The sequence below is a fragment of the Diadema antillarum genome, unplaced genomic scaffold (genome assembly GCF_040938485.1).
Source record: "Diadema antillarum isolate AM-2024a unplaced genomic scaffold, OU_Dant_1.0 seq00000653_RagTag, whole genome shotgun sequence".
Classification (NCBI taxonomy): Eukaryota; Metazoa; Echinodermata; class Echinoidea; order Diadematoida; family Diadematidae; genus Diadema; species Diadema antillarum.
In genome coordinates this window covers 125875-197963 of record NW_027271566.1, presented here as the reverse complement: position 1 = coordinate 197963, position 72089 = coordinate 125875, and the positions used below count along the sequence as shown (strand labels likewise).

The following is a 72089-nucleotide window of genomic DNA, read 5'->3' as shown; positions in this document are numbered from 1 at the left end:
TGTGGTACGTTGCACACAAACATATATATAAATATGAATATATATAAAGGCCTATACATATATATATATATGAATATGTATATGTATATGTGTGTATATATATATATATATATACATATTATATATTATATATATACATACATACATATATATATATACATGTACATATATATATACATATATATACATATATATATATATATATATATATATATATATATATACATACATATATATATATATATATATATATATATATATATATTTCACTCTTTACGCTATAGACGACATACTAGTATATTATATTTTTTGGCTACCTGCTCGTGTACAGCCTTATGTATGACTTCTGTTCGAACTTCCCTTGACAAGATTTCAGTGTGTCCATTTGTATAATCACACACTGTCATGTTTTGATATCATGCATAGATGAACATATTGAAATTTGACAGCAATAATTCGGTGTCCAGAATCTAGACTAAGTAAAAAGGTTTGAAGGAGAAGAGTGCTTGCCACCAGAGAGCAAGGCCAAATCACGCTGAGGACGTCGAACTCACTTCTAAGTTCTATCCGAAGCGTTGGTTGTATGATACGTTGTAGGTCCATGGTTGTATTCACTTGGCAAAGTTAGCGCAGGGAGGTGGAAGAGCGGTTCATGAACTGATCCACAGTGTGCTGTAATGATTTATTAGGTGATCCGAGTATTTGTGACTTCGATCAATACATGCACCATGGACCTACCTTGTAGTTGTGTCACAAAAATTTCTGCATGATTGGTTAAACATGATATTGTAAGAGAGGTATGATTCACACAAACGAAAAAAAAAAAAACTGCAGAATGAATACACGTGCATGCATGTTCAATATGTATTATTAAAACCGTGCATTTAGTGTTAAAAAAAGATGAAGAAAGTTGACTCATTGGCGCTGTATTGTATTCCCTCCTCTGGCCGGTCCTGAAATATCTTCGGAATTAGCAACTATTTATCTCTTATTACCTACCTCCAAGACGAGATGACGTGATACTGCAAATGAAGAGATAGATAAAAGATTGACCAATTAGATAACCAGGTGACAACGACAATAAAGTGAGGGTTACAATTCGTTATTCCGAGGTTCGTTAATTCGAATATGAAATAAGATTCGTTAATCATTATTCCGAAGGTTCGTTAATCATTCAGAAGGTTCGTTAATAGAACAAATAGAACAAACCAAACCTCTTCCTTTCGTTCTTTGATATATGACTTTCCTTCCCCACATTTATATTCGAAATGTAGAAGGCATTTCATCTTACATTTCAGCGTTCTAGAGATAATACATAAGTCTGAAGCGTGTCCGATGGCTTACCTTGTCTTGTAACGAGCAATTATGGTAATTGTGTCTTACGAAGTAATTGACAGGGTCGACAGATTGACTATCAGCAGTTTGCCAGGGTGTGGTAATGAGTCCATATAAATTAATATAAACAGCTTGTACTCATTTTGTACATCGTTGATTCCCATCATATATCCTGTACATTGGTTGTCAACAACCACCGAGTGATTTCAGAGCCTGGAGGGTAGGGGGGGGGGGGGGGAATTGCCACGTCATAACAGGTTCAGTGTCAGCCTCGCGAGTATGCATGATTGCTCGATCAACCCGGCGGTGTTGCTTGCTAATACGTGTAGGGCGAAAACGGTGGTAGTCATTCCGCGTTACGTAACTGGGGGAGGTGTCCTTGCCAATTTAAAGAATTTACGGTGTTTCAGAGAGATTGATTACGCTCATGAAACAGGTTTCACATCTCCTGTTTATATCATATCAGCTCTCAAAGACGTGCAAAACTGCTGTTTGGCTTTTATTGTTTCCCGAAATGTACAAGTTCGACTGACATGTTACTGACGTGTGTTGAGGGCATGGAACTGCAACATCGCAATAATATAATCAATAACAATTATATTCCCCTGTCCTCTTCAGGATGCAAGTCACAGGAGATCTTTCAATAGTCCTACAAACACCAGAAAATTACAGTTGGAAATCTCCTTGCAGTTTCTTTACACCTTTCCCCTCGATTCAGTTCAAATCCAATTCAATAACTAGTTTGTTTATTTCCATCATAAAAAAAGAAAACATGATTCAAAGCGGTACAAGTTGTCGATTTATTTCATTCATCTGATAAGGACTTTTTCAACAATGTACAGTATATGCACGAATGATGTCATAAAAATGAAACAATGTACACTTTGTCATCCTCGCATGGCAACAATAAAGTAAGTAATCATAACTCTTGTGACATCATTAAAATTCCAACCATAAAAGTATTTATCTAAAACTTTACAGACTATTGATAGTTCTCTATTATATTTTTGCATGCTTTAAATTGTATTAACCGAATTATGTGTGAGGCAAATTCCCCTCCTGTATGATGCGACGTGTTCGAGTCAGTTTTTCTTTTTTTCTTTCATTCAGAAAGAATCCTGAAAAGAAAAGCTGTTCCTCGTTGTACTCAAATGATATCGATGACAGGTGATAATTATCATGCATGCAATAAAAACAATTCACGAAGATGACCAGTTGGGGCGTCCTTAGCCTTTTGTCAAGGCCCTCTTCGCTATGATAAAATGTGGCCATAACGGGCAAGCGAAGCGAGCTCAGCTGAGCGCAGTCCAACTGAGCTCGCTTCGTCTGCCCATTCGCTCACCACCATACAGTGAGAGGGCCTTGGCAAAAGACTAGGGTGTCCTCGTCCTGCTGTCACGACACCAATGCTTCCCGCCAATAATTTCATTACATCAGGGATGTGAGGGAGTGGTTTGCCTCCTTGGACCAATCAGCCAGGAGTTTGGTGGCCACAACAATCAGGGTATTAAAGTACCATTCAGTGACCGGTCGAAAACTGGTGTCGAAAAATAGAATATTGCGTGAAAATCCCGTCGCCCGTCGCCTATTCCAACGGAAAAATGAATAAAATATCAATATCCTATTTTCAACTGAAAATGGAACACAGGATAATGGATTTGCTCTCAAATTCTGTTTTTCGCGTTTCATTATAATGAAATGTCAAAAAATGACTCAAAATCCTATTTTCTGAACATTTCAAAAAATAGGAAATGGAAAACAGGATATCGGTTCGATATTCGTTTTTCCATTTTCCATTTGCAACGAGCGACGGGATATTGAAGACCGCCCCCAACGGCCACTTTATTTCGACACATAAATCAGTGGTAGCGGTTCCGTATTATTCAGCGTCTAGAAGAAAAAGACTATACCTTGGCTACGATATGCTTTACGCACCTCATCAAACTATCCAGCAGGCACAATCATGGCGTGTAGCTCTTTGTAGCGACGTGCTCTGCTGCGAAACGACAAGTTTGTAGAGACTTCCGACCGTAATTATGCGATGTTTCCATCTACTGAAAACCTTTTTCTTCTCCGACTGAAACTGAGATGAACTAAGAAAATAGTTTTAGATGAAATCCTCGAATTTCAACAACTTCACCAATCATAATGTCGGTGAAAACCGTGAGAAAGGAGTTGCGTTTCCGTTGTCACTGTACCCAGTGCCGTATGTGCCGTATATAAGGCACTGACTGTACCAGGACAACAGGGAGAATAGTACCAATCATAGCTTTTCTTGGGGGGGGGGGATGGAACTGGTAAATCTTATTTCCAAACCTATTCAGCAATTCTATATAATTATAGAGACTCTGTTTTGAATTTGTTTATCATTTATGACCAGACCATTGCGCTACATACTTTGTTCTAAGTTTTTTTCTTATTATGCAAACATCTAGGATTAGTCTGACAAATTTATAATCATATTCTACACAATGGATACACCAAGTTAAATCCTCTGTTGGTTATGATTCACCTCTTTTCTCACAGCATGTTTTTTTAGCTGCCCCTACTTTTCATGCTTCTCTTTGAAAATTAGCCCTAAGTTTAGCTGAAAGGGCAAATTTCTTCCCATGAGTGGAAAACGAATAAATAAAATAAAAGATAATAAAGAGGAAAACTGTCTTTCTTTGATTATGTATGCGCGCTTGTGAGTTGTCTCGAATTCATTGTTGGACATGTATCTTTGATTGAATCAGTTAATATTGTTCTATAAAAGGTGCCTTTTAAACGATATGTTACATTGAATTTTCTGTCATGACCAGTCAGGTGGACAGTCCATAAAACAAAATAGAGTGTAGTCTCATGGTCCACCTGGTGGTTACTTCTGGACATACACCATCACATGAAATTGAAATGAAATGATCACATAGAAAAGCAAGAAAAGAAGGGGCACCTAAAGAACTTAATGGTGAGAAAAATGATGAATCACAACCAACAGAGGGTTTCATTTGGTGTATGTTTTGTGTATAAATTTGTGAATCTAATCTTAGATGTTTGCAGATAATAAGAAAAATACAGGTGAACATAAAACGAAGTTATTATTGTTATCATTATTATCATTATTTATTCAACATTTGCAATACAATACAAGTGATAACAGATAAACAAACAAAGCAAACAAATTACTTTAAGGATACAAGATGTCAGGTTTTCCTTGATGGTGAGCTTCCCTATGTTGCCGGGTTGGAAAAAAGCAATCAAACTCAACTGAAGGAAGCACGTCAGGAAGTATTTGAAGACACACACATAAAAAATAATAATAGTAGATAATAATACAAATAATTTCAAATTGAGCACGTACACCAGGTGAATTATTGTACATGAAAACTAGAAATATCATTGTGGGAAATGGTATTCGTCCCTCCCCCCCCCCCCCATAAAAAAGTCACTCCAGTATACCAAAAAAAAAGAAGTGTTATCAGAGTACATCTCTGAAAAAAACCCCACAAAAACAAATATAACTGCACTGCTAACTAATAATATTATAGCACCCAAATTCCTATCCGATGACCCAAAACCTTTGCCCCCATCCCCCCCCCCCCCCAAATAAAAAATCACCTTCAGACAACAAATTCACGATACCAGGTATCATCAACATATACCCAAACCATTTTAGATACACAATAAAAATAAAAATAAAAAATGATTTCAAACCCTTAGCTTCGTGTATCGTTAACCTGAGGCTCCATGACCCGTTTTCTCTATGAAAATCCTTATGTGGTAATACATACACCACTGTGCAATTAACAATGTATATACGCACCGAAATTCATAAATACTATTGGGTTTTGTGAAGAATGACTAAAAAAAAACCAACCAAAGACAAAAACAGTGAAATACTGGATCAATTATATGTATGTCCTACACATAAAGTCTGAAACCCAGGGACAATAAGGTTGGATCGGAAGCAAAACTAAATATAAATCAGTCAATCATAAATCAAAATGTATAAAAAATAATCTTAAATTCAATTCAATTGTACCTTCGAACTGAAATCCCGTGGTGAATGGTGTTCGCCCCCCCCCCCCCTCAAAAAAAAAAATAGTCTGTGTGTCATAGCAACCAAGAGCAGTCACATAAAGAGTAACAGCAAAAACAAAATCACAATCCTGGTCCTAGCACATTGAAAAGGGAAACGCAACTCCTTTCTCCGTTTTCACCGACATTGTGATTGGTGAAGTTGTTGAAATTCGAGGATTTCATCTGAAATTATTTCCTTAGTTCATCTCAGTTTCAGTCGGAGAAGAAAAAGGTTTTCAGTAGATGGAATATCGCATAATTACGGTCGGAAGTCTCTACAAACTTGTCGTTTCGCAGCAGAGCACGTCGCTACAAAGAGCTACACGCCATGTGCCTGCTGGATAGTTTGATGAGGTGCGTAGCATATCGTAGCCAAGGTATAGTCTTCTTCTTCTAGACGCTGAATAATACGGAACCGCTACCACTGATTTATGTGTCGAAATAAAGTGGCCGTTGGGGGCGGTCTTCAATATCCCGTCGCTCGTTGCAAATGGAAAATGGAAAAACGAATATCGAACCGATATCCTGTTTTTCATTTCCTATTTTTTGAAATGTTCAGAAAATTGGATTTTGAGTCATTTTTTGACATTTCATTATAATGAAACGCGAAAAACAGAATTCAAGAGCAAATCCATTATCCTGTGTTCCATTTTCAGTTGAAAATAGGATATTGATATTTTACTCATTTTTCCGTTGGAATAGGCGACGGGCGACGGGATTTCCACGCAATATTCGATTTTCCGTCACCAGTTGTCGACCGGTCACTGAATGGTACTTTAATACCCTGATTCACAACTGGTCATCTTTCACGTTACAAAAGCTTGGCCATCATATTTTGTGCGAATATTTGTATAAACATGGATGACAACTTTGACAAGCACATGGCTAGGCCGAAGCTCCCTTAGCTCTAGCCGTATCATTGTTGTTATTGTTGTGGTGGTGTGATGCGGTGAATCTTTCAACAGTATCCTGTGAACGTCTCCGTATTCATTGGCCAGAAAGTCCCCACTCCCACCCCCACCTCCCATGAGTTTTGGCGCCAAGACGGTGCGCGGTCGTCTGTGCTTGCCGAATTGTAATTGATGAGCGGCCGGCGTGTTGTTTCAAGGGCGTTCTGTTATCAAACGTGGGAAAAAATCTGAAACAAAACAGAGTAATGATCGGCGTTAACAGTAATCCAGCTAACAATGTCGTTTTTGTTGCGAGGTTTAGAGATTGTGGACACAACAGACCTCTGCCACATCTACAGAAAAATAGGCCTACGGTGATCAGAATGATCTTGTCCGTGACGCCAGTTCTCATGACTAGGCCTACGAACGAGTGGAAATTATACGCTTTGATTTGATTTGATTTTATTGGTTCCTGCATTATATAATTGCTCATGCAGATACATACACATATATCATATACATTGATGGTACTATACATACAAATGGATATACATAAACATTAATTGCTAACAAGGTAAGTTTCTTCATTACCTTTAGAATGTACAGCAATACAGTTTCTTCATTGCCTTTAAAATGTACAACAGAACATAATTATCAGTGATGCAATGAATAACGCAGAAGGGCTACAGCTTAAAGGTAGGGAATCCCATTTGCATGCCTTAAATGAAGAGTTGTATAAATACAGTGGTATGTTGAAGAGAGTATCATTTTAGAAACTCCCATAAAGTATTGAAAGTGGAAGGTAACATTTAGTACACTTTTTTGACCGTTAGATTTTGAATTGAATTTTTTTCGGGGCTCACCGTAAATTCCAGTACATTACTAGGCTACTTTTGCAGACCCATGCACTGCATGTGTGTCCATCATGTATATTTTGTGAAGAAAGTTCATCAAAACTTACAAACATTTCTATATACATTCTTGCCACACACTCTATATGTTATTACATCAGCTCTTATACTTTTAGATTTGTGTTTATAGATAAAAAATACAGAAGACTGCAACAAAAAGGCTTAAGTGTGGCTGACACACAGAACTACTGAGTAGTTGAGTTTTGTGCATTATTCAAATTGTAGATAACTGTTGACTTCCAAATTTCTCAGCAGTGGCCTAAACAAGTCCCCTGAGGTTCATATTTAATGTTTTGCTGCATTGTGGGAGGTCTGTAAAAGATATCCCCTACCTTTAAGCATTGCTTGATTTGCATGCAGCCCTCGTACATGATACATAACATATAGAAAAATAAGGGTAGGGATGACTTGCATAGAGATAGGATAGGAGAAAGGAGAGAGGAGAGGTCTGTCTGCTTTCGCTAATACACAAAGTGAGATCACCTGGATCACTGAATAGTAAAGTATGGCAAAGTATTTTCTCACCGAGGTACAGGTGAACAGTTACAGGTCATGGTCGGTTACATAACATTAAATATACGCAATGAATTCTGAACGGCGATAATTCAACAAGGGATTTTCACATACAATACAATTGCAATGACATTATAAGATCACTGATATCCAGAGAGCAGCATTGTCTTTACAGCTTTCTTGAAAGAATACATAGACTTTAAAATTCGAATTTCTGAAGGAAGAGAGTTCCAAATATCAGGTCCAGTGTGTCTGATAGATTTCAGAGCCATCACGGTTTTAGGATTTTGTAGATGAAATTTATCAGATTGCCTTGTGGGATAAGAATGTATATCCTTGTTTAGCTGAAATAATGAGAAGAAAGAAGATGGCAACTGACCGTTATACAGACGAAACATAAACAGTGAATTTTGCAAAAAATTAATATCATTTACCTTTAGTGTTTTTAATTCTACGAACAAAGGATCTGAGTGGTCCCAATGACCTGAATTGGTACATATACGTATAGCTTTCTTTTGTAGGAGCAATATACTGTCAATGTGACTTTTCGCAGTTGCCCAAACAATGTTACAATATGAGATATTCGGCAATATCAACGAATTATAAAGCATAAATAGAATATTCTTTGGGACATAATACTTAAGCTTACAGAGTATACCAACATTACGAGACACTTTATCTGAGATGTATTGCACATGAGCATTCCATTTCATATTTTCACTGATATATATTCCAAGGAATTTGACACTTTCTTTTTGCTCCAATAATATACCATCCACCATTATATTCAATTGGCGCATTTCATTTTTATGCTTCTTATTATGAAAATAAATAAGATTTGTCTTTTTTAAGTTGAGTGACAATCTATTGCTCTTAAACCATGTAGATAATTTCGGCAATTCAGTATTAAGAGTTCTTAAAAGCGACTGAAAGTCAGAATTGGAACAGAATACATTAGTGTCATCGGCGAACAGAATATATTGCAGTAACTTAGAGGAATTTGTAATATCATTTATATACACTAGAAATAGTAGTGGTCCCAATATGGATCCTTGTGGGACGCCACAATGTATGGGTAAAACTTCAGAGTTTACCGATTCATAGTATACGTATTGTTGTCTATTTGATAAATAATCTTCAAACCATTCCAGTGGAATGCCACGAACGCCATAACAATGTAATTTGCGTAAAAGGATAGTGTGATCAAGAGTGTCGAATGCCTTGCTTAGGTCCATGAACACACCAATGACATGTTTTTGTTCAGCTAAGGCAGTCGACACTCTGTCATACAACTGGGCTAGTGCCATGTCAGTAGAGTGAAATTTCCTGAAACCATATTGGTCTTGGTTCAGTATATCATTTTGTAATAAAAAATCATACAGTCTGTTATAAACAACTCTTTCTACGCTCATGTTGTCATTTCGCTGCAGTGAATTTCAACCACCAAGCAATCTCCCATTCATGCGCAGGTTATTATGAATAAAATTATGCTGTCAGTTACCATGGCAACGCCTCGAATATGGTTCCTGTAGATTCCACAATGGTATCTGAGAAGTGGGAACTTCGTGTAGTAAGACGAGACATGATAATGAGAAAGATATTTTCCCCGTTTTTCAACGCGTGTGCCACAGTTACATAAAATTTTGGTTTCTATCTGTCAAGCAACTGGCATAATGAATAATAATGTCCATGAATCATCAATCTGCATCACTTACACAGGGAAGGTGTAGTATTATTGGTGGAGAAGAGGATTGAGCTTTAAACTTTTTTTTTTTTCGAGATACCAAGAAACCACTTTTGAAATAATACACAGCATACCATTCTCTCTAAGAGGAATTCAAAGTTTATTATTTTAATGAAAATCGGTTTTGGAATAGCTGAGACATCCTAAAACAGCTAAAGTAACACAAGGCGATCGTAATAAAAGGTGGATCCCACCTTTTATTAGGATTGGTTTATTTTGGATATTTGGGTAAAAATGGCAGAGGTAAAAATGACAGATAAAAATGGCAGAGGTAAAAATGGCAGAGGTAAAAATGGCAGGGGCAAAAATGTCAGAGGTAAATAGTTATGTCAGTGGTAAAAATGTCAGAGGTAAAGTTGTCAATGGTCAAAATGTCAGTGGTCAAAATGCTAGAGATAGAAATGCCATTGATAAAAATTTAGTCGTTGAAATGCAAGAGGACGAGGTAAAAGTGACAGATTTTTTGCTTCATGTTTCTGACACCTTTCTCGCAATACGCGCTTTTCGTGCCTTCTGAAATAAAGCACGGGGAGACCGGGGAGAAATGGGACACGAGGAGAAATATGGGACACTCATGTAACTTGAAAAATGCCAGTCAACAATCCAATCTATCAGTAAAAAGATGATTTCGGTACACCTGAAAATGGACATATTAAACCACTATGCAGCTCTACAGGTATCTTGTCAGTAAAATATCAAACTTACTATATATCTGGTAGGTCCTATACTATGTTAATAGATATTTTGATAAGTGTGCAAACTTCTGGAAATAAAATTGCTAGATAACAGACATGCAGGTATGAAAAATTGGCAGGGATCTTCTACTGTTTCTGTTACCACTGGGAGAAATTTAATAGGGCAGTGTTACATTTCACCCCGCGGCACATGTAAATCCTACATTGGTCATGATGGTTATCCAATTTCTCTCCAGGTTGTCTCATTTCTCCCCGCTTGATGTCCCATACCCCCAAAATAGGGGTTAAACAAATCATTAATTACACGAAAATGTTTTATATATAAAGGGGTATCACTAAATACTCTTAGTGGGGCAGCTTAGCAAACCTATCGTGCATTTTGTGATACAAGCACCAAATTTGGCAGAAATGTACATTAACATATTGCAAACATTTTCAGATATTGGGCCACTTGGAATTCTCTCTTTATGTCCGCCATATTGGATTTCAAAATGGTCGCCATTTGAAATCTACAGTTGCGATTATCTCTGGGTCTAATGGTGCTATTGACCTGATTCTGGTGTGTTCCGGGATTTACGCCCATGCTTTGGGGCAACAGCTAAGTTTGAAAGGCATCAAACATTTACATTTTTTTTTCGCCTGCGGATTCGTTCAACAATGATTGAAAGAAATCCCATGGCAAACTATCGGTTTTTTCTCTCACTAGAACAGTTTATTGCTAAAGTTCGTCTCCAGTTTTCATAGGCATAAGTTTGCAAAGTGACCACAAGGTGTTCATTGAACTTCGAGATATTTGTTTTTGCGCCATGTGATACTTGAACAATGTAATAAAATATTTTGCAAGAGCTTTCTTATGTCTGCCGATACGTCTCCTGTAGTTTGTTTTTTGCGTTTTGTATTTTTACTTCTATATTATGTCGCGATCAGACCTTGTGATAGGCTCCTATAACGAAACCTGAATGTGAGAAAATAGCATAGAACAGGTGAAAAATTAGCGGTTTGCTTCGACTATGTCTCCTTCACTTCTTTACACTAAACAGTTAAAAAAATGAAAAATAATGACAATATACTAGCCTGGACGTGAGCGGAATTCGTTTGTGTAAGAGTGGGTATGTGAGAGTATATATATCTGCGTATATAGAAGTATATGTTTATACCAAAAGTGGGTTCGTGCGTGTGTGTGTGTGTGTGTGTGTGATAACTTCATTGGGCGAAACAACGTAGGATTACACTGTTTAAGGGTTTTGCAGCATTGTTGCCGAAGCCCCTTATAATGATAGATAACAGTAATAATAATAATAATGAATAACAAAAATAATTTCCCATTTTTAGGCCTACTATAGGCTCTTAGCTGGTTTATCATTCCTGTGAACAGACAGAATACGCCACTGCACTTGAATCAAACTCAGAATACTGAGAGTGCTCGAATCTTTTTAAAACATAATTCAATAAATATTCTTCAAATCTGCAGTTTGGATTTGATAATTTGATAAATACAGTTTGCTCTGGCAGGTTATCATTCAAAACCTCTTCATACGTTCATCTCTGACGAAATCGCTCTCATTACTTCTAACATTTTACCTCTGCCATTTTTACCTCTGCCATTTTTGCCTCTGCCATTTTTACCCCTGCCATTTTTACCCCTGCCATTTTTACCCCTGCCATTTTTACCCCTGCCATTTTTACCCCTGCCATTTTTACCTCTGCCATTTTTACCTCTGCCATTTTTACCCCTGCCATTTTTACCCTGCCATTTTTACCCCTGCCATTTTTACCTCTGCCATTTTTACCTCTGCCATTTTTACCCCTGCCATTTTTACCCCTGCCATTTTTACTCCTGCCATTTTTACCTCTGCCATTTTTACCTCTGCCATTTTTACCCCTGCCATTTTTACCCCTGCCATTTTTACCCCTGCCATTTTTACACCGAATCCAGGGAGGTGGAAGATTTCTTCCACCTCCCTGGTAAATCTATTCCGGCTAGTATTTTAGCTAGTCGCATACCAACATAATGAAACCAATAAGCCCGTTGTCACGCCCCGAAGAGGTCGAATATATCTTGATAGCATTTATGATCAAGTCAGCATAAGATTTGTGAGTTTGAAAATTGAGTTGTAGATAATGAAAAATTAGATATGATTGAGAATAATTCCCGAGACTGTAATTAGATAAAGCGGAATTAGAATTTTTTTAAAAATCAAGAAGTTAGAAAAATGGCTGGATCTTGGCGACGTTGAGCAAAATCAATTGCTGGAAACCATGATCGTAAATTCTTTAAAATGAAATCGTAACTTGTTATTACATTCATTATCATTTCCTGAACTCGACTGGTGCAAAATTAAATGGAGATATTTTGCCGCGCAATCTGTATGTCCCTAATTTGAATGATAATGACGTCGAAAACTTAATCTTCTATTTCTCAGTCTGAATTTCTATGTAATAATTTGAATGATGTGATGTCGAAAATGATTATCGTTTATCACTCAGTTCTTGAAGGGAAATGTCGAGTGAGGAGAATTCATCGAACATGAATGCTTGTTGTGGAATTGGACTGAAATTTCCATTAAAGTTCAGCCCGAAAACCTATAATGCTATTCTATGTACAGAAGTACAACTTCAATTTTTCTGTTTTCGACCTATATTAATTTTCTCATCTAATGTGGAGTAAATTCCCAGATTCCTTTGCTTAAAGTTGTTAAGGCCTTCCTCAAAGGTTCGTTAATAAAAAAAAAAATCAAACAAACAAACAAACAAACAAACACGAAATACGGTTCGTAATTCCCAAGGTTTGTTAATCCGAAAATGAAATGTATGGTTCGTTAATCCGAAAAAGAAATCCGGTTCATCACGCGTCATCACGCGTCAGTGTACGCACCTTCTTTACATTTTTTTTGGATTATTACGAACTTGTTTCATTTTCGGAATAACGAGCCTAGTCATTTTCGGAGTAACGAACTTTCCGAATATCGAAAATCAACCGTTTCCATCACTGTGACTACCACGTGCAACAGGTCGTAATGTTAAATACTATGTACCGGGTAATTGTAAATCCATCGCGATATTCTTGTGAACATGTGAAAGCAATGATTTGCGATATCCCTCGATCATGACCACCCCCGCCCCCATCGTTGGGGGTTTCGTGGGAACCCTGACGATTTGCGAGATTCTCGCATCTCGCACCTTCTTGGTGGAAGATTGTAATGAATCTGTTGTTTACCGCCAGATGTTATGCAGCCACGATAGCGAAATTTGTTTACCCCACAGGGACTTGCTATGGCGAAGGCAACTTCCAGCGTGAAACAAGATTTACAGCTCAGCCTCGAGAGAAAATTGATACATTCATCAAACGCGTTCGACGATTCCATTATCACCTCAGTAATTTCACGACGCTGTACGGGACCCATAAACTTATGAATAATTCATGTCCTGTAGCGTTTCTATGTACGGAAAAAATATTCGCGACCCGTACGGGGCTGCTAACAGAAAGAAACAATTACCAAGCAAGAAAACAAACCCACATTCATGCATGAGCTCAGCTGAATAACACGAGTTCCCCTGTTTCTGCTTATGTCGAGGTAGGACTGTGGCACACCACGAAACAAAACAAACTGAACAAAAATGTCAAACTAAACGAACAGTGAGTAAGACGGAAAGATAAATCAAGATAACACCAACGAGAGACAAAATAAATCCTAGCTCAAACTTCTGGCTCCAACTTCTTGGCCAGAAGTTTTGAGAACGAAACTGCACCTCACGCTGCCTGCAACAAGAAATATGAGAACAGCTTTTATGTACACTGAGATAAAAAATATTTATGAAGATAAATGGAGAGTTTCATACGTATTCCCGGAATGGTGGTCTCTGTCAGTCACACACACACACACACACACACACACACACACACACACACACACACACACACACACACATGCAAATTATGTCACGTGATAATGGATGGCATGACCTCGGAAGAATGTTTTGACCAATCAGGTACCGGACTCTTATACATCCTCTTTGGTGATGAAGCCGCGAAGGACAGAAGAAGAAGAACAACAACAACAACAGCAAAAACCATTCGCAATGTTCATGAGAGGTAAACGACTTACAGCACAGATGACTGTGCAAAGGGGCAGGGCCAATGTGCGGAATCATTCAAGAGAAGAATGTGTTACGACATTTGTAAATACAAATCATTTTGGTAGTTGTGAGGGTGATGACAGTGTCATCATGTATTATGTAATGCACCCACGTCATTGGGACCAATATTCACTGTACTGTACTGCGAAAAACTCGAATAAAGGTTCCACAATTTTATTTCGTAACTCGGAAAAGGTTCCACAATTTTATTTCATGGTCAATTCGTATTGAATTTCTAGCATTCTGTCTATATGGTTTGATTTAATTTCAATTTCAAGCGCAGACGTGCAGCTATACTGATGATTGAAAACATGGTGTCTTTATGCTGCGGATCGTTAAAAAGTCTGTGAAAGTAGGACATTGAAGTATTATACTAGTTCGCGTGCTTTGATGCATCCTACTCTGCCAGTATTTCGGCTCTGGTCGGTCATCCTTATTAAATAGAATTAAAAGGAAAAAAAAAGACATCCCCCGAAAAAAAAAAATCATATAATAATAATAATAATAATAATAAAAACGAACGAACGACCAAACAAATAAACAAACAATCAAATACTTCTGACATGACAAAAAGGAGGAACGTGTGAGGAATATATTTTACCGTGTATCATTTATGGTTCTCTTGACACTCCCACGCCCCCATTTTCATGTAACGTGTTGTAGAGATCCGCGCTTCTCAACCATTAAAAAAAATCCTATGATCACTTTGGCTCCTTCAAAGTTTGTTGTTGTGGCTGCTGCTGCTGCATCTGCTGGTTTGATTGATTGTTTGTTTGTTTGTTTGTTTAATTGTTTGTTTGTTTGCTTGTTTGTTTGTTTGTTTGTTTGCGACCTGTCAGCTACATGTACAGATCGAATACAATCTTTATTTTTCTCGAAAAGAGATTCCATCTGGTTGGTGGTATAAATAAAGCGAATGAAATAATCATTAGTGTTTGTCACAACCAAAATAAGAGGGAAAATAATTATGTCTAATTCCCAATTCTTTTCCATCTTATTTTAGTTCTGACAAAATGAATCATTCACATTACTTAGCTGTTTTATGTTTATTTTGGGGACACTTTGCGGCCTAATGGTCGAGAAGCACTGGTCTAGATTATATCCACACATCCCGACAGTATGTCACGTCACTAGTGCCATATCAGACTTTTGTCATGGCCTGAATTAATCCGACAGCCTTGTGGATGCTGCAAAACCATTTCTCCACATCCAATCCTATTTCATACAATCGATTGAACTTACCTGTATCGAACAGTGAAATACGTAGCATAGAGTTGAAGGGATTGTACAGTGTCGGTTGAGACCGAACTTCAGATTTCTAATATTCGTTGGTGAGATAATGAGAAACTTTTTGTGAAATATGAAAGAGCATGTAATTCTAAGAGGAATTAAGCATTTATTTGATGAAAATTGGTTTTGAAATGGCTAAGATATCCTTAAAAATCCTAATAAAATCTGGGACCCAGCTTTTATTACGATCGCTTTGTTTTACTTTGTTTTTGGGTGCCTCACCCATACCAAACCGATTTTCATCAAATAAACTTTGAATTCCTCCTTGAATGGTATCCTCTGTACTATGTAAATTCATAAGTGGTTTCCTGGTATCTCGAAAAAAGTTAAAAGCCAAATTCTCATATCCACCAATACCAAACTATCCCTTTAAAATGTGCATAATGTATGAACACACAAAATTTATGCAATTTCAGTTTAAGGAACTCATGAAAGAATGATACCTCACATAGAATAAGCCTACATGAAAATTAGGGAGATGGTGGTGTCATCTCAAAACTATTTCTTCTCTACTGAGCATGAGGAAGTACATGTATTGCATGAGATTTTCCTCCCCCTTATCAGTATTGTTGATGTTTGAGTACCGATCCATTTCACTCCTCCCAAAAAGACGGAAGATAAGTTTCACATTGCTACAAAGAGGCAAACTTCTCATATTGGCCCACTTTCCATTAGTTCCTGGTTGTTTTCTGGATGTCACCTTGTTCCTGTAATCAAAATCACATTCAAACTGCCATGTTTTGTCATTCCAACATCAGAACATGCGGTACAAAAATTCCTAGTGTCTTCGGTATTGCTGTCACACCACATCGCACAGATCACTGAACACACATCAACTTCCACACCACCATTGAAAAACAAAGACAAAAACAAACACAAAAACAGATAAATGCTTTCTGCTGTAGGCATGCCTGTACACAGTGATTTTAATCTTCAACTTTTCGACCAAATGTTACTACATTTCACAATGGTGACATCATATGAAGCAAAAAATAATGACAACAAAACATTTTGGTCAACATTGAATCCTCTGCTAAACTCTATATGATTGAAATCTAAAAGTTCTGAACATCTAAAGTCAGTTTCTCAATATTGATGTGAATAATAAATAGTGATACATTTCTGTTTTGCCTGAAATTAATACGAAGGCACCATATTTTCCGGAAGAAGAAAATTCAATTTTGTACCATGTGAATATGCACTTGGGTTATACTGTAATACTGCTTATTTTCACGTTTTTGCTGAAAAACAAAAATCGCATGCCATACGCAAAAGCAGGTTAATCCTAGACATTTGAAAAGTTCAGTGCATGATGGCTCTGTGATATTATGATTCTAGTTCACATTCATTCTTGCATGATTAACTAAATGAAAAGACCAATGACTCTAAAATAAAATATGACTGAGCATGGTAATGCTAAACAAACTCTTCTAGCAAGCAAAATAATGCCATATGCACACTATGCAATACTGTGGTAATGACAGGTTTGGCAGCAATGTCCCTGTGTACACTCTACATTCGGCATCAGCATCTATGATTTTGCAGAAAGCAATGATAAAGCTGTGCTGGCTTGTCAATGCAGCCATAAATTGACAATAATACAATGTAAATTGCAATTTCCGTGGAAACTTGATACAGTGGAACCTCGCTTTAAGAGAATTCTGACACAACAAGACATGTTTTTAACAAGGTGATTTGGAAAGTCGCAACTTTCTACTTCGTCGATTTTGTACCCTGATAATATACTGTAGGGAGAAACCTGATATCAAATGGTAATCAGCATGGTTTCTATGTCATCATAATTAAACACACCTATGGGAATGCCTGTATGATGCCTAACAAAGTAATTCACTAACAGTCACAGATTTCTTTCTATACCGTTATCTGACTCTACACTCAACAGCTTTTTGCCAACATATTAAGGCAAAGACACAATTGTCCTTTTTTTTAAACTAAAAATAAATAGAACTGAATGAAAAAGCACTGTCATGTAAAATCATTTCTGTGAGACTGAAATATGATGTTTCAGGTTTACCTTGGAATTGAAACCACTGTTTTTCTTAAGGATTAAAGCACAACTCTATAGCACAGCAGCTGGAAATCACATGGAGATTAAAAACAAGTTTGCTTGTTTGATTTTCTTTGTTTTGTTTTTTCCACACCTATAACCTTGCCCATGGAATCTCCAACTGCACTGTCGCTCCCTCCTTTGGTTGTTTGGTTTCAATTTCCATATCATTTTATTGACATAACATGTCAAAGTCAATAAATTAACACACTGACAATGTATGCAAACAAACATTCTCTCTCGATACAAGGATTCCTTGGGGTTTACACACAGACTACATACTGCCCTCTATTGACATGAACGAGTACAATTGTGAATTATTGCACTATGACATTTTATTGATGCTTCATCATTTCAAGCCCCGGATTGAAAAGTGCAAGAGTTGATGGAGGGGTGAGGGGGTGAGGTTGCTTTCCTTTTAAAAGGGGGAGCTGTTTCCAGCATGCTATCACCAAAATATGTGGCAACATGCTGTAAAGTTTTGTTTCACAAAAGCACAATATCAGTTCCTTTGAAAAATTATGATCGTGACATTTCGACAATCATCACACAAGACACATGGAGAACAAGGTGATGACTAGAACAGTTTTTACAAGAGCATCAAACATGTGATGCCATCGGAATTTGAGTCACAGAGATAAGTCAACGATTCCTACAATAGCCACTGATTATGTGATATATACATGTGTATATATATATATATATATATATATATATATATATATATATATACATATATATATATATATATATATATATATATATATATATATATATATATATATATATATATATATATATATATATATACATACAAGTACTTGGACAGAAAAAGGCTTAGAAATGTGTAATATAACAGAAAAAGGCTTAGAAATGTGTAATATAACACCACTGATGATGAACTGGTTCATAAGAATGCAGTACGGCGTACAGATACAACATAGCTTGGAATATAATACAGTCTTACAATTATACTACAATTTCAACTTTACACATCATCATCCTTTGAAGTTGTACTTGCCTAAGCATTACACTACACACAACAGATATCAAATTTATCTTGGATAACAAAAAAAAAAGACAAAAGACATTGAATTACAATTAGTAGAAAGAGAAATACAAGCATAATTATTTGCAAAAGACATAATATCATCAAATTCATTGGAATTCTAGGATAATACATGATCTGTGCGAGTCCTACACAATCTATCATACATTTTCAAAAGTGCAAGCCCCTGAAAGATATTGATGTATGCTGTGGAAGTGAACTGCATAATACTGACTGACAGGGGATTTATTACTTCAACCTACCCAATTTTATACAGTCCTGTTTGAGAAAAGGAAGTTGTATTTCATGATCATGTGTCATATCCCAGAGATTTTTCTCCTCACCACCACTAGAGGGCAAACTATACGATCGTGTCTGAGACTTCATGGAGGCTGCCATTACCCACTTTAGCACTGGCGGACTTTACTAGCTCAGGTAACATTTTTATAGCTCATATCTGAACTTTTGAACTTTTACGCGACTACGCACTTCAAGATTTGGCTGCTCCTCGGTTGCTCGTATGCTAGCGTGTTGGCATGAGGGGTGAGCCTACTGCCCCACATCTCCCCATGCTCCCCTGTGCATTCACAAAACAATTGTACAGGGCGTACGCATATCTGCATTCTAGCACCTACTCATTGCAAGCTCTTTGTGTCATACACACTCAACACAGATCTCTTGAGTCCACTTGACTCTGTATTAGAGTGTATACTCCATGGCAGTAACTGTAAACCTCATATTATCTAACTTGGGTTTTTGTTGTTTTTGGCCAATTATCTGTTTGTTCTTGTTTGACGTTCTTGATTTGATTTATTCCCTTTCTTTTCTTATGTAAATCGGGGGGGGGGTACAAAGACAATGTTCCACTTACATTGTATGCAATTCCTTTAAAAAAACACACACGATATCAAAATCTAACTTTTGACTGTTGTTCTCTTGAAACCCACATTAGCACCTAGGACAACTTGCCCTACGGTGTGACATGCATGTAAGGACAGGTGCAATGTGGACCGTGTCAACTAGACTTTGCTCAAGGGAAAATTGTCCTACAAATTTATGATGGGGGTGGAGGAAATAGTCAAGGTATTGCTGTCCTAGTTTGAAGGGTAGATGTATCAAAACTTACAATTTAGTAATTATCATAATTATGACAAAAAAATAACCCGAGAAGGTAAAATATCCCAATATACATGCGGTAATGGATGTTTAAGGAGCAAAACTCACTCTTCTACAGTAGTATTGAAATCCACATTCACTTAATATTCCAAGCAAAACTGTGAGGAAAGGCCGTTGACGTACTTGAAAAGCTGAATAATGTACCCAAATATCAGAGGTAAATACCTGAACAGAGATAACAATGACAGGGAACCGCACAGTGTGAAATGATGTTTAATATATAAACAAGAGTCTTGGTAAAAGCCACATTTGATTAACTTAACTACTTGAGCATGCATTGACTCAGGCCAGATTGGCTAATGATTTGTTCATTTGAATACTACTTTGTCAAAAGTTCTGACATGGAATGCCTTGTGGTAGTTAAAAAGAAGAAAAAAAAAGATAAATGATGAATATCACACAAGTATGCCAGATTAATGATGATATTTGGTTAGCTTGGTTGAAGGTGTCATCCAGTAATAAATGCTACCCTGTTGCCAGTAAACATAGTCTCGGAGAAATAAGCTCATCTACTTGTGTACGCCATCTGGGTTTCTATTTTCGCAAACTTTGCAAGTCAGGTGCTCTTGGCGAATTTTAACTCGTTGAGGACGAGTCCCGAGTATACTCGGGCAAGTGTCTATGGGAAATGCGTGTTGTAGCAAAAGCAGTCCGTCCTCAACGGGTTAAAACGTGCAAAAATATAACCTCTGATCCTGACACGAATGCAACGTGCACACATACATTTCTCCGTCCATTGCTGTATTCTATGATTGCGAATCTAACCACTTGCAAAATTATCGGGAAGTCCTGATTTGTGGAAAATCATATTTGCTAAATACATGGCGTATAGAGAATATAAGTTGCCATATTTGCTATCTTAGTAATTAACAGAACAGCTGTGGCTCAGTTCAACTTCATATTTTGATTCCTTGGGTAAAGCCTTCCTCCCCAGAAACCAGGAAATACTGTACAAGCCATATATTTAGCGAGTCTAAATTTTTGTGAATCTGGACTTCATGACAATTTCATGAGTGGTTAAATTCGCGACCGTAGAATACAGTAGCGAACGGAGAAATGCATACGTGCACATTACGTTCATATCGGGATCAGAGTCAGTATTTTCGCGTGTCTTTAAATTCACGAATAGCACTTGACTCATGGAACTCATGGAAATAAAAACCTTGTGAAATATTCACCGTACACAGTAGACCACAGCTCCTGGATGCTTTAAAAACGTTCATCTCGCATCTGGACTCACAATGCCACGACCAGGAGTGTTTTTATTGACAAATCACCAAAGACAGGGTTGCGATGAGGACAACAAACTTTGAGGAGATACATTGACTGAAACACTCACAGGCAGTTGGTTGCAGCCAACCTCCTACACTAGCATGAAAACGACAATCATTTATATTGCACTCACTGTAAAAACAGGAGGGCACCAAGGAGGTTCTCTCGTACCTCCTTGAGGGCACTAGCTGATCTGGGGGAAGTGTGTAAGTCTCATAGGCCCAACACCTCAAAATACTATCGACATTGTGCACAAGCGAGTTGCCTAGAGCATTGAGAGAGTTAGAGGAGTGCACTGCATTCGTGAATCACGTTCATGATAGGTCATCAGTGGGATTTCTAGTGGATAATATGTAAAATAATCGTGTATGTTTAAATTGTCACAACCTAAGAATATTTTTCGGGTGATCACTAGTGCTGTGTTGCATTCTCGTCACTACCGACAAATGTACTCCTTTATTAATTTTGAGGCCTTTTCTCAAAGGAAGCTAGCCAGTCCATGTCACTCATCCCTCAAAAATACTCTGCTTTCAAGGATAAGATCCATTTATGCACAATGTCAGCAGTTATTTTGAATTTTTGTGACACAATTCATTACATTTCAAAGGAGTTTCACAAGAACTTACACATACTACATATATTGACAAATGTACGTACTACACTGACAAACGTATGTACTATAGCAGATGGCATGTGAGAAGCTGTCAGTAAGTTCTGATGCATTGGTAAGTCTGCAAAAGCTCAAGAAAACTTACAGTACTTTGCTTTTCTTTCACAATAAAACATGAAATTCAATTTTCCATGAGTGCAAATACATGTACGGTTAACATGAAAATGAACCTTAAATAGGAAAAAGTATCACACATTAACATTTGTTCATAAAAAGAAAACAGGGTCATGACAGTTTTTCATAGTCCCATAAAATCATATTCCAGTGAGTTTTTAGTTTATCCTAGGTCAATAGGATGCTTCAATATATGTAATTTTAGTGCAATGTACAATTCTTACATCTCTAAGACAGAATAACCTGGAATTCCAGACAATATTCGCAACTATTCTTCTAGAAAAAAAGTTTCTTCGACTGAAATACTCCAAAACAACTGTGGAACTACTGAGTAGATGAGTGCAGTAATAACTGAGCTTTGCACCCTTTGAGTGTATTCATGAAAATGTACATTACCTCCAGTCATGACATCTAAGCATTCTTCATTGTACATACACAATTCAAAACTATGTGTACATTTGTGCAATTGCTTTGCTGACTAAAATAGAAGGTGTGGTACAGATCTTCAAATGTTACTCCTAAGAATACCACATTTTCATTGTCATCGCACCATCTAAGATCTACTTACATCTTCACATACACTTGACCAACTAACTACACATTCAACGAGTAACGTCACAGTAACTCAAAAGTTTGTAAGCAATAAAATGGAATCATGATCATCTTACTTCTAGCACCTTTTTTGGTAACAGGAAAAGCACTTTTTTTGCTTGACTGAACCTGCTTTTTTGTTACTGTTCCTGAAACTTAACTTGTTACAGGTTCTACCTCATTTCTGATTGGAGATAATTGAAGGCAGAGAAAGACAGATTTCTCTAAAGCCACTGGTATCTCCACATGAGCGGTGTGTGAGTGGAGAAACATTGGTTTGGTTTTTCTGTTTTTTTCGGTGAATGCCAAGCACTTGCACTGGAATCCTACGACCTTTCACTGCTTCGAGGTCAACTGGAGGGGGCCACGGGGCGGTCGCCGACGCCCTGGGCCAGATCGTAAACTTCTCCCGCAACCGCGTACGCCAACTTGTCGGCTTGCTCCTGGTACAGAATGACAGACCGTGAATGAACAACTGAAGTACTTGCATGCATGTTGTAACTCACATGGGGTGTAAAGCAGTTCTTTAGAATGACAAATTTTCGATGTCAAAAGAGTTGGAGACTTACCTGGCAGCACAACTTCTTACCAGCAAGGTAATTCAGTTTAAGCATACTCAAAACAATGTCAGAATGATTAAAGTTGCAAACCCTCTTTAAGGTAGATAGCACACCCTCATTGGACAGCCTTTCTAGTCTCCTCCAAATTTCACTAACATGGGATCTTTGAACATTATCTGTAAGGTCTACCAAATTTCAAAAATTGGAGTACTTAACAACTGGCTACATAAGTGATAAATCACAAGCTATTTCTTAGTTTCCTTGCATTTTTTGAGGGCTGAATAACACTGGAGGAATACCATTCATAAACTTAGCTGAGTGGTAGTATTGACATGAGGCCTTTATTTGATAGAGTTCAATTGTCTCAGCAAACTGCAGAGTTCCTCTGTGCCTGAAACCTACAATGGTATCATCACTACTTTTGATTGTGTTACCAACAAAATGCTCTGTTACTAATTTAACATAAGTTATCTAGACCAACCAATTCAGCAGTTCATAACTGAAAATTATGATACAGTCAAACCTGTCCATAGTGGCCACCCAAGGGAAAGAACAAAAGTGGCCGCTATAGACAGGTTGGTGGCCATTTTGAATTCCAATACCTGCATTTTTATAATAGTAGAAAATACCGCATATAATCCTTAAAATGACAACCAGCAAATAAGTTTGCATGTGCAGCTTTTATGGGGATTTTTGTTGTAAAATTCACTTCGCTTTGTTTCGTTTTTCTATGCCTGCTTCTGATCTTTTGATTAAAAAAAAAACATTTTGGGCCTGAGGAACTGCTCTGGTTCATGCTGGTTTGCATGAACGGGGTTCAAGAGTATCGAGTTCGATGGAGATTGATAATGTGTGAAGCTTACGTTAACAACAAACAATACCCAGACAAGTACCATATTGTCCTTATTCAAAGGGACTTACACACTAATTAGTCAGCATTTTAGTAAAATTCTAAGTTATTGGGTGTTGTTGTTGCCTTTCGCTAGCATCTATTCAGGGTGGCATTACTAAAGCCTATATCTTTAGTGGTAAGACGGCTTTTCGTGGCAGAGAGCTGCATTAATTTTTGTCAATCGTGTCTATGTGATTGTGACTGAGCTAGGACTCGGTAGAATTCATGCAATGAACATCTAAGACATCGTTAACGGTTCAGCTAAAAAATTTTGGCCGCTATACGCAGGTAGATATTTACCACGGGACACAAAACGAGTGGCCGCTGGCCGCGTTAGGCAGGTGGCCGCTATACAAAGGGTCCATAATACAGCAATTTTGTGCAGGGGATTTTTCAGTGGCCACTATAAGCAGGTGGCCGCTATAGAGAGGTGGCCGCTAAGGCAGGTTTGACTGTATTTCTTTAAAAACCCTAAGAAGACAAAGCACAGAAACATCAAGTGAATTACTAATGTGCAAAAGAAGTAACCTGCGACAAAACATAATTCTGTACTCACCCTCGTAGCCGCCTCTGCATACACTCTGACCACATCCTCAGTGCCAGATGGCCTCACGAACGACCTCGCCGACTGGTAGTCGGCGATCAGGGCATTGATGGCGTCCTGCAGGCCAGCGGGACTGGTGCACTGCCTCTCGGCATCCGTGGTCTGTACAACTGTGCGGTCCTTCACCTGAATTGAGATGAAACACCAGTCAACTCTCTCTATGCCAAATATTATATGTCCAGGTCCCTTATGTTACATAAAGACTGAAGATCATCTACTCCTAAAGTGCCCAGGGCTCAGCTGTAACTTGACAAGCTCTTCCACTGGCTACAGGTCATTTCATACAAACGTAACACTACTGAGGGTTAGAACGAATCACTCATATGTAAGAATGCCACAATTCGTAAATGAATCTCCGCTGGATACTGGATCAGTTTTATGTGATAAAAACTTGTATGAAATTTACCCTTTCCTTCTGAGAGCAGAGACAGGCAAACACTTGTAAGGATCTCTAGCTACTAAAGGGCTACCACAGATTCTTGCGGTATCAAAGGATTTGTAAAACCTTAAGTTTCTACAAGGATTGGTATACCAGGGCCATTTCATAACAAGTTGCTATAGCTATGATAGCAACTTTTCCTGGAATGGCAGGTGTCATGGTAACTACATGAATCTAGTGTCCTGATTGGCTGTTGCCTGGAGAAGTTGCGATTCTAGCAATACATGCTATCTTAACCCATTGAGGACGAGTCCCGAGTATACTCGGGCAAGTGTCTATGGGAAATTAATGTTGTTGCAAAATCAGCCAGTCCTCAACGGGTTAAAGACCCAGTAGAGGGGAATTCATGGGTCATGGGTGGCCTGATTTATTCACTGCCCATTGGGGTACATTCGAAAACCATGTATAACACCAGTTAGTGAATATGTGCATCGATGCGTGAGCTCATTGCTAATGGTGGACTCCAGTCGAGATTTTCCAGCTAGCTATAGCTTCCCTACTCCACGGTATCCCTGCACACACTACCAGGTCCTTAGCACCTTTTTTTTTTTAAAATGAAATGGGGCCCAGGGCACAAAAAGCACTCCTTACCTTGACCTTGAGTAGTCTGTTGGGGAGATCTGTGTAGGACTTGTTCCAAGCCTCCATGTTCCATCTCCTGGCCCACAGGACCGTCTCCACAAGAAGCATATCGGACAGGGCGTCTCCGACGGTCTGAACGACAAGAATTTGATCAAATTGCTGCATATCATGCATCATATCCCATCTTTCACGACAATTCAGTCGAAATCTTGTTTTCCCTACTGACCATTTCTGTGGACTAGATAAAATCAAAATCTCCCAGATGTTCACAACATACTGCTGAACTTCACAGAATATACTGTTGTGAATATTTTCCACTTTTTTTTTTCATAAAGATATACTATTTTGTGTGACGAAGTTAAAGTTATAATTTGAAGCTGCACAGGGATTCCCTACACATTTCACCCAACCCATGCCTTATCAAATGTCATCATGAAGTTCCTACAGCCTACTCTTTTAGTTTTCACAAGAAACTTCACTTTCTTCTTCTTCTGAGCTCTCTATAAAAAAAGCAGACACAATTCTTGACTTTGTTTTTAACATGATTTTAGGTCCGCACAAAAGAATAATCCCCATCTTGTGAGCTGAAGGATGCAATGAGGCAAATTAAAAGTCATCAGGGCAGATGTCAACTGGCACACATTCAAGACAATCACAAACAGTGCGGCATTAGTCAATCTCCAGACCCGAAAACAATGAATACATCACACTTCTTCACAGTCTAACCCAGACACTTGTGAAAAATGATCAGTTTCCCCAGTGCACATCCCAACCAGGTGATAAATGAGGAGCCCCAGAAAGTGGAATAAAGTCTCGATGAAAGGCAGATCTACAATGTGAATAGGTGTTAATAACAAACTTACGACCAAGAGAGATAACTTGAAAATAGATGTACTAATGACAGTACCTACAACTAAAGTTGAATAATCTTCTAGAGGCAAACAAGTACTACAAAAGAGTCTCAGAAGAAACTTTGTTAGGTATGGGTAGGTCCTGTACTTAGGACAGAAAGCTATGCCCAGGATCTGACACACCAAACTAACATGTAAATTTTATCCCCAATCCATTCTAAATGTAGCAGGGGCCATGCAAACTCTCTAAGTGTAAAGTCAGACAAACCTGGAAGATAGGATATGACGCCTGACCATTTTTCACGAGAAAGTTAGATTTACAATCCTACTAGAAGTGCAATGCCATTCCATGATCATGTCAACTGACCTCAATAGAGTATAATCGACCAGCCGTATAAGATTCATTGCGATTTTATCTAAATCAAGATAATTATCAAAATCTCAACTTCCACATAAGTTTTCAAGGAAAAAGAATAAGTGGCAATAATGTATGCAAATCAGATGCAACAACTACACTGTATGTCATGGACTCACAATTCCACATGGGTGTTTATAAAAATGATGCAAACTGTATCTTTGATATTTATAGGAATCATGCACACAGAGGTATTATGGAATCATCACAAGTGAAATAGGAATATATACCTGATTAGTGAGGTCAACAAAGTGTCTTAGAATGGTGGCTGCCTTCCTCTGCTCATTTGACAGGCTAAAAATGAAGAAAAGTGAAGAAAAGAAGCACAGGAAATCTTAAAATTTTGCATTCACTTTTTCTTTAACCCATGGTGACACGATATGAGTTGATATCTGCTTCAATGTAGTACTGCATTATAAACCATAAACATAGTTTCAATCATTTATTGTTGTTATATTTCTTTTCCCTGAGCACTAAACATTAAACAATCCAGTAATGAGGCGACAGCATCATCGTTATTTCACTTAATTTGCATTATGCAGTTGTAAAACAAGTTATCACTTTAACAATCCACGTTGTCTTAATGAAAAAGTTCACCTTCATATTTCTGTGCTTTGAGAAAATGCATAAATATTAATAGAACACATTAGTGAAAGTTAAGAGGGAAATTGGGCAACCTGTTCAAAAGTTATTAAATTTTTTTTGAAGTTTCTGGGCAGTCACTGCTGGATGAGAAAGCTACTAAGCTTGTAATGTCAGATGTGTTGAACAATATTAGGAAAGTATAAGAAAATTCCTCATATTTTCACTTTTCTTTCATAATAAAAGAGCACTTGACTTGGCTCTTTTAGAAGACAGGGGGAATGATACTAGCTTTAACATACGACGAGTTGATGGAATGTGTACTTTTTTCAAAAAATTAAATCTTGTGAAATTCTTTTTACGCTTTCCTTGCATCATTCTATATATGTGACATCATAAGCTGTAGTAGTCTTCTCATCCAGCAGTGACTGTGCGGCAACTTCAACAATTCTTTAGAACTAAAACTTTAAAACAGACTGTCCTATTTTCCTCAAATTTTCACTGATATGTTTAACAAGTCCTGCTTTAATTAAACAATTCACATGTATATAAAGGTGTAAACTTGTCCTTTGTATCATGTCCGACTCCATTGAAACTTCCGACCGTTTCCTCTCATTTAATTTGACCCCATCTATCAAAATCAACTTGAACATGGACAGTCCTTTCCCTCCTAATAGACAGGTGCCAGCCAAGGGTACACTGAGCCCCAGTATTAAACATCACCACGACAATAGCTCTTTGATCAAACACCATGAACATGACAAAGAATATAAAACAAAAAGTCACCTCTCATCTGAGCTGGCATGATGAATCTTCTTCTCAGCTTCTTGGCTGTATAGTACCTGGATATTAGAAATGACACACACAACACCAGCAACACGGGAAGTGTCAATAACATATGAACAGCACTGACTTCTTTATCTATCTATCTATCTATCTATCTATCTATCTATCTATCTATCTATCTATCTATCTATCTATCTATCTATCTATCTATCTATCTACATGTATCTGTCTGTCTATGTCGAGAAACAAACTCACAATAATGTACAACATGCATGTTTATGTGGATCACTAAATTTTTTATCTACTGAAGTATTCATACTACTAGTAATACTTGAAAATTATGAGTACACTCGCAAGCTTCAAACGAAGGATATCAAATTTACACAAGAATGCTCAAAGAGTACTTAATTCATTAAATGCTTTATCACAGGATGATTTCAGTCCCACATCCACACATCCATGATAGTGCACTGGCAGCAAACATTGTAAATCTTTGACTTTTTATCTTACACATAAGTTCATTTCAATTTTGCTAGTCTGCATAATAACAAATCTGACGGGCTTTTGCAATAACTATTACCAGCACACAAAAACAAAACAAAAAATGAATTATGTTTTTCTCTTGTTTCCACATTGCAAGTTTTGGTACGACTCTTTGCTGCCGTTTCCTATCAACCTAACTTCATCGATGAGTGAAACCTGTGAATTGGCAAGATAAATACAGACAATCGTGTGGTGAGCATGACTAAAATCAATATCTGCTTGTCACAGCTGGGCATCTAACACGTGGTGTGGCCTCCAATCGACTCACCGTGCCGTGTCCGTTTGCTTCAAAGTAGACTCCGATGTCGAACTCCTCTGCTTTGTGATGCAGATGTTTCACACCTGTGCACACGCAGGCCACTGGGACTTTCTGTGAAAAGTGAGAAATGAATGATTCCTCCATTAACTTTGTGAAAGATATTCACTATGAAGAAGAATGTAGTATGGATTTAAGCAATAATATTTTCCATATACTGAATTATTTTCTTCACCTGAATTATCAATAACTTCTATTCATTATTTCAACAAACCTCTTGTGTTTGCAATAGATCTTGCCACATATATGCTAACAAAGTTGGAGATTATTTGTTCTTCACTTTGGTATTTTCGAACTCTCCACACATTTGAGACTACAGATGACACATGATTGGACTCTCTCTAATGATGAGACTATTTCAGCAACGGTAGGAAAGTAAGTGATCAAATAAGTGCAGTTTTGAGAAAATCTGCTTGCAAATTTTAAGGCAGTCACAGGCATAGGAGTCTGGTCATTTTAGCACTTGTAACAGATCATTCAAATCATCATGGTACTCTAGTTTTATGAAAAGCAAGGCTTTGAATTTCAAATTACTCCTTGGCTTTAGAGTTCTGACAAAATATTGTACTGATATCAATCTTCAGGTGTTTTTTTTCCATAAAAATTACACTTCTTTTCAGTCAAATCATTTATTTTGACATTTTCTCTGCTTTGATGTTTGTGATTTTTTTTTATTTTTTTTTTTAATAGGGGTAATGTGGTCATGAGTTAAAAAATTCTGAATGCCTTCAAATTTGATACAATCAATCACAATGTGGAAACACGTGTACAGGTCTAGCCACAAGCAGTGTCAAACAAAAGTGTTTCACACATTTTTAGTTGCCGATCACAAGGAAGCAAGAAACAAGAGAGGTGTAACAAGCATACATATAATAACCATAACATGTAAACAAACAAACAAACAATCACAACATTTCAAATGGGATATCATTTGTGCATTAGCACATTTTTATTTATTTTATTTATTTATTTATTTATTCAATTTTTTTTTTTTTTTCTGGGGGGGGGGGGGGGGGAGATAAAGATGCACCAATGGATGATATGGTACGATTTGGCGGAGTTCTAACTTACCAGAGTTTCCACAGCATACTTTGTTGAACTGCCATTTGCGTATGCCGTCTGGACAAGGCCCATTTTGAGTTGTAGACCACTCTGGGTGACCAGCTCCTGCACGTATCCCGCAATCTGGATCACAGCAAAAATTATTAGGGGGTGAGTGTGATATCCACGATGACACCAATGTTAGCCATGATAGTGATGCTGACAAGAACACGAATGCTTCTTCTGCATCATTCGTCAAGCATATAGAGACTGATTTACATGTTAGCCATGTCATTTTACATAGAGTATAGCTGGTTTATTGCCACTTGGTCTAATATCAAATGGTCTACTTCCCAGTTTGTCTAACACCACTACGGCTAAACTCATTTGGTCTTCTATAAATTTCGTCTAATGCGCGTTTGGTCTAATCCTCACTTGGTCTAATCTCAAGTTTGGCTAATAATCATTTTGTCTAATGACCAGATAGTCAAATGCAATTTTGACTCCTTGTATATTTTTTTTCCATTTTGTCTAATAAACTGTGGGTATTAGACGAAATAGGCATATCCCGTCTGGAAGTAGACCAACTGGTAATGAGGCTAAGTGGCAATGGGACTAAATGGTCATTAAATAAACTGGTTGGAGACGAAACTGTACTAGACCATGTGGGTTGAGATTAAATACCTATTAGACGATGTGGGAGCAGACCAAGTGATAGATCACCGTATGGCTTATTAATGATTATGTGGCAGGTGGTAGGTGGGGCTAGGCATACCAGTGGACCATGTGATATCTCGTACAGCAATGCATTTTGAGGTACTTTTTAGTATTCCTTCATGCTTCATGCACTCGGTTTCTATGTCAGGTTAGGGGATTTCGTCTTTTTCAGTACCCGTGGCTAAATATCCTTTTAGCGGTAGTGCATTCATTCAATTTCCTTCCCTCTATCTTATGAATTTTGTGCAAAGTTTCTACTTTGAACAAAAAACGAATATCACATGCAAACTATGTACCATTTAACAAATCTCTGATCTCGTTAGAGCGGAAATTTCAATGTGCCTTTCAAAAGATGCCTCAATATCATCCCGTTAAAGTTGTCTTCCTATTAATCTGAGTCTCGATTAAACAGAGGCAACTGTATAGGTAATGTCACAAGACCACCTTTGCAAACATGTTTGTCATGTGCCACCCTTTTCTGTTTCCCTCATGAAGTGGTTGATATAGAACAGATTTGAATATGTATTTTTACGTCTGTTCAACATGTATTTGCCAACTCCCTAGAGCGTTCTTGGCTGCCTGCCACTTGGCAAGCACATGGGTAAACACCAGCTTCCCATTTTATCACATGCAGACAAACCTCGACTTGGCTGAGGTTCAACAGCACATCAAAAGTCAAATCATTCACCCAATCTAGCCATCTGCATCATGGCGTGGCTACAATGCTAGCATATTGATCTCAGAAAACAAAACATTTCGTCGTAAAAATTGGATTCTTGTCGTGAAGTTAATGGGGACACTCATCATCCTTGGAGTACATGTATTTGCATATTGTTTGTTCATCTGCAGAAAAAGGAGGGGGGGGGGGGTTGCTGGCATGTCTCATGAATTGTGAATATCGCAGCATCCAGTGAATATGACACCTTGCCATATCAAAATACTGTATTCAGCACACAATAGATATTTCGTGAGTGTAATGCTTTGTAATTGTAAGACAATTTCGCAAGCAGTCCAATTCACAATCAAGAAACCCAGTGATGGATGAGAAAGTTATGGCAGGCCAAGTTCTCTTGAGATGTAAATTTTGTAAACGTTGGTCTGTTTTCGAGTTCTACTTTATAAAATTTTCAATCTCAAGAGGGGTTTCTAGACATCATTCAGTATATTTGCAGCAGCATTCCTTGCTCAACAGCATAGAAAGTAGATTTGCATTCACACTTACCAGTGTTGCCAGCTTGTCACCATCAAGAAGATGAAATTTTTTGTCTGGAAAAAAAAAATACGAAAAAAATTAAGGGATGTATTTCTGTTGAAGTCAAAAAGTCATTCATACATTTGCTTTGCAAAATCCTGAGTTTTTGTGAAAGACTAATAACAGACCAGAGTTTCTCACATCCACATCACTCCTCACTTTAAAATGGACACAACTCTGAGCAAATGTGAAAAGACTTTCTTCACAGCACTTGTTTCAAATGTGGAAAATTAACATATTTCAAGAGTGTTTTGTTTAATCATTTGCTGAATTATGATTTTCTCATTTCAGGTTTGCTAAAATTCTTCTGCAAAAAGAAAATGCAGCAGTTGCCTTATTCATCTTCCATGTCCCACTTTCCGCCGAGAATCTCTGATAAGACAACAGCAATATGACAAAAAAAAAATGCCCTCACTTTCCAAAAACACAGAGACAAGAGATTGTAGTGACATGACACACACACTAGGAAGAGAGACACACAGACAGACAGACAGACAGACAGGAGTGACGCACCTTCATCAAGATAGAAGTACACTATCCGATCTGCATCGCCGTCCAGTGACACACACTTCTCGCCCACTTGAGCAGGCATGCCTGTTCGGAGGGACACCAAATCATATGATTGTTTTACATGAAAATGAACACACACACACAAATACAAATCATTTTAGAATTTACTGCTTGCATTGCTCAGATACAGTAATGGAAAGACAGGTACAAGAAATATAAATTTAAAAAAATATAGCCTTCCCTACAAGGATGTAATTTTAAGTTTCATATTCTGCAGCAACTTCTGTTCATCGATATCCACAAGTTTCACTCGCCTCAGCAACACTTGTTGATAACCAGTAATATCCATGAGAGAGTTTGTGGAGGTTTCCTTTTTTTTTACAAACAAACACTGCTGTTGCTTCATACCATCTGTGCCTTCACTTTTGGGAAGATGAATCATCTCAACATTAGAACAATAAACAAAAAAATGAAAAATAATCTATTAACATATGTTGGCTGCAATGCAACAGTATGAGTGCAGCACTTCATAAATATTCTTGCTGAAATCTGTCACAGCATGAGTGGTCTACCAGCACTGTTTGAATGTGATATTTGCTTTGCAAGCAGCATGTGTTCCTTTACAGTGCAATTTTAGCCCTTACCAAGATCGATTTCTATCGATGTTTTAATGTTCATTGTTATGATATTGCTCTCAAGTCTAACAAACAGAATGATTAAAATGTTGGCAAAATCACACCTAAAATATACCGGTTACAGAATTTCAAATTCATGCAATGTGTGCACAAAAATGGTGACATTAGTAGAAAAACGGTATACATAATGGTGATCCCCTCACCTAAGAAGTCTTTCGCTGACCTAAAAACTAATCATCGCTTAATATCCTCTTTTTGAACATGTTATCAACAACACCAAACAATATCTCCTGTACATCAAAGGTTTGCTGTTGTACTAACCCAGCAATGATGATCTTTTGGAACAGGGAGGAAAGGCTTGTTGGTGCTATAAATCACTGGCCCAAAATGTGAATTTTGTCATAATTTTGTCCAAGAACCCAAGGGAGAGCCATGAGTTACTGATATTATCTTCTCAGCTTATTGATATCATGTTGTTTTGTCCATCATCACGATTCCAAGGTAATGTGAAACTGCTAAAATACACGAACTTGCCCGTTTTACATTTAATTTTGATGAAACTTCTGTTGTGTAGTGTGCCTGATTTCACTCTGTACATCAGAGTCAACGTTAACCTGGCATGGAAATGCACTTGAATGCACACCATTCACAAAGCCAACAGCCTGTCATTAAACTAGTTTTGCTAGGGACAGTAAGACACAAAGAAGAAATCATATGACATTTCTTTCTAAGGTCATTACTTGTTATGTAAAATTGCCCATGGAATTTATTAGTTTACCAATCCCATTTCACTGTTAATTAGTAATAAATGACTTATTTGATGATTCTGGTATGGTTACCTGATGAAGGACTCTGCTGAACCTTCACAAAATCTGCACCACACTGTTGAGTTAAGACACAAACCAAACAAGAACCATATGCTGTGTTAATGCGCATATCATGCATCACCACAAATCAAAAACAGGAATGCAAGAGTGCTTCAGAGTTGTGTACAGGAAAAGAATGATGGTCTATGATTATGAGCTACGATAAAAAAAAGGGGGAAGGGGGGGGGGGGGGGGGGGGAGGGGAGGCAAACATGCAATTGCAGTAAAAAATCACCAGTAAAAAGTTCAAACAGCCTTGACACTTCTCATGTACTATATGTTCCCAGCCCCCCCCCCCCCCCCCCCCCCCCCCACACACACACACAAAAAAAAAAAAAAAACTAATGAGAAACAATCCCATACAGTACCTCTTTCAACATCATGATCTAACACACCACGTATGTATCTTTTAGTCCCACATGCTGGTAATGGTGTTAATAGCTCTCAAGGCATGGTATTCAGTATTTGTTATTTTTCCATGATTTCACCTAAGGCTAGTATAATACTGATGTTTCACTCTATTAGATCTTGTGCTACATTTGTGTTTCTTTTTCTTTTATCATCACACAATCCAAACAAGATGGAAAGCTCAACAAGAAACTCTCAACAATTTTGACACTGTTGCTTCTGCTAGCAACTCTAGTCATAGTAGGCTAAGAAAACATCTGCTCATTTGGCTTGATACAAACGCCTCTAGGTATGAGGCCCTACGAGCACTTATGCTATTAAAAGACACTTTCCAGCACTGTAGAAATCACCTGTTCATTCAGCTTTCCAGAAGAGCCATCATTATACACAGTGATGTCCAGGAGGCCAGGGTTCATGAAGGTCAAGAACTGGGCGACCTTGAGGGCCCCAACTCCATTGGCCCCGTCGAGAAGGATGTGATTGGAGTAGTCAATGCACCCGCCCACGTCATTCTGTGAGGTGTGGGTTGGAGAAGATAGAAAATGACGCATGGAAGTCAGCAGAGTGAGAGACAATGGCCCGAATTCACAAAAGGTGGTACAAATTTAAACCATGGTTTATGCAAATTTCTTCTGTGTAAAGATGACTGACAGACTGCCTACGCCAACAGATATCCAGTAACAAACATGCATATGTGCATCTCAACTGTATGCCTATTTCAAGTTTACTTCAGACAGTCTTGTAACAAGGTCTGAATTTAAACCAGGTTTATACCACCTTCAAGACCTTCAACATCCTAACACATCCTCTAGTTCTTCTAGTTTGCAACTAGTAAACTGGTATCATTCCAAGGTGTAATATATGTAACAAGCTTTTGCGTAACCAAAATGGTTCAGTTCATCAAAATAAGCTTTTAATATATCATTGGGCATTTCTAGCTAAAGTTACAATTAGACAATACATTTTTAGCCCATCCCCCCAAAAAAAATGAAAATACAGTAACCATTTACCATCATTATTATTTCATATCAGTCAATTACCTATTAACATGTATCCTATGTACCAATGTCATTTCTAGCATATTAAAGCTATTGCCTGAAAATTACATTATAGCCAATTTGATGACCTCTGTCTGATGACCTTACGGGAATCTGCTCAAGATTCAGTGCATCTTTTTCCCTCTGGAAGTCTCATCTACTGCAGAATCTGTCTTGATACTGAAATTTTCGCGGTGTTGAAATTTTCGCGCATTTCGTGCAACCAGAAACTAGCGCGAAAATAAAAGCACGCGAATATTTTTGCTTGCCATAATGTTCCTGTGCTTGATGTCTTGATTTCGCGGAATTAAAAACACGCGAAACTCTTCTCACCCGGCCAAGCGCGAAAAATTAGTCGCGCGAAAATATCCACTTTTACAGTATATGTCTTTGGGAAATATGGGGTTTACAGACAGATGGACAGACGGACGGACGATCTGAAAACACACACTACCAGTATCCTCCATTTACAGAGGCACAAATACAAGCAGAAAGCCTGATTATTCACTTACAAACACAAAAAGAGAGAGAGAGAGAGAGAGAGAGAGCAAGCTGACATGAAACATAGCACACTACCCAAGGTTGTTTACTATGGAAAAAATATGGTGCCGCTCACCTGCTCGCTGCGTGCAGGGGTAATCAGCTTTCGCAGACTGGTGTAAGCTGCTGCCAACTTCTTGTAGTAGCCTTCCTCAGTGTGCTGGCCGTAGGCATCTTTGGTGTTTTGGCAACGCACCAAGTAGTGGAGCTGAGGGGTGGAGAGTAGACCTGGTCACAAAGGAATGGAAACAAAAAAATATTTGTGATTAACATCTCTCATGCCATAAAACATTCTCAATACTCAAGTCATTGGCGAGAACCAACGTTTCACGTTTTTTTGATGATCTTCAGTAATATGCAATACTAATTTGCATTTCAAAACAGATTTTCCGTTCATTCAATATCTACCATTGAAAATCTTAAATATACCAAAAAATTCAACAACAAAACAAAACAGTATTCAAAATACCAACAATTACAAGAACAATGGTATTACAGTTACCTACACAATGTATGACACACATGAATGCAAAATTATTTTCAACCCAAGCACAGGCTTCAGGCATTTCATTGTGGAAGTATCGTTTGAGGAATCGTGTGATTGTGAACATGGCAGATCTTCACTTTACATGAGAAATGCATGTCATTTGTTCTAATGGGCATTGTGATTGGAATTTACAACAGGCCCTGGCCCATTGCTCTTCCTATTCCTCCTTTAACTCTTCCTCATTGACGAAGAGAGCCCCACTTGTGACTTCACATTCTGCTGCTCACAAACGCAAACACATACACATACACAGACGCAAACCCACATGCTCGTGGGTGTACACAAGCTTGCACACTACACACAAAACACATAGTTTTGGTACCCAAAAGTTTCCCTGAATTTCCTTGTCTTAGTTTGTGTTTCAGGTTAAAGTACCTTTCATATAACTAACACTGTGAGACTTACTCGCCCCAAAGTGCTCTCACGTCTTAGTAATCATGCAATAATGGTTTCGTACCAGAGCCGCCGCCATACGGCGTCGATAATTGCATGATAACTGCGACCAGCAGCGTGCAGCCCCATACGCATAGCTAACTGCGACCAGCAGCCCCATACGCATAGCTAAATGGGGCTTCGCATTGTAGCTTACAGGATCATGACAGATTTAGTATCGCGGGTAAATATCAACTTAAAATCCAGAAATTTCTTCAATTTGAAGACTTACCAGTAAGTTGAAGTACCGGTATTGAAAACAGGCTTCGGGCAATGTTTGGTTTTGCCAATAGTCCCTTTCTGTTCGAATTGATGACTGAATGTGACTCGGTCGAGAGGACCTTGGGAGAGCTACACTGAATTGACGGCCATGCATGCGCACACAAACATCTTATCCGTTCATGGATTTTAAATTTGTTCGCATGTGATGTGTGCGTATGCGCTGGCCGTAGTAATCAGTGTATGTAGCTCTCCCAAGGTCCTCTCGACCTAGTCACATTCAGTCATCAATTCGAACAAAAGGGGACTATTGGCAGAACCAAACGTTGCCCGAAGCCTGTTTTCAATACTTCAACTAAATTGGTAAGTCTTCAAATTGAAGAATTTTTTGGATTTTAAGTTGATATTTACCCGCGATACTAAATCTGTCATGATCCTGAATGCTACAATGCGAAGCCCCATTACGCTATGCGTATGGGGCTGCTGGTCGCAGTTAATTGCATGATTACTAAGAAATGAGAGCACTTTGGGGCGAGTAAGTCTCACAGTGTTAGTTATATGAAAGGTACTTTAACCTGAAACACGGAAATTCAGGGAAACTTTTGAGATACCAAAACTTTTTATTATCTTTAACACAGAAAACTTTTGCTCAAAGACTCTCACATAAACTGCATTCATATCATCCATGATGGAACAGAATTACCACTGATGTATAGGTCACACGAGAAGAAAAAAGTTTTAATCGTCCTCGACCTGCAAATATTTCCTGTAGTATAGCAAAAAATACATAAAAATTAAAAAATAAAAAATCTTGTCTGGCTTCAGTACCCCTGTTCGTGCTCTGTGATTTGTGATAGCATGGTGCATATATTGTGGGTGGCTGGCATTGGCTTACCATAGTCGGTGAGATGACCGTTAACTGCAGTGACCCCATCTTTCAGCGCCTGGACAAGCCTCACACTACTGGGTCTGAATGGGAGAAAAATTGAACAAAAATTACAAGCAAGAAGAAAAAAAAGGCAAACTCTGTGAAAAAGAAACAATGTAAAAACATTTACAAACACACACACATACACACACAAATCACTAGAGCTCAAGGTCCCTAAAGACAGCAAAGAAAAACAACATATCATCCCTGAAAAGGTTCCTTTTCAGCATGTTAGTATTTGCACTGCTGCAATATTTGCTGTACTGTATGTGCAAACAATTATGGACTGACTGTACTCAGTGCTGGATCAATATGTGACATATGGGATCTACACATGCATGCAGAATCTACTGTGACACAAAGTGCTGCTGTTGTGGTTTTACTTTTGTATCTCCATGTATCTGTCAGTGAGAGTTTGGGTGATGTTCTTTACATACGATATGTGACTGGATTCCAATTGATACGTATTTTATGTGAGACACACCCAAAGAACCCCTTCAAAACAAAGACTTAGATAATAATGATAACTTACAATGATGTAGAATCTTAGGATCTCACCAACATCTGTGGTGGTTGCCAATGCTGTAAGTTACTGAATGCACACTGAAGCTTTATACTCATGTTTCCCCTCTAGATGTCAAGTGCACTATGCAAGGTGGTCACATGACCAAAACACTTACACCAAACCTTAGGGCCAATCAGAACTGCATTTAAAGGGCAGTCAGTCTGCAATCTTCTGAGGAGTATCGCTTGGAGTTTCTTCTCCATGAAGACATAAAGCTTGCACACTCTCTGGCTAGTCTTTCAAAACTCGACAAGTCTCCCTTTTGACGCCGTAAACCTGGTAGCGTGAAACCTCGCCAGTTTTGTTCACATGACCGACAACATTCTGAAGCTTTACGCAGTATATTTCTCAGGCATGTGAAGCCATACATGTACATGTTTATGCAAAGCTGACAGATGCACCCAAGTGGAGTGCATTTCTAAAATATTGTGACATTTTGAGGAATCCTAGTCTTTTTATAAAGAATGAAAGGAGAGATCAGATACATAGTCTTGTTGAGTTCTTCAGTCTTACAGTAATTACCAACAAGCAGATGCAAAGGTCAGATGATAACTGACTGTCAAATGGTCATGGTTCCATACCTCATATTGTATGGCCCGAATTCAGGGAGGTGGTTAAATCTAGACCACGGTTTATGTAAATTTCTTATGTATAAAAATGCACATAATAGATTGTGCATGCCAACAGACGTCCAACAACAATCGCGCATTGATATGCGCAAGTGAAAGGTAGGATATCTATGCCAATTTTGCCCCTATTTTAAACCATGGTCTAAATCTAAACTACCTTTGTGAATTCAGGTCTATTTGTTTGAGATAACTGTCGCTCTTTTGGTATAAACTCTCCTTCCCGAACAGACTCAGTGCCATACCTTGTATCTCTGGCTACAAAGACATTAGCGCTTTGTGATATGTCGACCTCCAGTTCAGCAATGATTGCTCTCACAGTGGCCTCCAAATCTTCATCTCTGTGTGTGGACAAAGGGAAAAACATGAAATATTTGGATATTTGTAAGATCATATCTATTTAATTGAATGGAATGGAATGGATTGGAATGGAGTAGAATGGAATGGAATGGATTGGAATGGAATGGAATGGGATGGGATGGAATGTAATGGAATGGAATGGAATGGAATGGAATGGATTGGAATGGAATGGATTGGAATGGAATGGAATGGAATGGAATGGGATGGAATGGAATGGAATGGAATGGGGTGGAATGGAATGGAATGGGATGGAATGGAATGGAATGGAATGGAATGGATTGGAATGGAATGGGATGGGATGGAATGTAATGGAATGGAATGGGATGGAATGGAATGGAATGGGATGGAATGGAATGGATTGGAATGGAATGGAATGGAATGGAATGGAATGGGATGGAATGGAATGGAATGGAATGGAATGGATTGGAATGGAATGGAATGGGATGGGATGGAATGTAATGGAATGGAATGGGATGGAATGGAATGGAATGGGATGGAATGGAATGGAATGGATTGGAATGGAATGGAATGGATTGGAATGGATTGGAATGGAATGGAATGGAATGGAATGGGATGGAATGGAATGGAATGGATTGGAATGTAATGTAATGGAATGGAATGGGATGGAATGGAATGGAATGGAATGGGATGGGATGGAATGTAATGGAATGGGATGGAATGGAATGGAATGGATTGGAATGGATTGGAATGGAATGGAATGGAATGGAATGGGGTGGAATGGAATTCAACTGAATTGAATTGAATTGACCTGATTTGTATTAACATGGCCACTAAGGAAGCAATTAATGCTTGCATGCATTTAAGCAAGCAACCAAGGGATCAACAACTAGGAGTCCCTTCTGAAAGACTAGTCAATAAGGATAAACTGCCTTGTCAAGGGGCACAACCACTACAACTAGGGGATTGGAACCAGGGACTACCACATTGATGGTCCCTGGTCTTACCCACTGAACCATAACAGCTCTTTTAGGAGTCGAGCAATATCATTGCTACTTTTATTCTCCTATACGTCACTCACATGATATAAAGCACCAAACTTCATCATAATATGTGGGTTTATTAGGCCAACCTTCACAAGATCTTTTTCCCCAATTCAACCCAGGCAACTGTTGCATTACCATACTCTCTGTCAATGCACACATATATGGATGCTATTGGGTATATTGTCACAATAAATCCAGAATGTAACTTGACAATTTTCTCCGGAACTTCATCATATTTTTGCCTCAGGATTCTTTAAGTACACATTTCCTGTCTCAGGATATCCATGCATAAAGTCCTCTAAGTCTAATTCCTCTAAGTTTGTAATTTGCAAACTTACAATTAAATCTCAAAATGTGATTTCCCTTTCTACAGCCAAACCAGAGAATAATATGCTGTCATGGTGTGCCACCATTAAGTCTGATGACATTCTAATGTTCATCTAGGAAGTATACATGTTATTTATTGCATCCACAATACTATAATGCTAATTCCATGGAGTTTACATGGTGTACCTGGTACCTAGTACCTGGTTCCAATAAGCTCAGGGTTCATGAAACACTTCTGAGATACAGAAAACCAAAGAGATGAATCAAGGTATAGAATAGACCATTTCCAGACATTATACCACTTGGTGAGAAGTCAAGAAATTAAATCTGTCAGCCTGGACACAAGAACATGGGTGTGACTCACGCAGCATTGGCCAGCCTGGTGGCATGGCCCTCCCACGCAGGCAGCAGCATCTCTCCCATGGGTTCCACTAGCTTCACCCCATTGTCTTCCACAGGGTTGTGGGAAGCTGTGATCATCACACCTATGGTAGCTGCAAAAAGAAAAGTGTGAGGAAAATTACTTGGTATCAGAACAGAGTTGTCCATTTGATGATGATAATTACTTGAGCAAAGTTTTCCTGGTACTTGGTGGGCTCTCAGAAACAAATAATCATCCTTAGGATACTTCAGAGAAATTTCCCCTCTGATTGGTATACAGCAACTGAGCATTTATATGCTGAATGCTGGCAAGGCATAATGCAAATTTTTGGCTCTATTCCATAATTGTATGACTTTTACCATACAATTCTCATGATTCACTTACCTTTGACATGCTTGGAGCGCAACACAGCTAAGATACCCATTCTGAACAAGACTGCATCCAAAATGTCAGCACTACAAGGAAAAGAATTTGGAAACAAGCATATTACATGTATCTAATTATTTTCAATGACATTGTTCATAGCTGTTAGAACTATAAAGGGCTATATGAAGGTCAAATGTCACCATGGAGCTGAAGAAGGATGAAGAGAAAAATGTGATAGACTAACACTGATTTGCAACATTTCATGAAATCTTCAGATGCAACAAACAAAAACTGCGGGGGGACACATTTTGATACCACATGCAAGCTCCAGAACAATTTGCAGGAACGTAACAAGCAAACAGTATATCCTGCATACTTTAGAATGATACAGGAATTAACTGGATCATGCTACAATAAGCAGTAGCAGTCCAACTACCAAGTTTGACTAAGGGAGTATGCCAGTCAAAGGACTGCATAACAGTGTCATTGGAGTATGAACGGACCAAGGAACTCCATCTTGCTTGGCCTGATGTCCATAGAGAAATCATAACATTATCATGCTGTGCCAAATATACGGCAAACTGACACCCTGTAGTGCAATCACTGTGGGGGTGCTTTTGTATTTACCAGTAAAGACTGGTAGAATCGAAGCCTGAAAAGAAATGCCATGTGTTCTGCATCTTAAGTGAAAGAAAGATGAACTCTCACAGTAGAATCGAAACTTGCTCTCTTGCAAAAGCATGTACAAAATGTACGGTACAGTTAATGAAAAAGCAGACACGACATAAGTCATCAGGCATTCAACCCTGTGAGAACACTGCACAGATGAGTTGCTTTGAGGACACCCATAGCCCCTAATCAATGAAGGACAGCCTAAATTTCCCACTCAGTGGATTCAATGAAAACTCCAAATAGGAAGTAGAAGTGGAGTGGACTGACAGAACGGTCCTTTGTGGTACTGGTGGTCCCCTCTGCAACCTTGTCTGTAAGCTGTGAAAAGTAACTGAAAAGGTACTCTTTTTTTTTTTTTTACAAACTGTTGTTTACTTCTACTGGTGATTATGGCTACATGATCAACTAGAAAAGCACTTGGAGAGCGCAGACCATTGCTAAGCAGCTCATTTCCACCAATAAACGCAAGCTGAAAATCGATAAATTTCCGAACATACATGTAGTATAGAAGCCTTTTGTTTCATCACACAGCTTCCTGCATGTTGCGCTGCGCCTTTGTGTGAGCAAACCTCAAATACGCACAGCTTTAACTCCCAAGTTCATTTACCCTAGCTGCCAAAAGATTAAAAAAATCCTTCAAATATCCATTAAAATTCCTGGATCACTATCAAAATTTAATGTTTTGTTCCTTGTATCATTATCAATTTTACGTGCAAGTTTCATTCAAATATGTTCCCACTTTCTTAGTTATGTTGCAAACAAACACCAATAAAAATATAACCTCCTTCCTCGGCAGAGGTAATACCTTGAACTAGTGAAAAATCCTTGTCCCTCAATGCTCTATCGTACCTCATTTGAAATCCTTGACTTTACTGAGAACAAGTCTAAAACAATATCATTCAATATGATGTACATGTATGGGCAGCCAACTGAGGCCAAGGGCAAGTGACAATTCATCCCATAGTCTGTTAAATGTACATGTTTGTATTGTATAGTACGGTACGGTACCCAAGAATGTGACTTCACGCTACCAAGCTACATGAGCTTCAATTCATTATAATTGGCCCCAACCCAGGATATTCAGCATCAATTCACCATTGTGTGGCTTATATGATTTATACAAGAATCATGGAGTACAAACAATGCAGACAATTTTCAGGCAATTGCAGTGCTAACCCTGCAATTGCGGTGCCAAGCAAGCGAATGTAAATAGAACTAAGAAATAATCTGGCGCTAAGCGATGGAGACAAAGTCCGAACCCCACTGACCAATCAGAAACGAGGTAATCAAGTGCTGCCGGTGCGTGCGTGTACTTGTACAGTGCACAGCGTAATCATGAATATTCATGTGGTTTTTAAAGTAAGGGACTAAGAAATACGAGTGTAAAAAGGTCAGTTTTCTCTTTAGCACAGGGCAAGAGCTTAGTACGGGATTTATTGGTGAGTGTAAAAAGCTGAAAAAAATTGGTACGGGATTAACGATAGTCCTGGGTCAGAGAAAGTACGGGGTTAAGAAACACAAGTGTAAAAAGGGCTAAAGAAGTTTAAATGTACCGGTACTTATCACCACATTGACACAACATACAGATCATACAAAATATCTTCACTGCAAATACATCCCAGAATTTGTATAATGGTAATTTTAGATCTATGTCTGCAATAACTTACATGTAAATGCCATTTTATCTGAATCAAATCATTTCTGGTCTGAATTCTATCATTCGAGTGATAATACTTGCTAACCCTTTGAGAATCCTTTGACACTTGCCCGAGTATACTCGGGCAAGTGTCTATAGATGGGAAAATGAGTGTCGTACAGCAAAATCAGCCTGTCCTCAACAGGTTAAGTTCATGGTGAAAATATTACCACTCATATTCAAGAAGATAAAAATGCAAAAATTGGGCCCCACTTTGGTTTTCCAACAGGGCCCCCGAGGATAGCAGCCCAAGATTTGTACATTCTTAGGCTATGTAGTATGCACCTGTGGTGTGAAAAGTAACGAGAGTACACCAAACTTCTGATGACATGGACAACAGAAAAGTAACACTTAGATCGATGTCTCACTTCCAGCACGCAGGAGAGACACACAAAAAAATAAATAAATAACTGATTACAGTGCACTCCTGTTAAAGGGATTGTACAGTATTGGTGGAGATGAGAATTGGGCCTTTAACTTTTTGCGAGATACCAAGAAAACACTTATGATATAGTACAGAGCATACCATTTTAAGAGGAATTCAAAGTTTATTTGATGAAAATCGGGTTTGGAATGACTGAAACATCCAAAAACAAAGTAAAACAAAGTGATTGTAAAAAAGTGTGGGTCCCACACTTCATTAAAATCGCTCTTTTTGGATATCTCAGCCATTTCAAAACCAATTTTCATCAAATAAACGTTGAATTCCTCATAGAATTACATGCTCTTTCATATTTAATGAGAGGTTTCTCATTATCTCACCAAAAAATGTTAGAAACCTGAAATTAGGTCTGAACCAAAACTATACGATCCCTTTAAACGAACATGGCTATAATGAAATTCCCATTGCAACAAAATAAAAATTACATTGTAAGGCCAAAATATTATCCACTTTATGTACTTTTATTGTTCATTTGTTCGGTTATAATGAAATTTCACTATAATGAAAGAAAACTGCTGGCCCCGAGGACTTTGTTAGAATGGGAATCCACTGTACCCAACCCTGGAATACCATACATAAAGGGAAAACAACATTCCTAGGTTTGTAAGCCTGCCTTAGAGGAAACCAAAATTCAAAGAGAAATGTAGATTGAGTGAAAGCAGCAACATTAGTAGAACACATCAGTGAAAATTTGAGGAAAATCGGACAATCGATGCAAAAGTTATAAATTTTTAAAGTTTTCGTATTGGAACAGCTGGATGAGGAGACTACTAGAGGTTATGATGACATCATTTGTGAACAACAATACATATAAAGAAAATATAAAGGGAATTTCACAAAAATTCACTTTTCTATCACAATGAAAGAGCACTTGACTATTAAACCGCTTTAAGAAAGCAGGGGGAATAATTGCTACCCGAACATATGTCGGTATCAAGTTGATGGAATGTGTAAATTTCATGAAAAATGAATTTTTGTGGAATTCCCTCCATTTCTTCATATTGTTGTCCACACATGAGTGTGGACAATAATAGGGGAGGGGAAACCCAAATCTTTATCTGAAATTAAGCGACCCAAAAAAGATACATGTATGTACAGCAATGGCCCAAAATAAAAGCAAGAGGAACAATCTATTTTGAACCCTAGCTGCTTGATTGACATCAATTTTTAGTGGCCCTATGCAACTAGGTCACCACTAATGTCAAGCCCTGACATTATATATTTTACAAGGTATGTTGGGAAGACTTCCTTATGTCCTGTGACTGTGAGTGCATGCATTCATGCGTAAGTGCTACAAATGTAGCAAGGGAAGGGTAGTGTAGAGTGGTATGGAAAATAGTGGAGAAACATACAAAGTATATCAAGCGAGCCTTCTCAGACGTTTGTAGAACTACAATGTAGATAAAACATAGAACAAAAACAGCAGATCTGAACAGTAAGATAATACCTGGTCATCACAACAGAACAAAAAGAGTAAGACCCCCCCCCCCCAAAAAAAAAAAAGAAAAAAAAAAGCTGAATGGTACAATCTTGATTCTGTATATGCAACATCTACATTCAGGAGAAAAGGTCTTGACTGCATGAATGGAAATGTACTTTACGCCCGATTATCTTAAAGGTCCAGTTTACCTTTGGGAGTAGTGATTTCAAAAATTTTCAAGATATCACATTTGATGCTTATGTGCAGATCTCTTGTATCACAAAACATGCTACCATATAAAATGTTTGCAATGAAGCCTAAATATGAGATATCAGTGTTTTTCTCAATAAACCATAACTGTAGACGGTTTAATCCGGAAACATTTTTATTATAACTATTGTTCTCATTTTGTGTATTTAACAATGTCACTCAACATCGATTATATGGATTCAAATATTTACAGTGGTTGTTTCTAGCCCTAACTCACATTTTAGGACTATTTTGAAGCACTTATACTGGGTTTTTGTTTCATCTGCAAATGGTAAATTATGCCTTTAATATCTCTAGGGTCTAACCATTAGTTCAGCTTGTCACTAAGACTACAGACTGCTGCAAGTCCATGTGAGAGGTAGGCCGAGCATGTGACAAGACATTAAAGGGTGTGTACAGTTCTGGTCGAGGTGAAGATTTAGCTTTTAACGTTTTGTGAGATATTCAGAAACCACTCTATGAGATGTCAAAGAGCATGCGGTTCTAAGGGTATCAAAAGTTTATTCGATGAAAATCGGTTTTGAAATGGCCGAGATATCAAAAAACAAGGTGAAACAAAAAGATACTAATAAGGTTGGGGCATATCGCCTTTTATTATTAGCACTTTTTTTGGATATCTCAGCCATTTGAAAAACAATTTTCATCAAATAAACGTTGAATCCTTCTTAAAATTACATGCTCTTTCATATTTCATAAAAGGCTTTTCGTTATCTCACTTAGGAATGTTCAAAACATGAATCCCTACCTCAGCCAGTACTGTACAGTCCCTTTAAGAGCTGATTCTTTCATCTGTATCTAGAATGGAATAGAAGCTGAACACATCGACCTAGACCAGATAGTGGAACTATCCTTGGACCAGACGTAATTCACTCCTTACTGGTCATCAACCTTGATGTCCTTTATGAGTACCGTAGTTGAACCTGCGTGATCTGTGGTGTGCTGTGCATCCTGTGGCATGTGTGTCATTCGCGTGGCCATGACCCATGTGGCTCACCTCGAACGGACTCACTTATTTGAGTGCATATGAAAACTTTCTGAAACTGAAAATCAAACAATCTATGTCACATAGGCGGATGGGCCTACTTACATACTACCAGGGGTGGATCCAGGAATTCCGTAAATAGGGTGCGCATGCACGTGTCCCTCCCCATTTTTATCTTTTTATTACCTCCGCCAAGGGAGGAGGTTATGTTTTCATTACTGTTGGTTTGTTTGTCAGCGTGCAAAATACCTCAAAAAGTTGTGCACGGATTTGGATGAAACTTGCTGAAAAGGTTGAGAATGACACAAGGAACAGATGATTAAATTTTGGCAGTGATCCGGAAATTTCTATACATTTTATGAAGGATTTTCAATATTTCGGCAGGTAGGGTCGATGAACTTGGGAGTTCAACATGCGCATTTTTAAGGTTTTCTTACACGCACTAAAGTGCGTGCTCTAGTTTCCGCTACGACGAGGCGCGCCGCGCAGTTGAGGGTTATGCCGTAACAAAGGCTCCTATATTGGGAAATCGGGCGATTTTTCAGCATGCATACGTATGGGTGGAAATCACTGATCTCTACGGAAGAGCAAGATTATCGGTGGAAAGTATGTGCTGCTTGGCGGAGGTCTATGCTCTCGGGAGTGCTTTTCTAGTTTCTTTTGTTTTAACAAAAAATAAACTTCTACACTTAAGTTCTAGTCTACTGACGCTGACAACACTGTGCAAAAGTAAACACCATAACATAGGTAAATGTGTAAAATGCCCCCCCCCCCCCCCCCCATGAAACAAACAAACAAAGCCAAAACAAACACTGTGAAACAAACGCTAAAAATTAACTTGGTTAAGCCGAAGGGTTAACTTTTACCTGCAACGGAACCCGGCGGTTCCATATGCATAATGCTGGTTCGGTGTCTTTGGATATTTTGCTGATCCCACGTGAATCCCTTTCAAGAATTGCTCCATTTTGCCACAGACCAGTCGGCAGTGGCAGTGACCTACTTAGTACTTAGTAAATACCGCGTAGGCTAATTACAAATCAGATAAGATAAACTTTGAAGACGGCGATAGGGCAGTAAACAGGCAATAATGAAGTTCTGCTCTGCTCGGCTCAGCTCGCGCTCAGTAGCACATGTCGTGATGGAGCAGTAAAGAGTCTATTAACGTTAGTGTAGTAATGTGTTAGTCAGGATCGACAGCACGCTTGGCTAGATCTCACTCCTCAGTGCTGTAAAAGCACGAGAGAAAAGCAGATTGGTGATGACGACTGACAGTCACTGGCATTCCTGTTAACAGTCAGAGAGATGAGGGCTAAAACGCGAGGATGCTAGATCTGTAGATGATATTAAAATCTAGACTCAAGTAGTAAATGTGTCCTTCGCAGCAGAGCACAGAAACAATGTTGTTGAGGTCAGTTGCCGACGATGCGATGATGATGATAATGATGTCACACCACAAGGACAAGGACAAGGTGGAAGATAGGATGAACTCAGCTAGCTCTACTCCATTAGGCATTGACGTCCATCGAGATAAAACCTGTCTGTAGTTTGAGCACAAAACAAGTCACCGAATGTAGTTGGATGATACAAATGCCGTGAACTTCAACAAATTGCTAACCACGAATTAGCATCGATCAAGTCAATGTGGAAATCCAAATAACAAGCGGATCGGAGCGCACTGTAGTTGATTGTGTAGGTGGCAGAGAGAGAGAGAGAGCCATGCGATGTTAGTGCTGCTGTACTGCAAAACGTGTGCCCAAACGTGTACTCGGTTATGGGGTCTTCAACCATAGCGAACCTAACCGCTCGCTGCATGCGCATGCTGGCTCTGCGCTACAGCTGGGCCCATGCCATGCCATGCCACCACCATGGCCTTTCATGTCTCCGCCCTCTGTCGCTCATATCTCCCAGCTGGCATCTTCCTGTAGTCTCTTTACCAGATTGTTCAATCGAAATGAGGTAGAACATGTTGACTGCTGTGTGATCTTCACATATCTCTTCAGGGGGCAGCTGAATGGGGGTGGGGTGGAGGGGGAGGACAACAGGGGGCTGGTCAGTGGGGCTGGTCCTGCAGCCTCCTTCCCCTATTTTGGCTCTTCATAGGAGATGAATCAAAAAACACCGTACCCCCAAGAAAAAAATTAACAAAAACCCATGGCCATGACTTTCTGAAGGGTTCTGTGAAGAGATTTTTTTAATCCAAGCGAAAGGGGCGATGGGGGGGGGGGGGGGGGGGTAGGGAGGTTTATTGACACACTTGGCCTGCAGTCCCTCTCTCCTCCATGGTACCCCCCAAAAAAAAAACCAACAACAACAACAATAAAACAATTCAAAATGACTTATGCTTGATACAGTATAGCAGAACGTAACATTACGGTACCACCTCAGTCTTCTTCTTCTTCTTCTTCTTTTTCTTCTTTATTATCATTATTTCTCATAATAAATCTTCAAAGGGCAATGCAGCTTATCACCTCATTCAATGCAAAAATCTTCTGAACTCATCACACTGACCATCTTCACAGATCACCTTCATCTTGATTACCAAAAACGCTGCCCGTTTGAAGGAATCCAACAACAACAACAACAATAAAACAATTCAAAATGACTCACGCTTCACAGTATAGCAGAACGTAACATTACCACCTCCTCTTCTTCTTCTTCTTTTTTATTATTATTATTTCTCATAATAAATCTTCAAAGGGCAATACAGCTTATCACCTCATTCAATGCAAAAATCTTCTGAACTCATCACACTTACCATCTTCACAGATCACCTTCATCTTGATTATCAAAAATACTGCCCGTTTGAAGGGATCCAAGTGGCAGATTTTCTTATTGTTTCATGCCTTTGTGGGTTTTGGGTCTAGCTGTATGGGCTAATATTAACCCCACCCCCCTTGAGCTTTTGCCTGCTTTTTTTTAACTTTTTTGCTTGCAAGCGGAGAAGTAGCATCAAGAAATATGAAGACCCCCCGCTTTTTTTTTTCTTTTCATGACCCACAAGATCCGCCCCTGAATTCTCCTTCTTCTTGCCTCCAATTATCACCACCAGGAATCCTGTAAAGGGGGGGGGGGGGGCGTGACTAATATTTCTGGTGCCACTTCCGGGTTTCACTTAATTTATTTTTTTTTTAAAGAAAATTAAAGGGGGGCGTGCGCCTGACATTGCGCCCCCCCCCCCCCGATCCGCCACTGACCATTGTACCACGATTATCAGTGATTATTTATTTACCAGGTACCATGACATCATCACCACGAAGACAAGCTGAGGCAAAAATCTCTGAAAGGGCATGACAAAAGTCTAAATGGTGTAGTGTCACACAAGGAAAGATTTGACTAACTAAAATGAAACAGAAAAGTAGAATTCTCTCAATACTATGACCAATTCATTTCTTAGTACACTGTGTAGGTAGATCCAGTCATTGTACTGGTAACTTAGACTAGCTTTAATAATCGATTAAAGGCGGATCAGTTTATGTATATCGATTGCATGGACGCCATGTGTGTTGTGTAACAAGCATGGAATCCTCACGTTTCGTAAATTATCTGCCACATTTGTCGGCCTGAAACAGTGGGTAGCAAGAAACCATGGCATTCGCGCATACTGTAAACCGTTTCCGGACACTTACTGCAAATGCTCTGTGGAATTCAAACTCTTCTTTTGTCGTAAAACCATCATGGAGGCAGCTACATGGACAATCGAGCACAAGAAATCCATCTGAACGGGCTAGCAACTTTATCCGCATGCTGCGTGTGGCCCTGCGGGGAAGTTCTGGGCAATCGTTCTCGCAGCACCTGGCTGTCTTCTGCAGCCTGCTCGCCCGTCAGTGCAATGTATACGCAGCGCAGAGACTTCGAAGAATGGAACGGATGGTATCGCTGTATAGATTATTGTATTCTGAGAGGTCGCTTCAGTCCCTAACCCTTGGGTTTGCTCGTAGACATCTGAAGGGTAGGAGGCGAAACCTTTATGTACTGTTTGGAGGAGCTTGCTTCGCTTGGGATCAGGAGAGAGTCAGTGTCAGTGATCGACAAATCGACAGGTTGAAAAAAACATCATTTTCTCAGTATTAATAACTCAATTTAAATTTATTTCCATTTAAATTACTTGTAATATTCATCGATCAGTGTGGGAACGTGTGAAGGTTAGAGTGATGCTTAAAATGCATATATTTGTCACCTTACGCAGCTCTTGCTATTCTAAACCGGGTAGGGAATTATGTGTAATTGTAAAACTGTAATGTGGCAGTTGTATTTAAACTTGTGTAGGTGCCTATAGATTCAAAAAATCAAATGTTTACTCAAAACTTATTACTCATTGACAATTGTAATTTGAAGAAATGGTTAGTTGAGTGTTTGCAGTTGAGTAGAGTCTACACCATGTAAAAAGACATGTTTTATTTTATGCATACATATACTAGCAGACTGTGTGTGTGTGTGTGTGTGTGTGTGTGTGTGTGTGTCTAAAGACTGCATTTTTAATGGGGAGCATGATCAGTTTCTTTTCATGATTATCAAGTACACATGTAATTATTGATGTTTGCTGCCACATACATGTTCATTCATTTCTATTTGTGTGAGGACTGAAAAGAGGTGAAATGGGTCAACCTACAAAGTGTAACCAATCTTGAGTTTTTCATAATTTCTGATAGAGCAATTCTTCTTCTACATTATATTTAAGTTTGGGATCATAAAACAAACAGGAACTTGTGTTTTCAGCGGTTTTTCTCGAACACTTTTTTATGGAATAGTGTGATCAGGTGTTTCTGATAGAATCCTCTTTTCATTTCCTAAGAAAACCTGTCAATACTCTTCACTTTCAACTCCAATAACTTTGGAAAGAATGATGCTGCTGCATTGAAACTTGGCCCTATTGAAATCTACAAAATGTGTTGATTAAGCATGCTCAATTTCAGCTTAATCTGATAATCCTTTCATTGTTGTTGCTCCAGTGGTCAACATCCTGTTTTTTGTTCCATTTATCCCACAGCTAACATAGCTTGGTATTAGGTAAAAGATTAATTGCTTGAATAGACCCTGTACTTCAAAGCCTATTTTCTCAGTTCACACTTTCCAGAGTGTGTCCTGTCTTTCCAATATTTAGACAGCTTAGGAGAATCCATTTGAATTGAGTTAAACATCATTTTAAAACATTAGAGGGTGCTCTTTCAGAATCTGCTCTTAACTAAAAATCCATGTCTGGTGACTTTTTGTTGGTTTTGTGATGCAGGGTCACATATATTTTCCCTTGATTCTAGCTGTAATGAAAACTGTCCCATGGTAATTGTAGCAACATGAGAATTTATTCTTGTTATATTTGTTTCCATTCATAAAATTTAATATATCACCTTTTTTTTCTCTCTCTCTCTGTTGCTAATGCAGTTGCCTGGAAGATGTTGACCTGATTCGCAGGCTCCACGCGGATCGGAATGCGGACTGCCCAGAGCTGAGTGCGTGGGAGAAAGTCATGACGAAAGCAGAGCTCATGGTGTGGCGGAGGAAACTTGATGCCACTTATCTGTACGAGTACAAAGGTACAGACAGGGTACTGCGGATTCACATTGATATCATGAAATAGCAGTGCCACAACGTGTTCAAGTTAGCTGTAAGATTAGATTGATTCAGTCAAATAGAATAGAAGAACTTTCATTCAAATTCCATGTTTAATAAGGTTACAGATTTCTAGTTTGCGCTTAGGGTATGTTTTTACTGAAGGTAGCAGTACATGTATGTGAAAATTTACTGAGGTGATAATGTCATCAGTGTGCTTTCTGTAAATACATGTAGGATGATAGCTCAATCCTCAAGGTCAGAGATTAGTATATAATTGAACCTTATCTTATTAGAAATGAACAGCCATACTTATAATCGAACAAAGTGATAGCAGAGAAGGCAGAGGCGACTGTTAGCTGTGCTTGAAGCACAAGTCTTTATGTACTTCTTAATTACTCTTTTTTTCTTTTCTTTTTGGTGATGGTGGTGGTGGTTTTGTTGTTGTTATGGATGAATTGTTGTGGAGGTGATTTTATATCAGAAACAAAGCCTTTAGTCAAGGAAAGTTTTTGCTGTTGTTGTTTCATACAAGTTTATCACCAGCTGTCATGACAATAATGTTGATGGATTTTGAACAAGGGTATGAATCTCTCATATTTTCTCTTTGTCCTTTGATATTTTGTTTTTCCCCACTGTCAGTGTTTGGAACATTTACAGACTGCACGGCAAAGTCTTACTTCAAGGTCCAACTTGATTTAGACTACAGGCGTAGTTGGGACAAGCATGTCATTGAGACGGACGTCATAGACCAGGACCAAGAATCTGGAGCGGAAGTGGTGTATTGGGCCACCCAGTTCCCAGTAAGCTACATCAAAGTTTTTGTTTAAGCCTGTACATGAGGTACAATATATGTAGATTTTTTTTTTTCCTGTAAACCATTATCCCCTCCCCCTCCCCCTCCCTCCCACCCCCCCCCCCCCCCAAAAAAAAAAAAAAAACATGAAGGGGTATATAAGTATGGTCAGTCTAGTGGTCAGCTTGTATGTTTTTCCCTTCTATGAAGTTTGATACTTTGATAATTTCCATAAATTGTTTTGAAAGTGATTTACATCAAATTTGGCACGTGGGTTTGCCTTGATGTGTTGACATTCAATATATTTTCGGTAGAGAAGCAGAAAGCATGATGCCATGGTAACCTCATACTTTCAGGGGGAAAAATCAGGAATGGGGCTTGCAGAGCCAACAAACTCTGAAATTCACCTTTAAATTTTCTCTCTCATATGTTGGTTTTGAGGTGCACATGTGCAGACATAATTGCATACACAGAGATGCCAACTATTACGGATTTCCCGTAATTGTTACGGGAAATGATCACGATTACGGGAGTACAGAATGTCGCCTCAAAATTACGGTTTTTGGAAGTTCCGATAATGCCCTATCGCCTATGCAGCAATTGCAATATACTAGCAGACTACACACTGTACATGTTTCATTCTCCAGCCGGCCCGCGTTGCCTGGTTGCCCGCATTTGTGTGTGTCGGTGTCTGTGTACTCGACGTGTGTGTTCGTAGCTTCCATTATAGAAAAGCTAGTGTGCGCACACGCAATTCGCTGCTTGCGTACTTTGTACACCGAACGGAAATTCGCGCGCGTGAATCCCTGTCGCCTACGGACCCTGGATGTTTCCATCGATCGCCATGGGATCCCCATGTGTGGCCGGCCGGCTGGGGACCGGAGCGTGAGTACATGTATGTAATAGCTTAGCTACACACTGTAGCCAGCTGCCACTCTAGACAGTACCCTATTTCGTTTTCAGTCGGGGTAGAAGCGCTCCGTTGTGCAATGTCTGCTTCTTTTTCTCTACTTCTTCCGTTTTTCCCTTGCCTCCCAAGTACGAAATTATTTTTAGAGTGTTGTGTGTGTTTTTTGTAACGTTATTGCATCATTTTTCTGCAAGGAAGAGGTGAGTTTCTGTTCGTGTACTGATGACGTGCACTGCAGTATGTGCAGGTGAAAAGCGTTCGAACTTTCTTTCCCGAGTATCGTGGAAACTCGATGTATTTCTAGGCCTGTAAAAGGAGATTTCATGTAACAGAATACTTATAACAAACTATTTTCAGGTCAAAGTGAATTAATTTCCCTTGTTTTGTATCGTTTATTGACGATCTCAAGGATCTCGTCGTAATACCGAATTTCCAATGTGTAGATCCATTTGATTTTCGCGTAGCTTTCGGTGCTGCAAACTTTTGCTAGGGCCTAATCTTACTACAAAACGTATCGTTCTATTTCTGTTGTTTCTCACACCTCGTTTGGTACGATTTCTTCCATTTTATGTCACTTTATCCGTTCTCTTTATGCTTTGAAATATTTAAACGTAATTCTTTCAAGTGTCTCGCACTGTTATTTTCGTAATTTTCGTTATTTTCGGCGATTTCTCCGCTTTCGTGCAATACTTTTTCGAATCGAAGCGACGTGTGTTGTCTTTTCTAAATATTTGTGTTGTTGGGAGGTGTTGATACTTTGTATTTGTTATACTTACAATGTATTTATTTTCCTCGGTGTTTATGTCGAGGGACTATGCGTGTTTCTTAATGTTAATAGGAAAAGGCTAAAATGATATGAGTGATGTCTGATGGTGATGATGAAAACCGTATGCTGGTACAAAAAGACGTCTTACTGTGAATGCTGAGCGTACGTGCCGTTCGTTTTATTTCACTTTCCCTCTTATTCTTCTTTCCCCCTTACTCTTCTTTCCCCTCCAAAGAATGATAAAAAAAGAAATTACATACATCTCACAACAAAAAGGTCCACGATCTACCAACCTTCGTAAAGTTAAATCTAAATGTTCAATATCAGCAAAGAATAAGGGGAAAGCACGAATGACAATAAATTAGAGGGAAGAGATTGTGAAATACTGAATACACGCAGTCTCTTCGGCTCGAAGAAACTTGACACCCACCCGGCCTCTCCCCTTGTGGAAATTTCCACAAAAACAGGTGCCACACCCAGGTGCGTGCCAGACGAAAGAATGCGCGCACTGGAATAAACAGCGTGTTAGTATCCTGGAAATATCGATCGCAGAACCAGCTCATTAGTTGAATTAAAGGAATCATTGCAAAGATATCGTGATTCTATATCCTTTCTTTTGGCGCATAGTAGGAAACATCAAACAGTCGAATATATTGTACTTAATCGAATATCTTTTTTTACCTGAACAATAGAAAAGGATCGATTAATCAGTCAATTAAAAATGCAATCACGGAAATACTTAGGTCTCGTATGCCCAGACAAATTCACGATTAGGTCCAATGAGATGCAGTCATCACCTGGTTAGACAGCAAAATCATGACAATTAATTTCAGTTCACGCTCATCATAGCTGCTTATTACTTTTCAAAGTTTTGGCTATCAACATTCGTTCGTAGGTGTTTTTTTGTTTGTTTGTTTTGTATGTTTTTCCTCGTGAAAGACGTAATGACTTTTTCGTATCGAATTTAAACTCCATGTTTACCGTAAACAAGCCATTCAGCTCAGCTATGGCGCATTCGATCCATCGAACTTGCAGTAACCTCTTAGGCAGGAGCACATGGGTCTTTCCTTTAAACTTGAAACTTGAAAGTGAAACCACGTGTTGGCACATTGGCGCAACCACACACAGCGCGGCATTTTTGCGATCTACAGCAGAGTTTCCGATTCCAGTCAGGGTAAAAGAAATTGGAATACTTCGGAAAATACTGATGTTTAAAATCCAGTAAAATGAAAAAGCCTGAAAACAACGCATGATTATGTTTTATAGTAAACAATAGTTGGAAACACCGAAGAGAGTTTTGCATTCGCTCACACAAAAGCTTTCTTGAGAAGATGAAAGGTTCCCCCCTCCCCTGCTAGATAGTGGAAGCTTCCATAACCAGCCCAGCAAGTTTCTGGAGGTACATACATGCACTTGTACACATGCATTGCGCGAGAAAGCAATCAATCAACGCTGAACATTGCGTAGTTTGGATTCTTTATCGTGCTGGTGTCCAGCTCGATACTTCGGCATGTGTCGTAATGTTTTGTTTAGAGCCTGTAGGCCTCATAAGTCGACGAGTTTTATTCAAAATAGCAAAAAGAGGGGGATGGCGAAATCACGGATTCTGGTGGAAAAATACGGATTTTGGAGCTGCTGAGTCCGGATTTGTGCTTCCAAAGGTTGGCATCTCTGCATACAGTGGCAAGACTGCATTGGCATGGCAACAGTGTATTGGCATTGCAACAACATATTTTGCCAAAAACAAGATGATGTCAACAATTTGTGGAGCCAGCAACTTCCCTTGTTTTGAGGCAATTCAAATGGAATTTGGCTCACATGTTGGTTGGTTTGATGTCGACATGCAGTGGCAGAAAGTGAGTCATGATAATGGCATGTTATGGTGGAAATACAACACAAGGAGAAAAAAAAAGACTCAGAAAGAACAACTGCCCCACCCCTCCTCCCCTGGGAAACATACTTCTAATGTGTTTACTATGTGTTGATGAAATATGGCATGCGAATTGTATGGTTATTCACCTGTAAACATTAATTATGCCTGCAGTGTTATATTGGAGGCTTAGGGTATTTGTTGGTCATACAAAAGTAACTCAGTGATAATTTAAACCATTAAAAAAACAATCTATGAGCAGTGATGTAAATGAAAGTTTTGGTTTACAGATTTGATGTTATGTGGCTCTATCATGTTAGTAAATTATATTTGAAATGGAAATAGTTTACTCTTGTACCACTGTCGATTAAGATTTTTTTTTAAACACTCTTTCCAGTTTATTGAGTAGGCTTTGTCTTAGTGGTATGGGGGAGTTCCTAAAGGAAGATCCAATTAGAATGGCAGCTGTTTGAATTAACATGCTCTTGTTGTTTGTTATGTTTTTATATTTCTGTCCAGAAAGGTGCCAGATGCATCTTTTTCTTTCAACTATCGTAAATGTTGTCGTAAATATCCAACTCTGAATTTACAATGTATGTAATTGATTGCTCTGTAACAGATATTTTGTTAAATATTATTGTCAAGTGATACCAGTATGCTGCACATTTCATGTGAAAGATGCGTACATTGTCTAGGTAAGGAATTATTCTACCAATTAGGATTTGTCATTGTATGGATTCATTTATTACCTCTGCCAAGGGGGGAGGTTATGTTTTCGTTACCGTTGGTTTGTTTGTTGTTTAGTTGGTTTGTTGGTTCGTTGGTTCGTTTGTCCGTGTGCAAAATAACTCAAAAAGTAGTTAACGGATTGAGATGAAACTTGCAGGAAAGGCTTACAATGACACAAGTAACAAACGATGAACTTTTGGCAGTGATCCGAGAATTTTTGGAAAATTTATGAAGGATTTTTGATATTTTGGCAGGTAGGGTCAATGAACTTGGGAGTTAAGGCTGCGCGTATTTGAGGTTTGCATGCGCGCACTAAAGTGCGTGCTCTAGTTTTTTGCCAGGGCGAGGCGCGCGGTGCAGCTGAGGGTTTATGACGTAACAAAGGCTGCTATATTGGGAAATTGTGCGGCTTTCAGCACACAATGCAGTAGGTATGGGTGGAAATCAAAGACGCTTGCTACTATCTTTGGTGGAAATCACTGATCTCTGTGGAAGAACAAGATCAGTGTGGGTGGAAATGGGCTGCATGCTTGGCAGAGGTCTGCGCTCTCAGAGTGCTTCTCTAGTTTATTTATATTTCTTTCAAGAATCTGATCATGACTTGTGGTTTGCTTCTTGTTCCTTTATCTCACAGTTTCCAATGCAGAGTAGAGACTACGTCTACGTGCGTCGTGCCAAGATTTTTCACCGGCATCGTGCGATGGTCCTCGTCTCGCAGGCAACCACTCATCCCAGAAGACCCGAGTCGAGACGCCACGTCCGGGTGACGCGATTCTCCTCCAGGATGGTCATTAAACCGTTCACAAGCTTTGATGAGGTCAGGAAAATTTCCGCAGTGACTGTGATTTTATCGGAAGGTTTGACGGGCCGAACCCTAGCAAAACTGTTGTCTCATATTTGTGTGTGTATATGTGTGTTTTTGTTTAGGTGTGTCATTCAGTCAACCCTCAGTTTTTCATATTCTTGGTGCCACTTACAAGTGAGCCATAAATCACTTGCAACCTGTTGTAAACCACTTCAAAGAAAACCTGCACAGCTTCCATTTTGAGCTTACCTGAACTTAACTTAACTGACCTTAACTTAACAGAAAACATACTTGTTCAAGCATTGATAATTGTGTATGTTATGTCGAGCACATAATTTGCAATTTGCAATGCAATTGTTATCATCATTATTACTTTTATTGTTATTATTATTATTATGATGATGATGATGAATATTTTTATAAGTTTTAAATAAGTATGAAAGATTGTTTTAGTTATTTTTACAAAGCCATCTAAAGAATAAATGCAAAAATGAGAAATACTGTTAAAGTGGAAATCTGTGCACTTTTTGTGCAAACACGACAGCAGCAGGAAAATAAAAGCACCCAAATTTTTTGCTTGTTATATGTAATAGAATTTTATATTTCGATTCTGCAGAATTGAAAACACATGAAATTCATCTAACCCGGGCAAGTACATGAACTTTAACCCGCGTGAAAACGTCCACTTTTACAGTACCAGGTAACATTCAGTATTGCATGGTGGGGCCGGAGGAGGAAACATGCCACTATATGAACTCATGATATGTTTTTAATGTTTTGTATACTGAATTCTTTCCTCAGAACGGCTTTGATTACATCCTGACCTACCATGACGACCCCAAAGCCCCATTTCCTACCACCGCGGTCAGCTGGTTGGCCAGTACTGGTGAGTGATCCTTCAGCTTCCAAGCAACAGATTCGTCTGTGTTTAGTATTGATAAAATATATGGATGACTAAATTCATATATTCACAACATAAGTCGCACCTCTGCAAATTATAGCTACGTATACAACACATCACAAGCACTACAAATGAGACAAGGCCTCACTTTTAAAATGCATCTACTGCACTGTACTGTTTATTGTTGCACCATTATATTTGGGTTTGGAGCACAAATATGCTCCAGTAGAACATTTGTTAAAAAAGAGAGAGAGAGATAAATCATATATGACATGTAATGAGAGAAAATTAGCTGAACATTTGTTGACTTTATTGTGTGAAAGTGACATGAAAAGTCAAACTGGATCTTAAAGGACAAGTTCACCTTCATAGACATGTGGGTTGAGTGAATGCAGCAATATTAGTAGAACACATCAGTGAGAGTTTGAGCAAAATCGGACAATCCCTTCAAAAGTTATGAATTTTTGAAGTTTCTGCTCAGTCATGGCTGGATGAAAAGACTACTATAGCTTGTGATGTCACATGAGTACAACGATATAAAGAAAGAATACAGAAAATTCAAGATATTTCCATTTTTCTCGCCTAACAAAAGAACACTCGACTTCTCTCTTTCAGAAGGCAAGGGGGAATGATATTACCCTAAACATACGTCAGTGGCAAGTCAAAGAGATGTGCACTTTATTCAAAAAGTAAAGTTTTGTGAAATTCTCTTTTAATTTCCTTATATCGTTGTACGCTTGTGACATCATACACTGTAGTAGTCTTCTCTTCCAGCAGTGACTGCGCAGATACTTAAAATATTCGTAACTTTTGAACGGATTGTCCAATTTTTCTCAAACTTTCACTGATGTGTTCTACTAATATTGATGCATTCTCTCAATCCTTATGTATATGAAGGTGGACTTGTCCTTTAACATGATTTGTATCTCTGTATGACAGACTCTTGCCTAGTCAGCTGTGATTGCATGCTCACACCACTAATGTTTATTTCTCTTGTATCAATCAAAATTGATATATTTCACATCTTCCCCATTCATGATTCACATGATAGTCAAAGCTGTCTTCAGTGACTGCTCAAGGGAAACCCAAAATGTGGGTGGCATAGACAGGTGATTGTTATACACAGGTTCTTATCTACATGTTTTCTTTGTGGCGGAGTCCCATATAGTCATAATGGTGATACATTTGCTCCTGCAACAGTTGCTTTGGTCTTATTTCTCCAAGGACTTAGGATTGTGATCAGGTTTTAGGTTTAGTTTGAAGTGAGGATTAAGATTAGGGTTAACCGTTAGGGTTATGTTCCTGGGGAGGTTTTATATTTGGGTTAAATTGCAGATATTCTGCTGGAGCAATTGTTGCAGGAGCAAATGTCATGGAACCGGTCATTGTAAGCAGGTGGTCACTATGGCAGGTTTGACTGTATTCAAATCGATGAGAAGCCTTTGCTATTCTGTGGATTTGCTTTACTGTAGCCCAACTGTTTTCTCATTTGTGTATGAAACAGGTGTTCCTGACTACGTGGAGAAGATGCATCTTGCCGCCATCGACCTGGACTCCATGCCAGCCACCAACTTCAGAGAGATGCCGAGTGAAGAGCAATACGCATCTACCAACTCCAGCAACTACATCTGAAAGCAGGGAAACCCCTGAACAAGGAGACTATCGATCTAGGCTGTCTTACTTATGGTGTTAGCACAAATGTTTGTTGTTTAGCAATTGCCAAATAGGAAAAAAACAAAAACAAAAACAAGACATTAAAAACAAAGAATAGAGCTGTGAGGCAATTTTTTTCCTATGTAGCAATTAATGTTTTTCCATTCAGCATGGAAGAATGATGCTCTGAATGTTTATGCTGGTAAATCATCTTAAGTAGGTTAAAAAAGCATTTTGTTTGAATAGTGCGCTATTTGTTTTATGCAGATGCATTGACCATGGCATGAGCAAAGTATACAAAATGTTACTGATCTCAAGGCCGTGCTCAGTTATTGGTGTAAGATGCTTGTAAGAGGGTGATGACAATGAGGTTTGACGCAAGACATCATTATGACTGCATTTTACAAAAATGTTCTTGAAGGAAATAATGTGGAGTGTACATTATGATTTGAAACGAACACGCAAAGGTGTGCTAAATAAAATATTTCGGCAGTAGTACTTAATCACTCCTTTAAAAGCATTTACAGTATGGAACAAAAGCTGTTGTCAACAGAGCTTTAGCGCCAGAGAAAGCTCCCAGATTATGACTTGGAAGTGTGCACAGCACTGTTGAAGGCAGTGTGTATTCAGCGTGCACAGTACTCTTGTGGCCTAAAATTGAATGTCATTTCAAATACTGTATATGCCATCATATTTAGTGAGTCTAATTTTTCGCACTTTAGGACTTCCCAACAATTTTGTGGGTGTTCAAATTCAGTATCATGGAGTACAGAAATGGGTGAATAGATCAGTATCACAGTATGGCACACATCCATTCACACAGTAGAAGCGTACGTGCACTAAGCTGTAATCATGCAATGCTCATTTACTGTGTCTGCGTACCAGTGTACATCGCATTCATGCCGGGATCAGGGTAGACATTTTCAAGTGTTGCTAAATTTGCAAAAAGCGTGTGACTCACAAAATTCATGAAAATATAAACCCCACGAAATAATGGCATGTACAGTCATGACCAGGATGTCATTACTCCTTAAAGGACAAGTTCACCTTCATAGACATGTGGGTTGAGTAAATGCAGCAATATTAGTAGAACACATCAATGAGAGTTTGCGGAAAATCGGACAATCCGTTCAAAAGTTATGAATTTTTGAAGTTTCTGCTCAGTCACGGCTGGATGAGAAGACTACTATAGCTTGTGATGTCATATGAGTACAACTATATAAAGAAAGTATAAAGAAAATTCAAGATATTCTCACTTTTCTCACATAATAAAAGAACACTCGACTTCTCTCTTTTAGAAGTCAGGGGGAATAATATTACCCCTAACATAAGTCAGTAACAAGTCGAGGAAATGTGTACTTTATTCAAAAAGTCAAGTTTTGTGAAATTCTCTTTTTATTCTCGTTGTATCGTTGTACGCATGTGACATCATACACTGTAGTAGTCTTCTCCTCCAGCAGTGATTGTACAGATATTTTAAAAATTCATAACTTTTAAACGGATTGTCGGATTTTCCCCAAACTTTCACTGATGTGTTATACTAACATTGTTGCCTTCACTCAATCCACATATATATGAAGGTGAACTTGTCCTTTAATGGATTATTATGGGCTGAATTTAGTTCCTAATTCAAATTCCTCATATTTCTCCAAGAAAGTTGTGGCTGTGTTATCTTTGAACAAGAATGGGTGGGCAGGGTGAGTCAAGCTTGATTGAATGCATTGCCCATGCAAATCAAGATAGTGTCAGCATCAGTCAGAATTTCTTCCCCACAAGCATTTGTATCAGATAATTAAGGCTTGCGCCAAATTTGGAAGGAGCACATGTATGCATCTTCAGACATTTTTGGCCTAATATTTCATGTCTGTCAAGGGCTTTACAATGTTCACTTATATACCTTGATTGAATAATAAAAATATAGCAAGTAATTAATGATTTGAGTTTTACAATCATCTCTTGCACACCAGGTGAGGTTTTTATGTTTGCTTCACCTGATCAAGAGTCTTCTTTTTTTTTTCACAAGAATCGATTATTCTTGGTGTTGTTTTGCATCACCAAGATATCCAAGTATATAATGTTTCTTCATGAATTTCAATAATGCAAAGTATTTCTTGTAAGAGTGTCTCTAGATTTGATATTTGACTGATGACGAAGAAACACTCGTGCATAATTCTGTGTAGGAATAGATTTATTTTCCTCCCTTTTGAATGTGGCAAAATGTCATTCATATAGATTATAGACTGAACATGTGTGCTCATTTTAGTGAGAGCCATATGTCAGAATTTTCAATTTCTTGTCACTGACATTATTTGCTATTTTACTGAATATGTCATCCCATACTTTGAGTGATACCCTTACATACTACATTTTAATTAGTTCTGTCAGTAAGTGCATAGAATATTTTCATGTTTACCAAGTGCAGGGAAAATTGTTGTTGTAAACTTTGTCACACATAACATTTATTCAACAGAGGATTTACATCAAGGAGAGGATCGTTGTGAATTGAAATCAAAAGTATGAAAAGCAACAGTATAAACTTGCCAACGCAGACATTTAAAGGTTCCCCAACATCCATTACCTGTTTACAAATCACCAAGGTCTGGAACTATTTGATCAAAATGTGTATCACATGTGTTTAATCATTTTATTCTTCTTCTTTTTTTGGCATTCGCTCTGCTCTTTCCCTTGAAAAATGACTGTCTTGCCTTTGGTGGTGCCGTTAGAGCATTATTATACATTATTATGCCTGATGTTATCCACCTTACCTTGATTACCTTGAAAGTGGATATTCAGTGCGAGTAATTTTTTGCACCGGGCTGCATGAGATGAATTTCATGTGTTTATAATTCTGCATATTCAAAGCATTTAATAGTGGTGCATATAACAAGCAAAAATATCCGCATGCTTTTATTTTCATGGTAGTTTTTGGTCATTTCCACATATAAAGTAGTGTACAAAATCACTATAGCATGATATATAATATATGTATGATAGTCACTCCTATCTTGGAAAAAAAATGGTCTGGAATTGTCCAAATGGCATGATATTTATTTTACATCTAGAGCACAGTAATGGAGAAAAAACAAAAATTGTAAGATGAATTGAGGAAGGTAGTGATATTTTGTGTTCAAAGCAAAATCTATATACAATGAGAGCTACTTCACAGTCATGTGACCAAGACCACCATTCTTAATTTCACTACAGGTTGACATTTTAGCATGTTTGATTTCGCTCAAATTCTTGATCAATGGGGTGTCTTCACTGCACTGGAATTAAAAAAAGAATAATAATAATAACTATCTGCGTATGACATCTATTAAGCCATTGAAAAACTATACACATTTTACATCCTAGTAGATTTTACTCATGAGGGTAAAATTTGGTAAAAGCTTGTGTATGTATGTGTATATAACTGCATCACCTGCATCCTACTGATATACCAGCATGTATTGTCTATGTGACACTTGTAGATATCACCTAAATTACAAATGAGGTAAGTGACTAAAATTGTACAGATGTGTTGCAGCACAAATAGCCTACCATCACCTACTGTATGTGCCATATATTTTGCAAGTGTGATATCTTGCAAATTTGGACTTAAAAGATGATTTCGCAAATGGTTGCATTCGCATTGACAGCAGAAGTATAAAAAGTATACCTGTAATTGCCCGTAAAGAGAAAAGTTTGTGATCTCCCACCCTTGGGATCATCTACAATGCATTTGTGTTGTAGGGGGAAAAAAATTATGACACTAAGTAGACATGCAGAAAAATAGAAAAATAGAAACGCCAAGCACTGTACCACATATCAGTATTAAATCAGAGATGGTGCAGAAGGGCTGTGGAAGTGGCAAGTTGATAGATACCACTGGGTATCTGAATTGAGCCATATGCAGCATTTTCAGCTCGATTGTAGAGGAGCTTTTCAGTTTTGTGGTCACTCTTTCATCATCATATACACGAGAGCCATCCCACATGTGGATTGTGATGACTGTAACGATGGTAGTACTGGTACATTGGCTATAAAAATGATCTTACTTAGCCAGCAATTTCCACAGCCATGTGTGTATTTGCACCAATCTTATCAAATGAAATTACAATACAACTCTTGCCATTGCCATGCTGAAAGAGTAATGTTGTACAGTGGCATGGACAGCGATATTACTTCAGAATCATAAAAGCGATATTGTAAATAACCACTTCTGAGGTTGCTAGCTCATTCTGAAGAATGGGACTCTTGTGTGAGGGTTCTGTCTTGGAAGTAAATGGGGCCACAAGTGAATGCTTTCATCGACATTTGCTGCTGGTCCTTCCTTGTTGGTGTGGAAGGATATCTTAGAGCCGATTTTCATAACAATGATGTCATGCTGTAGCCTCATGAAGCTTCAAAATTTTGGCTGTCGAAGATGGTTTATTTGGTGGATGCTTGCTTAAGTCATGTATTGTTACCAATCCCAAGAATTTAGTCTTGAGTGCATTATAGGTGTTATTATACATTTGTCAGTATTTGGTGTGTAATATATGTTTTGGCACAAAAAGAAAAGCAGCTATTGAATGCCATTGTTGATATCAGTGATTGATGGGTCCCACATGAACTGATCAAACTTATGAAGCTTCTACGTACATATTGATGATACTGAAATGTACTTTGTTGCAATTTTTGATTTAGTAAAATGAAATTTGCATGGTTTTGCATGCTCTTCTTTGGTATTTTGTTGACTGTTCTAAGCAGTCTCCAGAGGTATGTAGGTTTAACAAATTTTGATGGTAATGGTTGAAACAGTGCCAATAGAATGGTTAATGTACTGAATCTTTTGAAGTTTGATTTATGCACCTCTTCTAAAATACGGATGATGCTTTTTTTTTTTAAAGTGGCATGTATGCTTTATTTCATGGCTGATTACAGGATGGGTTACAGAAGTGACCCAAATTATTTTATTTGGATGTAGGTATTCTTTTTCTCTGGCAAGGGGTTGGAAAAGTTTGCTCTGCCATCACCCATAAGCATAGATTTGACTTGAAACTCGATTGTTGTACTTTTATCGCAGTATTAAGTGTATACAGAGTGATTATGTGATGTCAATTGTATCAATTAATCTTTTGTGATTTTTCAAGCAGTTGTGGACATTATTCCTGCAGACTTATGTGATTGGCTTGCTCACTATGCCCTTTCTAGATTCATTGATGTCTTACATATACAATCCTGCTTGCTGGAATGTGGTATGAATTGGGCGCCTTTTGTACATAAATCACGTGTATGAAGACAGCAGTTACGATTTGATGTTGCTCTATTGAAACCTTGTAAACATTGGCCAGCATTATATGCGTGCTTCCGAAGAATATTGATTCCCAATCATTTTATATTTCATTCTTCGATACATGAATGCATGCTGTTTTCATGTTTGCTTGTCTTTTTTTTTTAATTTCAACCTGAATATTGATATCTGATATTTGACTGATTGTCATGAGAGAGATATCAAAAATATTGACTCCAAGTCATCTGAGAAGTGCAGACATCTGTTTTCTCATTAAAAATAACTTGATAAAATACAAGTTGTGATTATCTGATTTCTGTGCTTTGTGTGTGAATTTGATGGAATATTTGATGAAGATAAGAAACTGTTGAAAAGCTGTACTGTTCCATGTGAATTTATTTTAAGGTATTTTGGTTATAATAGAAGTAGCATCAATTGTTTGTGATTTCTCATGTTGGGAGCTTCCTGACCCCAAAGTTTTTATTTATATCATCTTTCCCATTATTGAAAGATAAATGACATCAAAGTGCTGCTGAATAACTAAAATGCAATTTGATAATCTATAATTCTGATAGACTTTTAGGAACTAACCTGTTAGATGTGTATGACTGTACAAGAGGACAAAAAGTTATTTATTTATTTATTCATTCATTCATTCATTCATTTCTTTATTTATTTGTTTATTTCTTTATTTATTTGTTTATTTCTTTATTTATTTGTGTATTTATTTATTTATTTGTTTATTTGTTTATTTATTTATTTAGTTAGTTAGTTAGTTAGTTATTCCATTTTCTTTTGGCAGGGTAGCCCTTTCAGCTCACTCTGAACTGCTCTACCAAGGGGCCCTGCATCACATACAAAATACAATTTGAGTAAAAACACAAACTTACAGACATTGAAAGATTTTATTTTCCACATATATATACTTCACTTAGGTGATAATATTTATCAGTGAACTTATTTCTTTTACCTAGCATTTTAAATCGTTAGTAGCTATGAATAATTTGAAAAGGAGACCTGTAACCTGTTACAAACAAAGTGATCGCTTTACATTAAAGGAGACATCCAAATGATTTTCAGATTTTTACATTTGAACAACTATAAATTAGTAATATTGAGGACAGAGTTTCAGAATTTCTGATAAATTGGGATGAAGAATAAGAATATTTTCAAAATTTAGAATAAATTGCAATGAACAAGGATGATGACATGGCAGAGTCACCATAAGAATGCATGAGTTGGGGCTCAAGGAAGCAGAACAAAAGAAGGCATGCATAGATTATTCACAGGTGAACTCGCAAGCAAGCGGTATTGTAATGGAATTACACTGCTACATTTCTGAAATATGTGAACCTCCTATGTCATCATCCTTGTTCAGTGTAATTTGTTTAAGGTATTTCAAAGTATTGTTTCTCTGCTCAAGAACCACAATAAATTCCATAAATCTATATATGGAGTAGTCAATTTATGTACTACATGATGTGAAATTATGAAAATTGTCTGGAATGTCCCTTTAAATGGACATATTGTGTCTCATATTTCAGTGAAATGGTAAGCTAAATCTTAAGTTGACTTCCCCCCCCCCCCCAAAAAAAAAGAAAGAAAGAAAGCAAGCAAATGGATCAGTTATGAAGTTTCGTGTGTTCCATGCATGTGAATGATACTCTCGATGACATTGGTCATAATCGAATATGCAAAGTCAGTGGAGAGATAATGCGATAACCCAAGGAGTCTCCCAATGACCTTGGCACAAATATTCACTACTTTAAAGGTGGATATTTTCACAGTAGTAAGTTTTTGCGTTCGGCCAGATGAGATGAGTTCCGCATGTGTTTAATTCCACGGAATCAAAACATCCACTACTGGAACATATAGCAGGCAACAAGTATTTGCATGCTTTTATTTTCGCGCTAGTTTCTGGTTGTGCAAAATGTGCAAAAATTTCAACACCGTGAAAATGTCCACTTTTAGAGTCACTTTTCTTTTAAGAGTAATGATTTGAATGTATGAACTGAATCAATACCACATGTATTGCAGAGTCGATGACTAGTGTTAACTTATAAAAGAATGGAGAGGTGAGTTCTGGGCTGTCGATCAAAAATATGATTTTGATATTGTGAGCTAGTGTAAATTGACGGGAAAGTTGTGTGTGGATATAGTCGTATATATGATTTGTATATTGTTACAACTGATATTGGTTTATGAAAATGTGCAACTTGCAAACAGGTTGCAATACTTTCTAATTAAATATCCAATTGTAATGAAACATCTTCCTTTGCGTCTGTTCAGTAGGCAGCAGACTGAACATGATGTGACATTTCACTTCCATTAGTGAAAAATAAAGGTATTTTTATAAAGGAAACTCAGTTCCGCGATTCAGCTGCCCAGATACAGCAGGTTGAATGTCGAGTTCAAGGACAAGGAAAGGGATACACTGTATGCAAATCAGTCTGGTAGAACTGTTCTTTTATACACGTACACATGTATTACAAAATTTGCCTTTGTTGTCACATCTTGTAAGTAAATTCAGGTCCTGGTGTTCAGGTTCATGTAAGTCTTCTGAGAGACTTTTATGAGACACTTCACTAAAATCCATTTTATTTTTATGAAAAGGTCATTACCTAAAATCAGACGTATGAGAGACTTCATGAAATGGATTTTACTTCTCTCTGAAAATATAGCTCTCATAGTTGTGAACAACTTTGACCATTCTGAGATTAATGTAAAGACTCTTCTGTGATGACTCCATGAAAAGGTGCTACTGTGTGCTTACCCTACGATGTCACTGTGTGCTTACCCGTCGCCGTACGCGAACCCTGTATACAGAAGTACAAGCTGGCTGTGACCAGAAGTGAAATGTCGCCCTCCAGTGTCAAGAGCCGTGTAGCCTTTCATACTCGACAGAATCCAAGCTCCCGGCGATCTCACAGTGACGGTGAGCATATACAATTTTTGTTTTGCTTTGTTTTGTTTTAAATCAAAGGAAATTAGTGTGACCATTCTTATGAGGACTAGTCAGAAATAGATAGAAATTTATGTCTATAGTGTAATATATTAATTGCAAGAGATATCATGACTGGCTCCACATTTTCAAAAGTAGAGGGGGCATTGTATAGGCTAACAATGAAGCAAGAAAAAAAAAAGGCCTTCAGAGCGCCACTTCCAGGTTTCTTCAGCCGACAAAATAATAATAATAATAATAAATAAGATAATAATAATAAGTCTTCAGCTCAAAAACAAAGGCTTTACCAAGCTCATAGGTTTCATTATACATGTATTTGTTTTTTCTATAGTGCCACTTCCGGGGTAAAAAAAAAAAGAAAAAAAGAAAAAAAAGTGGGGGGCCGAAGTGATGACACCCTATGTATTCGTATGTATGTTTCCACCGGATATTTACTGTGTATTCATACTTTGTTGGGGTTTGATTCTTCAACAAAAAATCCATTGGGAAATTAATGTTTCATTCTTTGATTCTCATTGTTTTCTTTTGGGCTAGGCCTATCAATGTATGAATTTGTGTGTGTGTGTGTGTGTGTGTGTGTGTGTGTCAATAAGGCAAGCTATAAAAGGATTAGCTCTACATTAAATATGGAAACATGAATTCAAATTTCCACCATTGCCTTCTAAAAATCTCCAGGTGTAGATGATCATTTTTAAAAAAAAAATGATAATTGAAGAGTTTGTTCGCAAAAACCGATAAGTCCATATTTGTCAAATGGAGATATTTGCGATTAAAGGTCAAGAAAAATAAAGAGAACAATAAGAAAATTTTTGCTTCTTTTGACCATAACTTCAAAAATGTACCTTTATATGTAGTGACCAATATATCATTTAAAAGGTAGTATTTTGTCCTTTATGACAGAGACCGTACTTCAAAATCTTCAAAAATGGACTTATCGGTTTTTGCGTACAAACTCTTCAATTGTTGAATTTGTTGAGAATTAGCAAAGATCTTTACTACCACAGGTTTTCTGCGTTTTGAATGCCTTTTCAAATTCTGCAACCCACAGAACGCGAAAGAAACAATGTCTCATGACAGCCCACACCCCGTCCATTGTTCTTCCTGACAACTTCACAATTAGGCTAAATATCCACCACCACGTCTTGTTCATTCCAACCCCGTCTTTTCCCCACATCAATCTTGTCTTTACCTATTTCGACAGCCAGGCGTCATGAGAAGTGCAATGAAGCGCAAGTGTCCAGTGTGTCTGTAAGGAAATAGCGCCATCTTTTGATCCTTGCATGAAAGGTTTGTAGGCAGAATGGGGTAATGCACTACTTTGCATAGGATCTCTCTTCTCTTCTCTTGCGTATGAGACCTGCTGCAATGGTTGCAGGCCTACCAAATTTTTGTTTTCAGTGGGACTGATCAACTGCTAGTGAATGACTGATGACTTGTCTGAAGATCTGAGGTTTGATATAGTTTTCACGGAAACGGGGGAAGAACTTGTAGCTGTTGAGGGCTGTTATGAGGGTAGGTACCCCTCACTTTCAAAATCCTGTAGGGCATAGGCTGTGGTTATTATGAAAAGATATGAATTCAGACAAGTGCTGGATTTTAAATAATATTAATAACTCCTGATGAATGTCTTTTTACATTTTACTTTAAGATCATCAAGTAGACAATACATAGACTTAGTAGTCAGAGTAATCATTCCTGTTTGTGACAGGATGCGTATTTGCAGCAGGGGCAGTTTCATTCATGAATAAGACAGCTAAAGACTGTCGGGTGTGCTTAGTCCCTCTTTAGAACAAAAGCAGGGGTTACTCACAAATGTTATGGAAGGTGAGCCCCGCCCCCGGTACTCTCTTACCTGATCGGGCCTTTTATCAACAAATGAAATGGTCCCTGCCACAAATTGGCACCCTGTCGCAAACAAGGGATGATTACTTTAGAGTTTTCTCACTGGGTACATACTGGTACTTTACTTTATGTCCATGAGTAAGAGTTTCACTGGAACCGTTACTTGCCAAGGAAAATTTGAATGCTTATAATGCCACTTACTGTTCGTTGTTGTTTTATTTTGTTCAGGTACATGATACCTGTTACTGGTATGAATCATATGGATTAGAAAAAAAAAATGTTGCTATCTACAGGGCCGGCGGAGCGTTTTCAAAAGTGTGGGGTCCCACTTCCGGGTTTCATGAGCTAACAAGCGAAAAAAAGAAAAAAAAGGTCCTCAGCTCATCTCTCCCCTTCCATTTCCGGGTTTCTTCAGCTGACAAGCAAAAAAAAAAAAAAAAGATCCTCAGCTCATCTCTCCCCTTCCATTTCCGGGGTTTTTCAGCTGACAAGCAAAAAAAAAAAGAAATAAAAAAGGTTTTCACTTTCAGTGGAAATATACTTAGTGCCACTTACCGTACGTACTTCCGGATTAAAAAAAGTGTGGGGGCCCAAAGTGATGACACCTTATGTATTCCTTTGTATGGTGTACAAAAAGTGTGGGGGCCCGAGCCCCCACAGCCCCCACGGTTCCGCCGGCCATGATCTAGACTATAGATCTAATGTAAATTGTTTTTAAAGGGCAAAG

General features: G+C 38.2%; 2 protein-coding genes across 2 annotated transcripts; one reads left to right on the top strand and one right to left on the bottom strand.

Annotated features, from left to right (window-relative positions):
- Positions 1-21105: 21105 nt before the first annotated feature.
- Positions 21106-48615, bottom strand: LOC139736564 (phosphoacetylglucosamine mutase-like). Its single transcript, XM_071647312.1, has 17 exons — positions 48194-48615; positions 41864-41934; positions 41462-41591; positions 39652-39747; positions 38183-38256; positions 36166-36317; positions 34863-35024; positions 34078-34120; positions 32607-32687; positions 32064-32107; positions 30155-30268; positions 29036-29137; positions 28225-28280; positions 27087-27150; positions 25600-25722; positions 24522-24695; positions 21106-22956 (listed from the first exon to the last, which is right to left on the bottom strand). The coding sequence occupies exons 1-17, from the start codon at positions 48289-48291 to the stop codon at positions 22864-22866; spliced, it is 1677 nt and encodes a 558-aa protein (XP_071503413.1). The 5' UTR covers positions 48292-48615; the 3' UTR covers positions 21106-22863.
- Positions 48616-50851: 2236 nt separating this feature from the next.
- On the top strand, positions 50852-61400 carry LOC139736563 (stAR-related lipid transfer protein 7, mitochondrial-like). Its single transcript, XM_071647311.1, has 6 exons — positions 50852-51367; positions 52707-52858; positions 53517-53677; positions 58580-58762; positions 59552-59636; positions 61156-61400. Exons 1-6 carry the CDS (start codon positions 50913-50915, stop codon positions 61281-61283), a joined length of 1164 nt encoding a protein of 387 aa, XP_071503412.1. The 5' UTR covers positions 50852-50912; the 3' UTR covers positions 61284-61400.
- The last annotated feature ends 10689 nt before the right edge of the window (positions 61401-72089 follow it).

What these genes read in the sequence shown, in the direction of transcription:
- LOC139736564 (XM_071647312.1), bottom strand. Translation starts at nt 48,291, where the DNA reads ATGGAGCAATTCTTGAAAGGGATTCACGTGGGATCAGCAAAATATCCA. An exon ending in ACCAGGCTGGCCAATGCTGC is followed by an intron (nt 39,748 to 41,461) that starts GTGAGTCACACC and finishes GTCCACACACAG; the next exon opens with AGATGAAGATTTGGAGGCCA. An exon ending in TTGTTGACCTCACTAATCAG is followed by an intron (nt 25,723 to 27,086) that starts GTATATATTCCT and finishes CTTGTCGTTCAG; the next exon opens with ACCGTCGGAGACGCCCTGTC.
- LOC139736563 (XM_071647311.1), top strand. Translation starts at nt 50,913, where the DNA reads ATGGCATTCGCGCATACTGTAAACCGTTTCCGGACACTTACTGCAAAT. An exon ending in ATTGGGCCACCCAGTTCCCA is followed by an intron (nt 53,678 to 58,579) that starts GTAAGCTACATC and finishes TTTATCTCACAG; the next exon opens with TTTCCAATGCAGAGTAGAGA. An exon ending in CAGCTGGTTGGCCAGTACTG is followed by an intron (nt 59,637 to 61,155) that starts GTGAGTGATCCT and finishes TGTATGAAACAG; the next exon opens with GTGTTCCTGACTACGTGGAG.